The sequence below is a fragment of the Heterocephalus glaber genome, unplaced genomic scaffold (genome assembly GCF_053883595.1).
Source record: "Heterocephalus glaber isolate CG9 unplaced genomic scaffold, H.glaber_assembly_v1.0 deba00001543, whole genome shotgun sequence".
In the NCBI taxonomy this organism is placed as follows: Eukaryota; Metazoa; Chordata; class Mammalia; order Rodentia; family Bathyergidae; genus Heterocephalus; species Heterocephalus glaber.
The window spans coordinates 5,504,440-5,576,528 of NW_028258336.1; the positions used below are offsets into that span (position 1 = coordinate 5,504,440).

The 72,089-nt window shown below is 35.9% G+C and overlaps 1 protein-coding gene and 1 pseudogene across 11 annotated transcripts; one reads left to right on the top strand and one right to left on the bottom strand.

Moving 5' to 3' along the window:
- Positions 1–23,173: 23,173 nt before the first annotated feature.
- On the bottom strand, positions 23,174–28,490 carry LOC106010922 (RNA-binding protein 4 pseudogene; annotated as a pseudogene).
- A 19,886-nt stretch (positions 28,491–48,376) lies between these two features.
- Positions 48,377–52,843, top strand: Htr1a (5-hydroxytryptamine receptor 1A). Of its 11 annotated transcripts, none has more exons than XM_021242961.2 (3): positions 48,377–50,005; positions 50,400–50,442; positions 51,609–52,843. In XM_021242961.2, exon 1 carries the CDS (start codon positions 48,521–48,523, stop codon positions 49,784–49,786), a length of 1,266 nt encoding a protein of 421 aa, XP_021098620.1. In that variant the 5' UTR covers positions 48,377–48,520; the 3' UTR covers positions 49,787–50,005; positions 50,400–50,442; positions 51,609–52,843. The 11 variants fall into 11 exon arrangements, with proteins under 11 accessions (XP_021098620.1, XP_021098617.1, XP_021098623.1 ...); XM_021242958.2 differs by having other exon boundaries at positions 48,377–50,046; positions 51,609–52,842; XM_021242964.2 differs by having other exon boundaries at positions 52,077–52,842.
- Positions 52,844–72,089: the final 19,246 nt, after the last annotated feature.

Genomic DNA, 72,089 nt, shown 5'->3' on the forward strand with positions numbered 1-72,089 from the left:
AAGGTGACTTGTGGTTTAGTCAAAATCACTACATCTGAGCTGTTATGGAACTGGCTTAAGAGTTTGCAAGCATACTGTAGTTTGGTGGAATTTATTTAAACAACCCTCTCTACTTGTGCCTTCCATTTTAAGAGAGGTGACATTTTCCACTGATTGAATATAAACTTTTGAGGAGTCATAAAATTATGAAGGAATGTGCTTCTCAGAGAAAAGATTAATGATATACCTTCTGCTACATGTAAGTATGATTTTTGGTATCATCTTTCTTCAGTATTCTCACACAGAAACTATGTAATAGAGACATTTCTCTTTCTTCCACTTGTTCTCTTGCCAGGCCACAATGTTGCACAAGCCAGAGGACACTATCCTATCATGCGCATAGATGATGTCCATGCAGTTGTGCAACACACGTTCTGCTCTTAGCCTAATAAATTGTTTATCAATTTTTTCTTTTTGATCATATTTTTCCTATTAGTAGAAATGATATGACTACTTTGGAAAATAATTCTACAGTCAGGGCAGGGTTTAAATTTTATTTTAGATGGCCAGGGATTTAGCTCAGGGGTTCTGGTGCTGGCCTCCCAAGCACAAGGTCCCAAATTATATTCCCTGTGCCAAAAAAAAAATTCATTTTAGAAAATCAAGTGACCACTTTTTCTGCAACTATACTTTGTCTACATTTACCTCTTCCTTTGTAATTTTATTTATATATAACAATTTTACTATATATACTATATTAACATAGAACTTTTCATATTCTATTTTTTCTTTAATTAAAAACACAATGCAAGAGTTACTTCCCTCTTCATGAAGGAACTTCTTTCTCGTATTAAAGATTAATGCTATATCTTATGTTATGTCATATCTGTTACTCATAAATATAATTCTTGATATTATTTTTCTTTTATCATCTTACTCAGAACTCGGTTGATAGAGACACCCCTTTTTATTCTGCTTGGTCTCTGTCTATATTATAATGATAATCTGTAATACTTCCAAGTACATGCAGTTCTTAAAAACTGTGTGGTTCAAGATCAAATAGCCTTATCTTTTGTTTATCTTTTTCCTAAGTCCTTGGCAGTATTGCTCAGAAGAGGGCAAACTCTTTTATTGGAGGAGGAAAAGTTCTTAGATTTGGTTAGTTGACATAGAAAGTTTTATCAGTGAATTCAAGGCAACATATATGTATTAGTAATATGCTGCAGGAAAGCAGGTACAATTACACGGATATTGCAGTTAACATTTGGGGACTAGTGGCAAGAGTCAGTTCAGAGATTTCAAAAGATCTAATTGACTTTTATTTGTGATTCTAGTCACAAATCAGTCAACCCATCATTCTATAAGATAGAATGTTAGCCACATGTGATAAAACAGTTGTCTTTTATAAGGCAAGAGAAGGAAAATAAAACAATAGGAAAATAAAACCAGATTGGTTAATATCAGGTTACCACTGGCTACTTGTTTTGTAAGTATTAAGGCAGAAGGGACTTTCTTATATCACTCAGGTAGGCAGAGTTCTTTCTGATTGATTGTTATGAATCTCCTGTTTTCTGGAAAAACTGGTCTGTTTGGGGATCTACCTGTTCCTTTAAAGTTTTAACTTGAGTATGATGTAGCCCTTAATATGAGTGGCTGTTTTACTTTGGTCTGTTCTGCTTGGTACCTATTACAGGAGGGTGGTCCAAAACATAACCTTTTTAAATAGAGGCCATCTGTCACTCTCTTCTTCTTATTGCTATTTTGTCCTACGTGTAGTGGTACCTCAAATATATGTGAGGGCAACATCCTATCCCCCATTGAAGCTGTCAACATACTTCCACCCAAAAAGAACTAAGCAATTTCTTCAGGGATGCATATATCCATAGCATGGTCAGCCTACATATTCTGGAAATGAATTGGGGTGATTTGGCCAGGAATTCTGTTTTCCTTCATGTTACAGTTGAGTGGGAAAGTAATAGTTGATGTTCTTGTGTACCAGGAAAGAATTGCCAAGAATACTCCCAGTAGTAAGTAGTAAGCAGCTACAGTTATTGGAAATCATGGGAAAGGTGGTGACAGCAACAGGAAAGGGGGAAAAGAGATAATAACTCAGGCTTTTAGAATTTAAAGGCCAGACTCCTCTGGCTTTAGGTGTCTTGCACTGAATCTTCCTTGGTGCCAGTGCTCCACCACTAGGGGATGGCATCTCCTAGGTTTTATTTTATTTTGTACCTCTCTTAAGATAATGGAAGCAGGAATTACCATTGGGTACTGTTTAGGGTTAGATGGGGTGCAAGGAAGTAACTCACTCAGCTCTGTTGTACTACTTAGTTTCTCTAGAAAGTATCTAGAGATTCTATGCACTTCACTCCACAGACTCCTGACCTAGGGGGAAAAAATAGAGCCAGAGGAAGATTGAAATGGGAACCCTTTAAAGTATAGGGGCTTAGATGTATGGGTAATATTATTTGGCTTGCGAGATTCTAGTAACAAAAGGCTCAGGGTACAGGACTAAACCTCCATCAGTAGTACTTACACCACTTTGGTTTTTGGCTCTGAGACCAGATGTCATATGAAGCATACTAGAATAAATAAAATTACATATAAATGAGACTAGCAAGAATTAGAGGCAGAGAAATTCATGATCAACTAATGTCATTTTGGGGAATGACCCAGGAAGTAGTTTGGAAGGGTTTTGAACCGTAAATCAAGGATGACATTTTATAACATCATTCTTAAGTAAACTGAACTTGAAATCCCATATAGCATGAATTGTCAGGACAATCCACTTGGCTTTTAGCAATGACTGCTTTATATTGTTGGCTATTTTCCCTGCTCCTTCATTTTCTTTGTGGAACCAGCGCTAATTTATGCACTATGTATAAACTTAAAAACCTGGGCTGGCCAAAGTAATCTTGAGTAAAAAAGGACAATGCAGGAGGCTCCCTGACTTCAAATAAAATATATTACACAGTTGCAGTAAAAAGAACAGCCTGATACTGGAATAAAAGTAGATACATAGACCAGTGGACTAAAATAAAGGCTTAGAAATAAGCCCATGCACCTACAGATAACTTATTTTCAACAAAGCTGCTAAGAATGCACATTAGAAAATGATAATCTTCACAACAAATAGTGCAGGGAAAATTGCATATCCACATGAGGAAGAATTAAATGAGACCCCAATCTCTCATGAGTTACAAAAGGCAACTAAAAATGGATGAAAGATTTAAATGTGAGATTACTAGAAAAAAAATAAGTGAAATGCTTCAGGTGATTGGAATGGGCAAAGGTTTTTTGGTTAAGAGCCTAAAAGCACAAGAAACAAAAGCAAAAATAGATGAGATTGTGTCAAATAAACAAATGAATCTTTGAATGAGAGCGAAGTCACTTGTAACTTCCCAGGTGGTGGCTACAGAATAGATGGAATGATACTGTGAGTCAGAGGTTGAGGGAGGAGTAATTCACAGTGAGTATTTTAGAAACTATGAATACAAACAATTTTCAATTTTTATTAATAATGAACTTTATTATAGGCATATGAAAATGTCACATTTCTATAAGAAGATAGACAACTTCGTCAATACTCAAAATATCTCCTTCAGGACCAGACCTCATTCAATGGTGTTCAGAACACCAATGCACAGTGAGGAAGCACAGGAAATATAATTGCCCGCTAGATGTTCCTAAAGTGGTGTTGTAGTGGCGACGTGTGACTAGAAGCCAGAAGAGAAAAGATCAGGAAGACACATTTTTATTCTTGCCAAAGACCCCATAATGGCTTTCCTTTGTAGGGAACCCAGTCTGAAAGACTGAATATAATGTGGTCTCAGACATCGGTAAGGAGTTTAAACCAGAGACTACAGATCATTTCATGAAGGAACTTGATGTTAAATGCAAATGACAAAGTACAAAAATGCCTGAGGGACCAATCACCTTTACTGGCTAGAAGAGGACTAGGGAAATTTACATAGACATGAATGCATCATAAATAACTGCGTATCTGGAATCCAGATGAATGAATTTACACTTAATAATCTAAGAGGTGGTCAAAACTGCCTCTGGGGAAGCTGAATGTCAGTACTAAAACTTGTAGTGTGCTTTTTAACTTTGGAAAGTAGGACATCCTTGAACATGAAGATCATTGATGAAAACAGATCTGGCCACTATTTACCTCAGAGCACAAGACTGAAGTGAACTTATACTTCTTTCTGCTTATTAGCCTATAACATATATACCAGGAAAAGCCTCCAGCACCTACCCAAACTTCAACCCTCATCCCTTACATTCTTCCCTGGGAGATAATTGGAGGTGATACAGTCAGTGAGTGGCTGTCATCTCCTGCCTACATTCCTGTCTCTAACTTCTCCACTCCTTGGAGTTGAAGACTCTGATGGCTATAATTCATACTTTTGTGACCGTACTAGTTGACGAGTCAAAGCTGGCAGGAGGTTATATTTTAACTACTTGTGATATCTTTTGTATTTCTTCCTGCTAAAAATGTGTCTGGATAGAGTGAAGCTCCATCTTAGGAGTTAAAAGCAGAAAACTTAATGTTGGTGGGATAACTCAGCCAGTAGAATCAACGTAACCATACAAAAAAGTGGGGATAAGAAAAGATGTGGACTTTCAGAGCTGATATGGGAACTGTGATGGTTAAGCTTGATAGTGTCAACTGGATTCATTTTGGGATCCACCCAGGGAATTGGTGGAGCACACATCTGGGTGTGTTTGAATGCTGTTAGCAGAGATCAGTGGGTGATTCTGGTCAAGACTCAGAAGATCAGAATATTAATAGAAATGTAGACAGTAAATACCAAGCTTAGGTTTCAGATGAGAACAGGGACTGCAAGGGCAATTGGACTAGAGGCCACATACTCTGGAAAAAAAAGACTACACTTTGCTCATGTCCTGAGATTTTATGGGAGACTCAGATTAAGGGCTAAAAGCAGTAGCCTAATTAATCTGGAGGAGAAAATTCAAAGGCAGCCCAACACTCAGAGGGTAGCATGGGTATTGGTAGCTACATATATATATATATATATATATATATATATATATAATTGGTACATTTTAGGTATACAATACATTTGCATTTATCATTGGGTATTTGTACCTGAACATGATATATCTTACTTCTTATTTTTCCCCCATTATCTATGCACCCTTCACCCCCTCCACCCTTCCCTATTTATATAGACTTTGTTTCCATTCTTTTTCTCATAATTTTTCCTTTCCCTTCTTCCCTTTCCCCTTCCCCTCCCACCACCCTGAAACCCTTGGACCTTTTCTTATTTCAAATTATCAATTATTCATTTTAATCATTTTCATCCTTATTTACACTTTCAGTTTCTCACACTAGAGAAACTATTTGGTATTTACACATGTGTGTCCTATTTATTTCATGTAGAGTATGGCCTCAATATGCATCCATTTAGTAATAAAAGACTCTAGTTTCTCATTCTTTATGGCTGAATAGTACTCCATTTTATAAGAAAACCACATCTTCTTTATCCAGTTTCCAGTTGATGGGCACTTGGGCTGTTTCCAAACTTTAGCTATTACAAACTGTGCCGCTATAAACATAGTTGCACATATATCGCTGTGGTATGATTCTTTTAATTCTTTGGGGAAGATACCCAGTAGGGGAATAGCTAGGTCAAATGGGAACTGTAGTCCTAGTTATTTGAGGCATCTGCATATGGATTTCACAGTGGTTGCACCAGTCTACACTCCCACCAACATTGAAGAAGGGTTCCTTTCTCCACACATCCTTGCCAGCATTTGTTACTGGTTAATTTCTTGATAGCAGCCACTCTTTCTGGGGTGAGGTGGAATCTCAGTGTTGTTTTCATCTGAATCTCTTGAATGACCAGTGATGTTGAACATTTTTTCATATATTTATTTGCTGTTTTTACTTCTTTGTCTGAGAAATGTCTGTTCATTTTGGATGCCCATTATTGAATTGGGTCTTTGAATTTGGTGGGTCTGATTTTTTTCAATTCTTTATATATTCTTAATAGTAGACCTTTGTCTGAGGCACAGCTGCTAAAAATTTCTTCCCATATTGTAGGGTGTCTCTTAGCTCTGTTGGTAGTTTCTCTTGCAGTGCAAAAGCTTTTTAATATGATGAGATCCCAGTTGTTGATTCTTTGTGTTAGCTCCCATGCTACTGAAGATTTGTTCATAAAGTCTTTTCCTATGCCAATGTCATTGAGAGTTCTACCTAACTTATCTTCCAGCAAGTTTAATGTTTCTGTCTTAATATTTACCTCTTTAATCCACTTTGGTCTTAGTTTAGTGCATGATGATAGGTATGGGTCTAGTTTTAATCTTTGGCAGGTTGAAATCTAGTTTTTCCAACACCATTTATTGAACAGGCTATCTTTCCTCCAATGAGGATGGTTGGCTTCTTTCAATAAGATGAGGTGGCTGATTATGTCTGGAGTTGTTTCTGCATCTTCTAATCTATTCCACTGATCCTCAGGTCTGTTTCTTTGCCAGTACCATGCTGTTTTTATCACAGCAGCTTTGTAGTATAGTTTCTGGTTGGGGATTGTGATATCACCAGCCATGTCTCTGTTGCCTAGAATTGCTTTTGCTATTCTAGGTTTCTTCTGCTTCCAAATGAATTTTTGGATTGTTTTCTCTAGTTCTGTGAAGTATATTGTTGGAATTTCAATCAGTATTGCATTAAATCTATATAGTAGTTTTGGAAGTATGGCCATTTTCACTATATTGTTTCTTTCTACCAAGGAACAAGGGATATATTTTCATTTTCTTATATCCTCTTCGATCTCCTTCTTCAGAATACTGTAGTTTTCAGTGTAGGGGTCTTTTGCTTCCTTTGTTAGGTTGATTCCTAGATATTTAATGTTTTTAGATGCTATTGTAAAAGGAATTATTTCCCACATTTCTCTCTCAATGGGTCTGCTATTTGCGTATAAGAAGGCTATTGTTGAGTGTTGACCTTGTATCCAGCTACTCTACTGAATCTGTCCATTAAGTCTAGAAGACTTTTGACTGAGCTTTTGGGTCTTCTATGTAAAGTATCATATCATCTGCAAATAATGACAGTTTCACTTCTTCCTTTCCTATCTCTATTCCTTTTATTTCTTTCTCTTTTCTAATTGCTATGGCTAATGTTGCCAGAACAATATTGAACAGGAGTGGTGATAGTGGGCATCCTTGTCTTGTTCCTGATTTTAGCATGAAAGTTTTCAGTTTTTGACCACTTAGTATTATGTTGACTGTTGGTTTGTCATAGATAGCCTTAATCAGCTTGAGATAAAGACCTTCTATTCCAATTTTCTGTAGGGTTTTTATCGTGAATGGGTGCTGGATTTTGTCAAATGTCTTTTCTGCATCTATTGAGATGATCATATGGTTTTTGTCCTTGACTCTGTTAATATGGTGTATTACATTTATTGATTTATGGATGTTGAACCATCCTTGCATCCCTGGGATAAATCCAACTTGGTCAGGGTGTATGATGTTCTTGATGACACTCTGTATTCTGTTTGCCAGTATCTTGTTGAGGATTTTTGCATCTATGTTCATTAGGGAGATTGGTCTGTAGTTCTCTTTTTGGGTTGGGTCTTTCCCTGGTTTTGAAATCAAAGTAACACTTGCTTCCAGGAAAGAATTTGGAAGCCTTGCTTCCCTTTCAATTTCCTTGATGAGTTTAAAGAGTAATGGTGATAGTTCTTCTTTAAATGTCTTGTAGAATTCTGCAGTGAAGCCATTAGGACCTGGGCTTTTCTCTGTTGGTAAGTTTTTTATTATGTTTTCAAGTTCACTCTTTGTAATTGGGGTGTTTAGAATTTCTATATCTTCTTGATTTAACCTCGGCAATTTGTATGTTTCTAGGAATCTGTCCATTTCTTCTGTGTTTTCCATTTTATTAGAGTACAGGTTCTCAAAGTAGGTATTAATGATCCTCTGGATTTCTGCTGGATCTGTTGTGGTTTCAACTTTTTCATTCTTAATTGCATGGATTTGAGCCTTTTCTTTCCTTTTTTGATAAGGCTGGCTAAAGGTTTATCAATTTTATTTATTCTTTCAAAAAACCAGCTCTTTGATTCATTGATTTTTTTGTATCATTCTCTTAGTCTCCATTGCATTAATTTCTGCTTGGATCTTTATAATTTCCTTTCTTGTATGAGGTTTGTGTTTGTTATGCTCTTCTTTTTCTAGGAGCTTGAGGTTCTGCATTAGGTTATTTAACTGAGTTCTCTCTGTTGTCCTAATATGAGCATTTACTGCTATGAATTTCCCACATAGAACTGCTTTCATTGTGTCCCACAGATTCTGGTATGTTCTACTGGCATTAGCATTTACTTGTAGAAACTATCTAATTTCTTCTTTAATTTCCTCTGTGACCCATTGGTTGTTCAGGAGGGTGTTATTCGATTTCCATGTGTTTGTGTGAATTTTGCGGTTTCTTATGTTATTAATCTCCAATTTTATTGCACCACAGTCTGATAATACAAAGGGGATAACTTCAATTCTTTTACATTTACTTAGATATGCTCTATGAGCTAGCACATGATCTATTTTGGAGAATGACCTGTGTGCAGTTGACAAGAATGTGTATTCTGATTTTGTGGGGTGGAACACTCTATAAACATCTATTACATCCATTTGTTCAATAGCTTGGTTCAGTTCTAGAATTTCATTGTTAATTTGTTTTCTAGATGATCTGTCTATTTGTGATAGAGGGGTGTTGAGGTCCCCCACTACAATTATGTTATTGGTTTTTTGGTTTTTCGTGTTCATTAATATTTGTTTTGTATAGTTGAGGGCATTTGTATTTGGTGCATAAATATTTAGGATTGTCATCTCTTCCTCTAGGATTGTTCCCTTTACAAGGATGTAGTGACCATCTTCATCTCTCTTACTTAGTTTTGGTTTGAAATCTACTTTCTGCCAATAAGATTCCTTTTTTGGGGGTTCCTGTCATGTGGAGAACTATTTTCCATCATTTTACTTTCAGTCTATAGATTTCCTTTTGAGTTAGGTGTGTTTCTTGTATATAGCATATTGCTGGGTTTTGCTTCTTAATCTATTCTGTCAGTCTATTTCTTTTGATTGGAGAATTGAGGCCATTAACATTGATAGTTATAATTGAGAGATATTGACTTATCCTTGCCATGATGTTTTATTGTTGTTGGCTCTTTTATTTCTATTTTTCCTCCTTTCCCTTTAGTGTCTTACCTTTCATGGTGTCTTCTCTCTGTGACCTTCATTGTCTTTTTCTAGGATAGTGCATAAAATTGTTTGGAGTGCTGATTTGGTGTTCATGAAATTTCTCAAGTGTTCTTTTTCGTGAAAGTATCTAATTTTCCTGTCGATTTTGAAAGATAATTTTGCTGGATACAACAGTCTAGGTTGGAGGTTATTTTCTTTTAGGGCCTGAAATACTTCACTCCAGGCTCTCCTTGATTTGAGGGTTTGTGTTGAGAAATCTGCCATGATTCTGATGGGCTTTCCTTTGTAGGTGATTTCTTTCTTTTCTCTAACTTCTTGTAGAATTTTGTTCTTCTGTTGGGTTTCTGGGATCTTAACTATTATATGTCTAGGTCTAGATTTTTTTTGATAGTGGCTAGTTGGAGTTCTATATGTCTCATTTTTCTGTATGTCCAATTCTCTACCTCTGTCTGGGAAGTTTTCTACTATTACTTCTGAGAACAGTTTTTTATGTCTATTGTACTTTCTCCTGTTTTTCCATGGACTCCTATCAGTCTTATGTTATTCTTCTTTGCATCATCTAGCAGCTGTTGGATTGATTTCCCATGGTCCCTTACTATCTTTAAGAAATCTCTGTTTTCATGATCCTTAACCACAATCCTGTCTTCTCTATCTGATAGATGCTCTTAGTCTGCTCTGCATGCTTTCAATGGAGTTTTTAATCTCCTAAATATCTGTTTGAATCTGTTTCATGGTTTCCATTTCTTTCTTATGCTGGGCATTCATGGCTTCCAGCATGTATCTGATCTCATTTATTTTCTTATTTGTTTCTGCTCTAGAGCCTCTAATCATGTCTTTCACTGTACTCACCATCTCTGTATTTATCTGGGAGATTATTTCTGCTTTGAATTTTTCTAGAGATTCATGCATCTGCTTTGTTACTTCCTGTCCTATCAGTTCAGGTTGTCCAGGTGGTTGATTATCAGACTTTTCCATCTCATTTCCCCCAGAATTTCCTTTTTGTGCCATGGAAGCCTGCATTTGTGCCTTGCTTAAATGTCTTCTCATTTTTGTTTTTGGTACTGTCCTTGGTTTAATTTCTGGGTTGATATTTCAATATTGCTCAATGTAGGTATCTTTGTTGCTTATGTTTAAAACCCTTGTGGAATGATTGATTTTTCAGAGGTGTCTTCCAGATATGTCTTGTGTTTAAGTTTTGAGGCTCTAATGACTCTGAGGCTATTTTATTTTCCTTATACCAGGAAGGAAAACTGATTAGATCAATCATAACATGTTAGACCAAATGATACAATCAGCAATACCATAGCATCAAGTACAGCTTAGAAAATGACAATTTGTGGTAGTTATTAATCTATCACATTTAACTATGTGTAGTATAATCTCTTGTACCTCTCTAGTGTGGGACCAGGTAACAGAAGAGCTGGAGTCTGGGTGGGGTGGTGGTGGAACTGGGCCTTGGAGGAGCCCGTGCGACTAAGTGGAGTGCAGGATGGAGGCGGGGCTCCAAGCCGTGCCTGGGACCTCACCGTGGCATGGGCAGAAACTGAGTGGTAGCTGCTTTTTGTTAGATTTATAGTAAGAAATGGGGCCAAAAAGAAAAGCAGAAAAAATTTGAACAATATAAATTTTGGCCCAAAAGGAATCATGTGCAAATTTGGGTCCAAAGAAGTACTGAACAAATTAGGGCCATGAAAAAGAAAGCAAGTACTTTGTACAGAAACAAGAAGAAAGAGAGCTTGAGAGCAACTCGGAAATCAGCAAGACCCCACAGATGATAGATTCAAGAGTATAAAAACTGAAAATATTTCATTTGAGAAGAGCATCTCTGGGATGCCTGCTCAAGAAGGGCCTACTAGGAAATTGTTTCCTCAAGATTCATTTCACCCTGTTGAGCAATCCTGCTACTCAGAGGCTGCTGCAGCCATGGTCCATGACAGCCTCTCTGTAGTTTCTGATGACAGCAGAACTTGGTGTCATCTAAATGATGTAGTTTTATTAATGTGTGAGATGAAAGAGTTGCAGAGACAGGAAGGCTTTCACATAGATTTCACAAAGGAAGATCTGGCAGGCCAGGCAAGAAGCCCCAAAGAGGGCAATCTATAAAACTGTGGGAATGAAGTCAAAGGTGTATTCGAGACCCCGGGGAATTGGAGATGCCAGGAATGTGGAAAGTCTGCCAAGGAAAGCTGAAGCCTGAGAGTGGAGCCAGTCCATGAGAAAGGCTGTATGGACTGGAACTGGAAAGGTCATAGGGGTGTGGCTGCCTGAACCTTTAGAGCTCACATTTTACTATGGAGTGCACTGTATGCAGTATCTGGGGCTATAGGACTTAATGTTTGCCCTGTGGGTTTTGTTTTTGTTTGGCTCAATTCTTTTCTATTCCCCTATTCCTCCCTTTGGAAATGGAAATGTTTACCCTGTGCCATTGTACCTTGGAATTATGTAACTTGTTTTTGATTTTTACAGAGGTTCACAGCTGAAGAGTTTGTCTTGAGTCTCAAGACACTTTGACTTTTGAAAAATTCTGATGTTGAGACTTTGGGGAAGACTTATGTGTAGGCAAGGTGGTTGTATCATATTAGGAAGAATTACGACCTTGTGTTTATTTGGGGATTAAGTATGGTTTAAGGAGATATGTTTGAATGTCAAGTTGACATGGGATGGGATGTAATGGTAAGTTTGATAGTGTCAACTTGAATGGCTTTGAGATCTGCTTGGAAGATTGGAGGAGCATACATCCAGGTATGTCTGGGTGGGTTGTGGAGGTCCCTGAACCCTTCCTCTCTGGGGCTGTTCTTGGCTACCAGGGACTAAGCATTAGTGCTTCACCACACCTTTTAGTAGTGATGTTTCTCTCCTGGAGCCAGCTAACCATAGACAGAATCCTGTGAAACAGTAAGCCAAATTAAACCTTTTCTCCTTTAAATTATGGGTGTTGGTTATTGTGTCCCAGTGACAGGAAAGCTGTCTAATGCAGAAAGCAAGTATGTTATGTGTGCAGGAAACTTAGGAGAAAAAGATGGGTATCCAGTTGCCTAGAAGCATGTGAAGCATACATTTCTTCAGATAAGGAGCAAATGTGGTTTCTGTGTCAGTTCTGAGGTCCATCATCCCTTATCTTCTTCCCACTTCCCCTGTATGGCTTATGTTCATGACACTGGTGGAGTTATCCCTTTAACATTAACCCTAATGGATTTTCCTAGGGTTATCTACTCTTCCATCCTGACTGTTGGCTTGTGTAATGGAACTCTGCCTTGATGTGACCAGTTATCCCCTATTGATAACTAGCATTTGCTGCACAGAGACAGATTGTTAAAACTTGCCACTATCCATCTGACTCCTGCTCACAGCCACTTCCAGATTTTCTTGCTATACCTTATTTGCCCAACTGACTATGAGACAAATATTCACTTCCAAAATAAGGACTGAGTTTTCATTTTGTCTTGAGCGTTACTACCCCATCCCAGCTTCACGGTCAGTGACCAAGTGGCTTATTATACATGGAGCCCAAATTATCCAAGGTATTAAATTTAGAAAGATTTCATAATATTCTCTCAATTTTGAGGCCCTGCCTAACTTCCCATTCTGCTTCCATCTAGGCTTAAGTATGGTGACCATCCCACCTATGGACTCTGTCCTGATCTTATCATCATAATTATGTTCTCCTGAACTTGGTAGTCACTACTTTATTTTTAAGATAATTCTAACAACTAAACTTTCTGGACGATCTGTTTGTGTTATCCAGCTCTTCTGTTCTGTGTTCTATAATTGATAAATAGATTTTTTTTTTTTTTAGTGTTTTGAGGTTTCTTGAACTTCTGTCATTAGGCCTGACTCTTGTTAACCAATATTTTTTTGTCATGGCTCATGTTTCATCCTTCAAATACTAGATCCTTTACATCCATGCTGATTCCTTGAATCCCAGTCTCTGGTTCATTTCTTGTTACTAAATTTAAAACATTTATTTCCTTATAGTTACTGATCTCCTGTGACCACACATAGATTGTTGAAGCTACTTTGATTCAACCTTTACTACTCAGGCCTAGAACCATATACTAACCTTGGTACTGATGATAGGTGCTCCGCTTACCTGTGAATAAAAATTAGGGGTGGGAAGTGATAGAAAGGACAGAAGAAAATCATGAAACATCCATCTACTAAAAGTGAAGCCAAGCTCTTAAAAACAAGAAGCAGTTAGGCACCACCTCTTATTGTGGGCAATAGCTCATCATTTTTACTTCTCTCTGTGTATCTTCACCATTCTTTTCACACTAGCTTCATGTTAGTTTTGCCCCTTGTAACTTTGCTCTGCCATAGATTGGCTGATGGTTTGGCTCCCAATGGGTGAAGTGTGTACTTCTGACCCAATCAGAAATGGCCAAATAGAGGGTGCTTGTAGCAAAATATAGCCCTTTAAGCCCACTACTTCAGGAGAAGCCAGATTCCTTCCAAAGAAAATGGTAGATATTCAACTTGCCAAAGATTAGAACTAGACTTATATCTCTCACCATGAACTAAACTAAAATCAAAATGGATTAAAGATCTAAATATTAAAATAGAAACTCTGAACCAGTTGGAACAGAGGTTAGGTAGAACCCTTGAAGACATCGGTGTAGGAAAAGATTTTATGAACGAAACCTCAGTTGCCCATGAACTAGCACAAACAATCAACAAATGGGATCTCTTCTTATTAAAAGGCTTCTGCACAGCAAGAGAAACCACCAGCAGTGTGAAGGGACAACCCACAATGTGGGAAAAAATCTTCACCTGCTCTTCCTCAGACAAAGGTCTACTATCTCAAATCTATAAAGAACTTAAAAAGATCAGACCTCCCAAATTTAAAGACCCAATCTGAAAATGGGCATCTGAAATGAACAGACATTTCTCAGACAAGGAAGTAGAAATAGCAAATAAACACATGAAAAAATGTTCAACATCACTGGTCATTCAAGAGATGCAAATGAAAACAACACTGCAATTCCACCTCACTCCAGAAAGAATGGCTGCTATCAAGAAATCAACCAATAACAAATGCTGGCAGGGCTGTGGGGAAAGAGGAACACTGCTCCACTGTTGGTGGGAGTGTAGACTGGTGCAACCACTGTGGAAATCAGTATGGAGATACCTCAAAGAACTAGGACTGGAAATCCCATTTGACCCCGCTATTCCACTGCTGGGGATCTTCCCCAAAGAATTAAAAGAATCATACCACAGTGATATATGTGAGCCCATGTTCATAGCAGCACAGTTTGTAATAGCTAAAACTTGGAAACAGCCCAAATGCCCATCAACTGGAGACTGGATAAAGAAAATGTGGGTTTTAAATAAAATGGAGTACTACTCAGCCATCAAAAATGAGAAATTAGAGATATTTATAGCTAAGTGGATGCACATTGAGGCGATAGTCTTAAGTGAAATAAATAGTACACACATGTATAAATACCAAATAGTTTCTCTGGTGTGAGAAACTGAAAGTGTAAATATGGACTAAATGTATAATAGGTAATGTGAAATAGGAAGAAAAGGGGCAAAGGGGAAGTAAGTGGGAGGGCTAGGGGAAAGGATAGAAGGGAATGGGATTAATATGAGAAAATGGAAAAATAGGAACAAAATCTTTGTAAATAGGGAGGAATGGAGGGGTTGAAGGGAGGGCTGGGCAAGGGTGAAAAATAAGAACCAAGAGAGACGATGTAAAGGTGCAAATTTCCAATGATGAATGTCATTATATTGTATACCTAAAATGTACCAATGATTAGAATGAATAATCGATAATGCAACATAGGAAGAAAAGGTCCAAAGGGGTAGGGGTAGTGGGAGGGGCAGGGGAAAGGAAAGAAGGGAAAGGAAAAATGATGAGAAATGGAAAAAATGGAAATAAAGTCTTTGTAAATAGGGAAGGGTGGAGGGGGTGAAGGAAGGGCTAGGAATGGGGAAAAAATAAGAACCAAGATGCATTATGTAAAGGTACAATTCCCAATGAGAAATGTAATTGTGTTGTATACCTACAATGTACCAATAAAAGAATTTAATAAAAAAAAAAAAGAAAATGGTATATATTGAGCATGTTCCCCCAGCATGTCTAATACAATTAACTCTAAGAATCTGACCAGATATTGATCAACTTAATGGCTATGCATGGACAGGCCAATAATATTTTTAAAAAGTAAATTAAATACTGCAAAGTGACAGAGATGTTGTTGAATATTCAGAGGCAAGTGATGAAACTAATCAGGTGTGTGAAGTTGGTAGAGAAATGTGTGCTGAAGGGAGGCAAGATGTTAGTGAAATTTAAGAAAAGTGGAAAATGTGGAGATACTTGATTTGATGACTCAATTAATACTAAAATATCCTGTAGGAATATTTGAGGGCAAGTAAGGCATTTTGAGTTTATTTGTAAAAACATTTCTAACTAGTGAAAAGTACGCCCAAGGTTTTATACTGTTCTATTAAAATGTCATTAAGAAACTAATTAGAGAATTATAATTATCATTGATTAAGTCTTGTATTAAAGAGTAGAAAAGCATGTCAGATATGATTACTTGGAGAAGATTAATAGAAGCAGATGTGAGCAAGCATATCTGCAGAAGGTTAGCCTGTACTAAGGCATTGATGTTCCCAGCTGCCTGTGTTCCTCCAAGGACAAGATCTCAACTAGGTAAGGGTGAGTAAGTCCCTCATATTTTCTAAATATTTATCTCTGTGGAGCTGGGAGCTTTTCTAGAGTGCTATTAGTGATAGATTGTTGGCAGCCACTGCACAGAAAAAGTAAGGGATGCCAAGGTTTGGTGTCTGTTACCCGAAAGCCAAAGCAGCCTAGAAGGCAGGAACATAATAGAATCTAAGGATTCACACAGGAGGCAGTGAATTTAGTTGGTAAGAGCATAGACAGCAAGCTAGTATTTGAATTACAGTCCAGCATTTGCTAGGGTGGACTTAGGCACAGTGCTCCATCTCTCTACCCTTCTGTTTCTTCAGCTACAAAATATGTGATCAAGTAATTCCTATTTCATAGGATACTTTCGGGTTGATGCTAAGATATAAAAATACATAAAATGCCTATCACTGTATCTGACATGATGGCTTTACAATAAATGTTTTTACTATTATTCAATATGAATTAAAAAATAAGCAGAAGACAGGATATGGGGTGGAATATGGCACACTGGCATGCATCTGAAAGGGGACACAGTCTTCTTGGTATGTGTTGATAAATCTTGGTAGGTAAATACTGTTTTACATAAAACGAGTCAAAGAGCTACAAGTGTGTGGAGCTAGTTGATTATAACAAAAAGAGAGCTAGGTCATTTAAGGTGACTTCAAAATCTTTGCAGTTTGCAAAAATTGCTGCCCCTTTTCTTAATGTCTTCACTTCAAACTTATTTTCACAGCCATTCTCTAAAAGGTCTCTGTGACGCCTTTGAGATCTATTTTCCTTTCATTGTGAATGTGAGGATTACTTGATTTTGCCTCTTCTTTCCCTGTTTCCCGAAGTCATTTAGATTTTTCAGGATGTAAATTCAAGGGTAGATTTTAAACATCTCATAATGACGCTAATTATGACTTTCCATAAACCTCTCTTCCTCCATCTTATTTTCTCTACCATGAATTCAAAATATTAGTACAATGACTTTCCTTTTCAAATTATAATTTAAAAATTTCACTCAAATTTCTGTACTGATATTCTGTTGGTTTTGGCATAAGATTCCAATTTCTTTTAAAGTATGAAAGTGTCAAAACTTTTCAGAAATATTTCAAAAGAAATTATAAGATAATTTGCATGTAAATTGTAGATAAAATGATAGCTTAATTCCTCCTCAATAATCAACCGTATAAGAAGCGATCAAAATATGCAATGAATGTTTAAATTTTAAAAATGTATTACAGTAAATGACATGTTGCCATTAATCCTCCTAGAAATAATCCTCCTTGCTTCAAACATTTTTATCTCATTGTCCTTAACATGTTATGAAGCACTTCTGGAAGTTCTTTTCTTTGAATGTCTTTTGTCAGGTGGGACAAAAATTATGGTAAATACTGCTGCCGAGTTCCATGTAACAGAAAGACAGGCTCACAAAAAACATTACAGCATGTCTTTACCTGCCTTATCTACAAGGTCTGGCACCATTTGACTTCTGACTCTTCCCTAAAGTTAAAATAACCACAGAAAGTAAATATTTTGAGTCAATTTAGAACAATGAGGCAGCCACAACCGTTAAAACTAAGGATACTCTTGAAAGCGGACTTCCAGGACTGCTATAAGAAGTGGTAAGAAGGGTGAAATAAGTGCCTTCCAAGTGAAAAGGAGTATTTTGAGGGGGATTAATTGCACTGTTGCCTTTACTGCAATAACTTTTTAAAAAATTTAAACATTCTTCATATATTTCAATCAAACCTCATATACTACCTAAGAATGATATAATCCTATAAAAAACTAAAATACTATTTTCACACTCAAGGAATTTAACAGTAATATTTTCTAATATAATCCATATTCAAATTTTCTTAACCCTAAAACATTCTTCTTGATTTTTTTTTTCATAGTCTGAATGCAGTCAAAGCTCACTCATTGTGTTTGGTTGTCATGACACGGGTACTTTTCAAACTCCATGGAGTGATTCTTATAATCTATTCCTTGTCTTTATTACTTTCTGTTGAAAGGCCAGTGAGATAGAAGTCTACTCCTTTCACGTACATATGGCACTTTGATTTTGATTTTATAAACTCTATGCATATACATATAAGAAATATCATACACAATGTTTTTAAAAAATTAGAAGTGCTACTAGAGAAACTAGATTATTCTGGAAACTTCTAGGACCAAGATTCTTTGGGGAGATTTCCAACTTGGTAGATCCTTAAAAGGCATTTCAACTCAGCTGGATAGGAAAAGGATAAGTAGAGTTCTGAACTTAGAGGGGATCTCAAGAACTTTTATTCCCCCAGAAACCAAAATTGTTTAGGATTTAATACCTGCCCAGTTGTATACAGTTGTGAATAGACCTCTAAAATAAACTAATATTTTCAGTCATATATAATACCCTTGCTCAATGAAGAGAACTAGGATTCAGTAATATTATCAATAGTTATATTATCAATAAAGTTATTATAAAATAACTGCCAATGTATAATGTGAAAAATCATAATTAATAATTGGTTATAGTATTCCTCTATGTGTGAACATTGTAACATCTTTTTTAAACTTTCAAAGAATATTACCAGTATTTCATTACTTTTGAGTTTAATGAGAATTTTTTTTCTTTCAGCATGATTTATGGGATGGGATATGAAAGAAACTCTGGAAAGCCTCATATTGTTTTAGGGTTTAATAAATATTTAAAATCATGGCAAATGAGATCAACACTGGACAGTAGAAAAGTTACTGAAACTATTATTCAAATATTTCATCAAATAAGAATTGGTTGATTGATATATTATTTCTAAAGTGTTCCGCTTTTAAGAAGAGCTTTAGGAGCTGTCAGTTTCTTTACAGTATCCTCTGATATAAAGTGTTAAGGCTACATTAAAAGCAAGAGACTTACTATTTTTTGCTTTTCTTTTTATCTTGATATGACCTTCCCTCTAGGATGTTTTTTCTTCTTGTATTATAGGTTTTATTTCAGTTGATTTACTTCAGGATAGCCTTCCCAGAATTAAGAAAATAAGGCAAAGTTGATTGGTTTGATTTGATACCGAGAGTAAACTTTGAGGTTTTTTGATTGTTAAAGTAAGACTTTCCTGAAATTGACAGTACTGACTCTGTTCCCTTCCTTCCACCTTTGGTAAACAGAGAATATAAAAGAAACAAAGAACAGAGAATGCTCACTCCTCTGTACTTTATATTTAGGTAGTTTCAGTCGTTCTAGAGCATATCAGAAAATGATAGCAGAGGGCCCAATCTCACAAGTGAAACTGAATTTCGTCATGTGCTATTGTTCCTGTCTTCCTCTCATTTTCTACATTCTCATCCTTCCCCCTCTAATGCTGCTATAAAACTTCATGTAATTATTCTGGGCAGTACACGTGGTGGGAGGGAATGCAAAAGCCACAAGACAAGTTTTCATGGAAGTAGAAATGCTACCGGTTTTATTTGAAAATCTTGGGGGAAAAGTTAAGAAATTTAAATTAATAATATTATTTATTATGTAATATTGCAAGTAAATATATATTAACACCACAAAATTCATGTGATTTTAAAAGATAAGAACAAGTCTTCATAGAATTTTTTGCTTCAAATAGAACTGTTTTTTACTATTCAGGGGTTCTATGGTAGCAAAACCTTGTAAAACACTCATAAGAACTTTAGGTCAAAATATAGGTAAAATCCAGCTTTTAAATTGTGAAAAAAAATTTCAGATTAATATGTCTAAGTTTCATGGATTCTTGATGAGGCTACTTCTAGCTTCCCATGTCACAGTTTGGGTTGCCCAGTAGGCAGATTTTGAGATGGAGTAACTTTGACTTACCTCATCTGAGTCCCCCCAGACTTTTGCAATGATTGACTCTAGAGCCAGTGACCTGTGTGAAGCCACACAGTAAATAAAGCTGCACTTCTCCAGTCTGTGGATAACCGAGGTTCTCAGACAAAGTTACAAATGGGGAGGAAATGATTAACAATGTCAATATAGGTTGCCTTGTAAAATTAGCACAGAGTATCCTAAAGTAACTGCTTTGAAGAAGAAACCATTTATTTAAATGCCCGCATGCTTTTAAAATTTAGTTTTAGAACTTATGTTTCCTTATATCTCTCTGGAATGACAATGAAGGTGAAGTGGTACCATTTGATGAAAGCCAGAATTTATTTTCCAATTTGAACTCCCAAAGAGCTTTGAACTAGGTCAACACTGCTAAGGGCACACCTCAGTTATGTTATGATGATTTCTTTTTTAGTATATTTAGAAGGTCATATGTTATGCCTCCTTATACATTACAGGTTTTAAATGATATTTTCCATCATGACTAGCATCCAGAGAGACTCATAAGTCAACAGAAACTCTGAAGCCTGATGTTCTAGATTCCTGAATGTGATTACAGAGTAAAATGTTTCCTTCTTCTCATTATAGAACAACCAAAATGAGAAAATATAAGATGCACCCGAGTGCACAAATGAGTCATGTTTCACTTAATGTGAGCTTCTGCCTGACCTAGCCTGATCTCAGCTGCTGTGTTCCACCAGAGGTTTGGAATCAGGAGCAAGGTGCTGCTGTGTATCATACTTCTTATGCTTTAGGACTTCTTTCACAATTCTCTCTCTCGGAGCAACACTCCTGTGTCCCCTTGAATAATGCTGGTGCACAGTTCCATGTCACATAGCTGGCTGTGTTTTTCAGCTCATTATTAAACTCTCCAGCAGACTGAGACTGCTTGCCAGTTTCATTATACAATATTTTCTCTCATAGCCCAGCTACCAGGCTAGTTAGTTCCTCTTCTTACTTTCAGAAAAATTCCCTTTGAAAATCTGACCCTAAAATAATGCTCCCATGGTTCCTGTTGCCAAAGACTCCCATGACCAACTCCTTCCATTCTGGACTGCTTCATTTGATGTTCTATCTTCCTGGAGAGGAACTTGAATTACCATAATCCTTTTTTGTACATTATTCTCTATTTGTCAGCCACATTGAGATCAGTATTGTGTCTACTTCTGTTCTCTAGCCCACATATTTGTCTATCCTTCCATTTACTCCTACACTGCTAAAAGCACCAGTAATATGACATCGTATGTTTATTGTAGAAATGAACACTGTCATTAAATAAGATGTGAAGCTGTTCCTTATTGAACTCAATATAATTAAAATGCTGGGCCTCTTCTCCTTGTAATGTAAAACTACATTATGTTTCATTTTTTTAGGTCTTAGTTTACATTCAGACATTTAGGGAAAAGACCAAAATATCCTCTCACTATCCCAGATTTTACCTGCCTTGCATACTGAATCTGGCTGGGAAAATTTCTAATACAATTTTTAAAAAATTAATTCATTAATTTTTTATTAGTACATGTTTTCCAAACAATGATCACATTTATCATAGGGAATTTGTACCTGCACATAATATATTTCAATTCTTTATTTTGCCCATCCCTCTCCCCTCTCTTCTACACTTCTTTCCCTCCTTATTTACAAAATCTGTTTCCATTTTTTACTTCAATTCTCTTTTCCTAAAATTTCTTTTCCTTTCCTTCCCTTTCCCCTATCCCCCTTCCTTGTTCCCCTTCCCATTTGAACAAGTTCTTCCTATTCCCCAATATCTACCCACCATTTTGCTTCTTATTTCCACTTCGGGTTTCTGAGAAACAATGCAATGTTTAAAATTGTATTTCTGATTTATTTAACTTAAGATTATGGTCTCTAGATCCAATATGATTTTGTTAAAATCAAACTCCAGATACCCAAATTAAGTTAGCTAGGTACAGAAGCTCAAGATTTCTGTAAAAACTGGATCTTAGATATCCTTCTCTCTTCCTCTTCACTGGGGCAAAGTCAGGATTGAAAGAATAACTGAAAAATACCAGAACAGTCTTTCATTATAAAAGGTAAAATATTTATTGAAAAAAATGTCAAGGGCCAGGGATTTAGTTCAGTGGTTCTGCCACCTGCCTTGAAACCACAAGGTCCCGAGTTCGATCCTGGTACCAAAAAAAAAAAAAAAAAAAAAGAAAAAAAAGAAAAGAAAAAAGAAAAAATGGCAAAATGACATCCTTATAATAGAAATAAAAACAATTATCAATCTTAACACAGTAAAACAATTGACAAATGATATTAAGATCATTCCTACTATCTCCACTGATACTACGTAATGAATTTCTACTCTGTGGGTGCATTAAATTTATTCTCTACTTAACCTATGCAAAGAAGGATTATTGCCCTCATTTTATATAGCAAGAAAATTGAAGCTCAAAGATTAGTAATCTGTCTAAGATCAGATAGCTAAGTGCTAAAAATCGAAGCTAGATTTCTAAAAAAATTTTTGTTTGAGCCAGTATAACAGGATGACTCTCTTTAGCTACTAATTTGTTCAGAAATTGTACCTTCAGGCATTATATACAGATGTAAAAGGAAATTGAACAAATTGTCTGATAAATTGAAAAGCTGATTTCAACCTAGACCCTGATTTTCCTTATTAGTTTTATTTTTCCTTTCCAACTTGGGCGGATGTTGGCAGTGTCTTTGCGTGTGGGCAGCCCAACTGATCAGCTGATCCCTTCTGTGAACTGCACAAATGACTTAGGCCAGCATGACTGCTCCACTGGTTCTCTGTGGCCAATGTACTCTGAGGATCATGGACTGCTTTGGTGGACTAGGAGAACCATTCTAATCTGACTGAGATATGTTAAACTTTTGCTTTTGCTTTTAGAACTGCTCCTTCTATTACTGTGACTTTTTAGTGTCAAATTCTAAAGATAAAAAATTTATATTTAGTTTATACTTTTCAAATAGTAATGGCAATTGTTGACTTAAGGTATTGACTATCCTGGTCCATCCTCCTAGATGCAGCCAAGGGTGCTGAAAGCCATCGAGACAGTGGGCCTCCACTCTGAGTCTTTTCACATGGAGAATGACATTTACCTTTTCATATCCACTGTTCCTGAAATCTTGGATTTCATTTATTTCTTTTAAAAAATGAAAAACTGTTTATTTTTCCAGAAACAAAAAAGTGATCCATCTTTATAGGCCCAGATTTTTGGCCGAAGACATCTAGGATCAGTGGTATCTCACCAAGATCTTCCCCAAATGCAATAGCCCTTGGGAACAGGGAGGAGCTAGTACAGCCCACACCAAAGATCTGCAAACAGTGTGGCTGTTGGGAAAACAGAACATGAATGAGAAACTCCAGAACTATTGAAGGATGAGAAGAGGAAAATGAATAGGAGTGGGGAAGGAAAGATCTGAACTTAGCAATGTAAATTAAGTTCCAAGTTTCCTGAGAAACTCAATATATACAGCTGAGAAGATGCACATCCTAGAGATGGGGTATCACAAAAGGTGTATTCTCATGCATAATCATAGCCATAAACTTCCCCCTCATCCATCCTATCTTGAAACTCTGTGTTATCAAGGGCCATGGTCACCTGTACTACATCCTCTGCTTGCTCCTGTATACAAAGACATAATCCTTCACTATATCACATTTTATGACTGGATCATACTCTCCATTGTTGGTCAAAAGCTTCATGTTGGTGGTATGGGACTGATGTTGCCTACATCAACTTTGTCGAGGTTTTGCTCTTCCTCTTGTTGGTTTCCACATTGACATTCACCCAAAGATACTTCCAGTGGTGTAGGCTGCATTTAGTATCCTTAGCTACAGTTTTGTCTTCTGTATGCACAAAGTCATAGTTCTTAATGATGGCACATTCCAATACCTTCCTATCTGGCTCAGAGAGGTATGGATCTCCTAATCTGTGGCCTCCCTGGGCAAATTTCTAATGACAGCTTTACCATCTCAATGCAACTGCCCAGAAATCAGCAAAGGCTCTTCTTTATGGTGCACTTGCTTCTTGGGATTTTTTTGCAAGACCAAGTAAGAGAGTGTAGATGGTAAAGATGCTATTTGTTACAGAAAAATAATCATGATTAATTAGCAAAAAGTGCAATACAGTAGAAGTTCCAATCTGTCTCTTTCTGAGTATGCAGGCTCATTTATGTATGTTATATTCATACCTTTCATTGCATCTATCTTGTTCTACATTGCAAATTCCTTTCTACACTCTGGCCCAGGTCTTCCTTCAGAAGTAGCTCATTCTGACTTTCTCTTTGCTTTGTTTTCATGTAATTTTCTGGTTTTTATCTTAACATAAAGGAAAGTTTCAGTTGCTGGGCAACTGTGCATGGAATAATTTTGGTACGGTTAAATCCAAGTTCTTAACTCTATTTGATCTGATTTCCACTATGTTGTAATTAAAAAGTTACCAACCGTTCCACTGCCCAGCCTTTTTCTACTTTTGATTCCCTGCCTTTCCTCTCAAGACCTACTGTTCTTGCATTCTGCCAAATTCACAAATTTAATTCATTTTCTTTAAACTTTAATTTCTTTCTCTTCATTTTGTCAGAGTCTCCCTTGGATCAATATGTTCCACTCAAGAGAAACTGCTTTCAAAGCTTGGTTTCCCAGTTCAGACCACAAAAAATTTTAATTCTCATTGAAAAACTCTCTTATATGATACCTTTTATGTTACTGAAAAAAGATTCAGCTCATGCCTTAAGATTGTTCAAAATGCATGGACACTCTGTGTAATCTCTTCTTGTTTCCAGTAACCAAAGAATGCTAAAATGTTTCTGGGTGGCTGGATAGAAAGAATACCCAATGATTTTCCTTAATGAGGATGAAAATGAAATGCTCCCATGGAAATTGAGATGTATCTGGATGAATCAGAACTACCTTTGAATTCATAAATAAGTTTTGAGGAAGGATACTGCTGGTAAGTTAAACTTCCAAGAAAAAATTTAGGAAAAAACATGTGGGGGCCAGGGATTTAGCTCAGTGGTTCCACTGCCTGCTTTACAAGAGCAAGGTCCTGAGTTTGATCCCCAGTACCAAAACAAAAAACAAAAAACAAAAAAACGTGATACATGATGGATGTCATATACCTCTATTTAGACACATAAAATTAAGCATACTTAAAGCTGGAGAACTGCTTAGAGAACATCTATTTCAACTTCTCATTTTATTGATTAGAAAACTAAAGTAAGGAAGGTGAAATTACTTTTTCAAGGCTGCCTAACTATTTAGCATCAGAGTTCAAACTGATGTTGTCTTATAACATTCATAATTTACATAATGTACCAAAGGCTGGGTCAAACTAAAATAACAATTAAATTCCATTTTTTACATGATTATAATTAGAGTGCAATACAGGTTCAATTTCTTTTTAAATTTTTTATTAGTACACGTTTGCAGTACATGTTTACATTCCTTGTGTGCAGTTGCTTTTTGTACATAGCACATTTTAATTCCTTTTTCATCCCCTTTCCTTTCCCTTCCTCCCCATCTCTTTCTTGCTCCCCTTCCTTTTTGTGGTATGTATTTGCAGTACATAATGTTTACATTCCTCGTGTGTAGTTGGTCCATGTACAGAGCACACTTTACTTCCTTTATTCATCCTGTCCCTCCTTTCCATCCTCTCTCCCTCACAGTTCAATTTCTTATAAGTAGAAAATAAACATCAGTTTTCAATAGTACTATTTTCAACTTCCTATACTAAGATTTCCAGAGACTGAAGTGGAGAAAAATTGCAGAAAAGAAAAGCAGAATTTTATGGAAATGGGAAGACCAGAGAAAGAAGCATAGGAAATTATTTACAAACAGTGTTGTGAAAGCAAAAAGAAGCAAGAAGAGAAAGTTTTGAATATTGTAAAGTATATAAGACAGACAAAAACAAAACAAAAATAGAAAACTTCTCTCACTTGTCCCCAGAACTAAATTGCTATCCTGCTTTGATCTAGGTTGAGGGCCTTGCAAATCTCCCAAATTCTCCTTCCTGGCTACCAAATGCAGAGATACAAAGAGACTTCATTTATACTAAGAATTTGAAAGAGTAAAATTTATCAGAAAATTCACCTGATGAACATTATCTCTTAAAACCAATCACAAGCCAGAAGAACATGGTCATCGCTACAAACTAAATTGGACATGCTTAAATATACATTTGACAGTATTTTAAAAAGTGCCTTGAATAACTTTTTAAAGAACAGATATAGAAAAGGGGAAAGAAATGAACATTTGCTTGTTTCATTCAAGAGCGAAATATAAGAAAAATAAACTGTATTCTAAGTTTCTCAATGAAGAATAAATTAAATAAAAATAAGAGTCAATGAAGAACAGAAGGACAAAGAGATCTAGAGACAGAGAGAGGGGTGTGGGTGGGGATGAAGAGGGAAATAAAAAAGAATCGAGATATATTATGTGCATGTACCTACTCCCTAAAATGAATGTTACCTTCATGTATTGCAAATATGTACTAGTAAAATAAAATAAAACAGAAATGAGAAAGAGAACAATTTTAAAGATCAACATAAAATGTTTGCAATAGAAAATGTTCATATCCAATAAGACACTACTGTTGGAAATGTGTGATAATATGATGAATTCTGAGCAAATCCCGAGAAAAGACACAACAAACATTACATAGTCCTTATAACATAATGATTTGAAACCAAAAATATGAGTCATATCTACATGTGAATATGCTTAATATATTAATATGAAAGTTATTTTCAATACATATATATGTATTTGTTGTTACAGATGGCATTGTAGTAATTGGAAAAATATTAGTAACACTCATAGATTAAATAATAGCATTGTACTAATGCTAATTTCCTAATGTTGATATTATATTTGCTTGTTAGCTTTAGGCTTACATGAATTAAGTTCCTGTTGTCAGGAAATGCAGAGTTAAAAGGCATAATGTCTGCAATTTACTGCCCTGTGGCTCTGAAAATTTGTAGTTATATATCTGTGTTTCTCTGAGTGTGGGTACATGCATATGCATGTGTGTAGATGAAATGTCCAAAAGTTATTTGTATTATTCTTGTAACTTTCTATCAATTTGAAATGACTTCAAAATAACAATGTACAAAAACTACATTCAAGGGAGAAACACAGATTAATTAATTTAGGCACTTGTAGTCATTGGAAGGATTTGAGAATATTTTCTCAGGCTTTATTAGATCAAAAACTTCAGTGTTTCTGGGGGGATCTTTTTTAAGAGCTTGCTCTGGCCTGGTTATTGAGAATTAATTGGCTGAAAATGCTACTATGTTTAAAATAGTGCTATTCTTAATGAGAGAAAGTGCCTTCAAATTTCCTCAAAGCAATTTTGACTTCTTCTGGAAAAAATTTTGCAATGCAAATTAAGAAAAAAGGCTGAGAAGGCAAGGGTTTCCTTGGACATGGTTGCTTTGGTGATTTTCTAAGAAGCTGATATTATCATGCTTATATGCTAAGTACAAGGTTTAAAAATATGAGCTGTCCTGGGATTTCTAAAATTAACAAGTACATTTCTATTTTACTATAAAACTCAATCTTAATGGTAAATTAAACAAAAATAGAGCTAATAGCTCTTGGAAGCAATACTTTGCAAAACAATGGTTCTTACTCAGATTGCTCACTTGCTAGCTATCGACACTTTCTTTTTCATTGATGTTGGAAAGAATCAAATCAAGACATTATATGATGATGAAAATATGCTTATGAGCCTCCTGATCCAACATGAAATTGAGTTCAAGTTACACTAATGGCATTACTTTAGTTATTTATCTATATGGGGAAAACTGTTAAATGTGTAGACATTTTTTGGCCTTTGTCTTACTTTTCTTTAGCCTATAATTATTATATTTTCTATGTTAAGAAAAAATTAAAAATTTTCAAAAAGCTTTAAAGACACAGAAATAGCACAGAAGTTAATATAACAAATATCTATGATTCCACCACTGAAACTAATGAGTATTAACTTTTTCTTATTTTTGTTTCAGATATTTTCTTAATAAATGAAACACTATTAAAAGTTAGCTACATTTATCCACTTGCATTTATCCCATGTCCTCCTCTCCTTACCCTAATTGCTATCCTAAATTTGCTAAGTATTTTTCATGCCCATGTTTATTAGATGTATTTTATGCACAAATCATATAATATATATATATATATATATCTCCATGGGTGTATCAAAATTTATACATTGTATCATGGTAGTCAACATTTTTTCAAGTATTACTTTAAGAGCAGTTCAGTGTGATTATACTTAAATATTGTTTCATTTTCATTGCTACTTATTATTATAGTTTATAAACTACAGTTTATCATTGTGCCTATGGAGATTAATTCTTCCATTTTAATTTTTGCTATTGTAATCAAGGTAATTTGCAATTTTGTACATGCTTCTAGAACTAGATATATATTTTTTTGCAATATATACCTAAAAGTAGATTTGTCTATTAGATATTGTTTACTAGACATTGTTGCTCTTCAGAACTGTCCAAAGACATAACTGCTCTTTGTAGGGAAACAAACATACACTTACCACTTATGATTTTTGAGTCTTTGTTTTCCCAGAATTTGCAATTATCAAAGATTACATTTTCCCCAACTTGATGGCTATGATTTTGTATTTCATTACTAGTGTTACTATTATCATAATTCTCACTGTGTAGTTCACTGTGTCTCACTTTGTAGGGTCTCATTGTGTAGTTCAGGCTGATCTTGAACTTACTAGGTCGGCCAGGCTGGTATTGAACTTGCTGTGATCCTCCTGCCTCAGCCTCCTGAGAGCTAGAATTATAGAAATGAGCCACCATGCTGGGCCCCATTATTGTTTTAACTTTGCATTTCTCTGATCATTAATGGTAAACATCTTTTTGTATATTAATTAGTCGTTTAGGTTTCTTGATCTGGGCATTGCCTCCTCATAGCCTTTGTCTAGTTTGCAGGAATTAAATGTTTTTCTTTCTTCTATATACTTATAGTATTTCTTTTATGGTTCAGAGGGTATATGTTCCAAATATTTTCTCTCCATCTATGGCTTGGTTTTAATTTCTTCCATGTCGTATGCTCTACATGAATTTCAGGATTGGTTTAGTTTCTGTTTAATTAAGATTTTAAAATTGATATCACATCAAATTTATAACAACTTGGATAATACTGACACTTTCAATTTCCATCTAAAATCATGTGTATTTTTACACCTTCATTTAGATTACAATTCATGTTCTCATAAAATTTTACATATCATTTATTAAAGTTATTTCTAAGTACATTATTTATTATTGCTGTTATATTTTCCATTACATTTAAAAATTATTGCTGGTATATAGGAATGCTTTTATATTTATATAAAGGTATAAATTCATAACACTTCTGAGTTGTAGTTATAATAGCTTATAGATGTTCTTTGACTTTCTGTGTTGCTATTTTCTGCAAATATTATTACTTTTGTCTTTAAATTTTAAATTATTATGTTTCCTATTTCTTGGTCTTACAACAATGCTTAATGCCTTTGGTGTAATATTGACTTTATTAGAAATGCTACAAAGTTTCACCAATAGGAATGGTCAATGTTTACTGTTATTTTGGGCACAGTAATTTTATTAACCGAAGGACACATTTTCTATAACTATAGTTTGAATTTTTTTTAATCACAAAAAGTGTTGAATTTTACCATGTGCTTGTTTGAATGGATTTAGTAAAGAGATCCTACAGTTTTTCCTCCCATATGAATGGAAGGAAAGGCTAGCCTCCTAGACCAAAGGAATCACGTTTAGCCCATACTTGATGAAGTGTTTTATTTTACTTCTTGTTTTGGTTTTTATTTATTTGCTGCTGGATATGAAAAAAGTATTTCCTCAGTTTCTACAAGAAGCAGTTATGAGGAATAAGATACTACAAAGAGACTCCGAAAGCAAAGCAGAAGTACAAACATGGTTCCTAGTCCTTAAACTCCTGTGTCTAGAAGCCATCTAGGTATATATGTTTTGTTAAGAGAATTAAGTAGTAATCTTAACATTTAGTCTAATTTAGTTTTGATTTTTCTGTCCAAAGCTAAAAGAAGGGTAGGTGATAGATCTTAATACCACTGCCAGTAACATTCAGAAAACAGATATGGCCAAGTTTGACAGTTGACAAGAAACAAGAATATCTATGAAATACAAGGATGAAATTCCACAGAGATAAGATTACATTTTAATAATTCTATAAAACAGTTGTCTTCTCCATTTTGAAAAAGAGATGATGATCTTTTCTTCACGTTGTATCTAATACATATTGAAGTAGATTAGTAGGCCAGGAGGAAGTAGATTTGCATATCAGCCTAACCCTGGGGAAGGCATAGACTCTGGAACTCCTACTTTCTGTGATGTGAAACAAGGTACTTGACTTCTATAAGCCTGAGTTTTCTCATCTCCATAATAAAATAATGCATTAAAAACACTTAGCAATATCTGACCTGTAGTAAGTATTCAATAAATGGTAGCAATTGTTATTAAGAGGGAAAAATCTGTTTTTGTTAGCTCTTCAGACAGAGGTTAAAATATACTTTGTTGTAACTATTGAATGATTTTCCTTTAAAAAGAGTTAGATTCCAGTTAGTACTGAAACTTTTCTAAATGTTGGAAAATCCGTAATAACTCTATGAAATGAAAATGTCAGATTGAGGCAAAGGAATCAAGGAGGTAGAGTAGTTATCTTTCAAAGTAAAGCAATAAATTTGAGAACAATTTGACAGTGTCCCTAGCTGTCACAAGGTAGCACTAACAATCAAATGGAGGTGGAAAAGAAAGGAAATGATGCCTGACCACTTCAGGTCAGTTAAAGTCCATGACTCAGTGATTATGCTGGGTTCAAAATTCCGGTGAAATCTGGAAGGTTACTGCCTCAGAAGAAAAGCACTGGCAGAGGTTTGTAAAGTAACAGAGCATAACTGAAAATAGTGAAGTTGCTTAGACCAAGGGATATTGAGCAGGTGACTAGATGCAGGGGATTGATTCACAGATTGCTAAAACTCTAGTTGTGATTTGGTTCTTGAAAACAATCAGTACAACTTCCAGATGGATGGAATTTCTTCCTGTGATACAGGGAGCATTGACACAGTGATTAAGATTGCAGACACTGAAGCCAGACTTCTTAGGTCTTAAATTCTTGATCTACAATCTGTTAGGTGTGTGGCTTTGGCAAGTTACTTAACTTAGTGTCTCAATTTGCTGCTATTTAAAATATAAATGAAAATATTCTCTAGCTCATAACATTGAAAGTAGAATTTATATATGTAAAACACTTAGAAGAACATTTAGTGCTTGGGGTTTACTATATGTTAGCTATTGTTATCACTATTAGAAACAAACAGGACTATAGTTTCTGAAGGCTTGGGATGTTTATCTGTGGAGGTAGGGATAGATAATATGTTTCAAATCATGTGGAGTCTGACCTCTGGGAGGCCAGATTCTCTGGGAACAGAGCATAGTAGGAGAGGCTCATGGGGACAGTGGTTGTGGGAGTGGTTGTGCTGTGTGTGAATCTAGACTCTTATTCCAGATGAGATTGAATATATCTAGTCGTATTTGGACACCAACCCCCTAACAAGAAGTTTGGGCTGGGGAATAGATATTTGGACAATTATAATCATGTTCTTGACTTAAAGACTATTTTTGAATTCTGACAGAATAAAAAGGGAAGGAGGAAGGGAAAAAGGGAGGAAAGGAAGGAGGTAGAAGAATGAGAAGGGAGAGATTTTGTGACTATCAGGTAGGCAAGTAGATAATTATATTATTTACATTTCCTCCCTCTTTTAGCAGCTGATTAATCGTGGCAAGACCGGAATATTGTCCGCCAGGTACAAGAAAGCCATATTTCTGTCCGTACCACAAATAGAAGAAAGTTGGAAGTGTTTTATTTCCTTATATATATTTTATCTTTAGACAACTAAAGAAAAGATTAATTTCTGAAGGCATTTGGACCTGTGGTTTGTACCTCTCAGCTTTGATAGGTCAAGGGAAGTTTCCAGAAGATAGAAACAAACAAATGGAAAGCTGAAGTTTGAGTAGATGGCTGGGGAGGCAATGAGGCAGAACATGTTCAGCGGGCAGAAGCAGAAAGCATTCTGGACCACAAACCCCTGCCTAACCCACCTCCCAGCACCAGTTTCACCATTACTTATTTCATGTTAATTTTTTTTCCAGACTTTGCTGGCTTAGGCAGCCTCCCTCGGAGTGTTTCAGGTGGGCACTCCAGCCCTCTGACTTTTAAAATATGAACACTGTCAATCATGCAGGCATTCTTCAGGGACTGCAAAAGGCTAGATGTGGGGCCTTTCCATGTGACCCCTGCAGGGAGGTATTGAGTATCCTCCACTTCATTGTATCACAGAGTTTCTCTCCTACCACTAGACACTGAGCTACTGAGTGACAAGAACACATCTCTGTCTAGTGTGCTCAGCATCTGGAATAGTTCCTGATATGTAACTTATTCTTTGTGAATATTTGTTGAATGAACAAATATCTTGCAGTTACAGTTCTGTGATCTTTTTCTGAAAGCTTTCCAAGAATGAAAATAACTCCCTTGAGTTAATCTCGTGATTGAACTTACGTGTCTTTCCCACTGCCTCTATGAGGAAAGATGTCTAACTTCATTTCCTCTACTTCTTTCACCTAAATGACATGTTCTTCAACTTTATTCAGTTTTACCTCCAGAATGTGTCTTGTTCTTTCCAATGGACACACATTTCTATTATTTTTCTTTTGCTCACATGTAAGGTTCATCACTAAAGGGTCAGCTTCCATTTGAGTGAAGCTCTCTTGACTCTCTCTCTTTCTCCATTGCTGCTTTCCTTTCTCTAAGTTGAACGTCCCACTCACAGTTCCCCCTCCTTTTTCTAATAAAATGGCTCAGACATGGTTCCTATGGATATTACCTTTTCTTATATTTCTCTTTCTTACAATTCCAAGAACTCTTAGAAGGCTCTAAGAGAGCATGATTTATTCATCTTTGTAGCTTATCAGGAACTGAACATATTTAAGTGGCGCAAGGTTCCAATTAACATTCTCTCAGGCTCTTCTCTGAGGTTAGCTTTAGTAGAGTGCAGAAGTCTATGGAGTTTCCACTCACTTCAGTTGACATTTTCACACCTCTCTTTCCCCCCTGGATTCCTCTGATAACACACTGCAAAGGGAATTTGATCGAGGAAAAGGAGTGAATGTGGGAGTGTGGAACTCAAAAGAGTGGAAGAAGTTAATAACCATAAGTTATCTCTACTAATGGTGAACTGGAAGTCTCAGATAAATGCTCTTCCTCCTGTACTTGAGGGGACAATCCCAGGGAGAAGGCTGATGCCTCTCTAATAGTCCCAGCAGGATTGAGTCCATGTGTCCACAGTTATGTCCTTAACAAGGTTATCTTATATTCATTGGGTTTCTTTCTTTCCTTTCCCTCTCTCCATGGCCTCAATTCTGCTTCTTAGGATCACATTGCAAAGACATTACTTGTACTCAATTCTTTGCCTTAGATTCTGCTTTTGAGGAACAAAGCTACATGAGCATATAAAAATATTTTTTTGAATGGAAGAATAAATGGGGAATAAACAAATGAAGGAATGGATTAAAACATGGCTATTTTGTGTCTTTAGCACTCCTATGACTCATGGTACTTTGAATTTTCTTTCTTTTTGTAGGCTGTAATGAAGAGAATGGGTGCTGGAAGTCCAAAATCTATTTTATGGCTTTAGTAAAGAAACCAGGCTGCTAGCTTCTCTCTTTTTCTCTCAGCCTCACAGAGAGGCCAGTGTGTGTTTCTAAGTGAATTTGCTGTAGCTCACATTTCCTAATCTGGGAGTAGTGGATTTCAAGAGAATTGAATTTCCAGATTGTGACAAAATTAGCTTTCAGTCAATAATAGCAGACCAAAGTTAGTATATTTTTTCTCAGTGTGATTAGAAGAGCTTGCATCTAAGAAGGAGAGGATTATTACATTTGACTTCCAGGAGTGCAGCTGAGGCTTTATTCTCCAGTGTGTTAAAAGCAGAGAATCTGCTCTGATTGGCAGCACATTTCTTTACTCTTGTCCAGATTTGGCTTGCCTGCCTGAGTACCTTGCTAATGTCAGATCCCTCAGTTCCCCAGCTGTCTCTGGTTTCTGCCTGAACTGCTTCTCCTACCAACCTTTTCCTTTACCTGGCATGACTTTTCTATGATCTTTGAAATTTGCCTCCAAACTTAGATTTTCATAATTTTATTTCCTTTCAAAAGTGATCAAAATTCCCCTGAGTTTATGTGAGAATCAAGAGGGTACATTTATACATTACTGAAAAGGGGTGCTGTTCACTAACTCCTCCTTCCACTGGCTGGTGCAATACTGATATTGGAATTATGTAGGGGGTTTCTTAAATATACAGATTCCTAGGACCCACACAAGAACTCGTCAGTCATAATCACTAGCAATTGTGGCTTGAAAAGTGCATTTGAAACAATCTCTTTAAGGGGTTTTCATGCACAATCTTAATTGAAAGCCACTTTAATTTGTTCCCTTCTATAATATTTTTTCCTCTTTTCTCAATGAGAAGGTAAAAAAGAGTTACTGTAATGTCTGTTTCTGTACAGCTTTTGAGTGGAGCCAGAACCAAAGCAGATTTGCTATGCAATTTTTCTCATTAAATACAAGGTCAAGGAAGTAATTATTCATTTGCTTACCACGGTAGGTGACTACAATGACATTCTCACTCATAGACTATTCTGTTTAGTTGTTTGTTTATTTTTCTCCTAGGAGGCAAAGGTGAATTTCTGCATTCTATTTGGAGCCCATTGTAAGGAGTCAGATATCACCTAGCTCAGCTATTCTTAACCTTCTTTACTCATTAAAATCACCTGAAAAGCTTTTATAAAAAGCAAAATTCTTTAGAAATTCTGATTCAATTGGTATGGGCTAGTATCTGTCTATGTAGAAAGCTCCTTTAGTGAGCTTCTAATAAGAGAACCACCATGTAGCACCCAGGGCTTGGATTTAGACATAGCTTTCAGGTAGGCTTTGCTTTGGTGGAAAAAATAGGGGGATGGATATGGCAAATTAAGGAAACTGTAAATTGTAATCTTGAGGCATGAATATGTGGTAGAATCTAGAAGACAAATACATTCAAATTTGATCAGATTGTATCACCTGCAATTCAGACATATGTACCAGATATGTAGTTTCTGATGAAAATCATTTATTAAGATATAACTTCAACATTTATGAAATGACATTTGAACAATATTTTTAAACCTTAGCAAACTGACAGGGAATATATGATTTACTAAATTATTTGGTAATGAACCTTGCAAAAATTTTGTTCTATTTTTGGTATCACAAAAAAGTTTGTATCACCTGCTGTAATATCATGTTTTCTTGTTTTTTATTTTTTTTTGGTACCGGGAATCGAACTTGGGACCTTGTGCTTGCGAGGCAGGTGCCAGAACCACTGAGCTAAATCCCCGGCCCAATATCATGTTTTCTTTAGACAAAGACAATTTTATTTTAGACTGGCCATGCTCAGTTAATTTTTTGTGTTTGATTATAGAAACTCTATTCTCCAGGTAAAATTATTTCTATATTTTTCATATTACTTTCAATTTTTTTTTCCTTTTTTTTGTTGAGATAAAGTCTCATCTTGCTGAGGTTGGCCTCTAACTCCTAGGCTCAAACAGCCCTCTTACCTCTGCCTCCTGAGTTACTAGAACCACAGGCACATGACACTGTACCTGACTCATTATTCCTTTTCAATTTGTACATGGATTAATTTGTTTAATATGTGTCTTAGAACAATACTGTATCTAATTCCTATTTAGAAATAGACAAATAGAACTCTAATGTGTCTGTCCACATTTCACTCATGCATATATCCAACTATACCTCATCTTTGAGAGTTTGAATGCCACTTTCCCTGCTGTGCACTATACTCTTTCTGTTACCCAGAACACCAGGATTGATCTGATTTGCTTTCCTTCTGTTTGGATTTCCTCTTTAACCAGAACAGTGTTTTGCAATGCTTTCCTATGATACAGCACACAAAACATGGTAATGTTTTTGGAACATACCAAAATGAAGACAGGAAGCTAGTGGCCACTAGAGGGCACTCATTAGGGGCTTTGGCTGCTCCATCTCTGTCCTGCTAGCCCAAGGGCTGAAATGCCCCAATATATAACTGTTGCACACCACCAGGGAGATCCGTGAATGGCCATCTCCTTTACATCAGTCGGGTCTCAAATGGTACCTCCTTTCAGCAGCCTCTTGTCACTACTCCCACGAAAGTAGACCCTTCAACCTTCCACCACACTTCTCAATTTTAGTTTTTTTATAGCATTATCTGCACCTCAACTTATGTCGTTATGTCAACTTATGCCTTTATTAATTTCAGTATAAGTTCCTTGACTGCAAGAGTACTTGTATGTCCTGTTCATCAGCAAGTATCAAAAGTTGGAACTCAATACACATAGCAGATTGATGGAAAAACTGAGTTGACTGGGCCAGGTTATTCCCAACCCTCAGTGAAGTTCCCTGGACTGGCTGGGAAACATGTTAAGGCAGGGACCCTGATTTTGCATCTTTATAGTTCTAGTGGATGGTTTATTGAGTGACCACAGTAGATGTAGAATAAGTGCTTGTTGAGTAAATGAATAAAAGAAAAGAGGAAGGAAGGAATAGGTGATTAGATGCAAACTGCACCTTCTTTGATCTGTTTGGATTCCTTTGGATATTTTGCACTAGAACTGTCAGCTTTGTTTGAAATGTGGGTAATATCGTCAGGTTTTTCTCGATTCATTAGAGTAACGTACCATCAGGCTAACATGAAATGCTCATTTTCTGCAAATTGGATAAATTTAGATTAAAAAGACTCGGCAGTCTCTTACAGTTTTGAAATATCTCTTCTAAGAATAGACAGAAAGTCAGAAAAGAGATGTTGAGGGAGTTGTCAAGCAGACAGTCCAGGAACTATGCAGGATCTTCTTATGAGGTGAGTGGTTACTTTTTCAAATCATGATGACTAAGAGTGATCTTGGTGCATGTTTTCAGGAGTGTCTGCTTTGGTACAGTGGGCATCTCTATTTTCCTACCTTTCCTTACCTTAGCCTATGACTGAGTGGCATCTGTGCATTAGCAGGTGATCTTGAATAAATCAGCAACAGCAGCTGTTAAAGTCAGGCAGCTACATGTAGTAAGTTGTTTTCTAGGGCTGAGAACTCTACTTTCCTAATGTAAGCAAGAATTAAGAAAGAAATAAGAGGGCCAGGGATTTATCTCAGTGGCACAACACCTACCTGGCAGGTGCGAGGTCCTGAGTTTGATCCCCAGTACCAAAAAAAAAAAAAAAAGAGAGAGAATAGAAAAAAGAAACAAATAGGCAATAAGTTGTTTATTTATTAATTTGAATAGGTCTAGACTGTTGTGAAGATTAAATATTATGGTGCATAGAAAGGCCTAGCATAAGGCCAGGGATATAGGATAAACTCAGACATGTTGTCTTTCACTGTTATCACTTTATATAAGTCATGCACCAGAAACCAAAATATTTGATCCCAAATACTGACAGTTGATATCATTTCTTTCCTCTGAGGATGAAGTAGTTGGCTATGAAGTTCAAAGAGTGAGATCCAGACTGCACACAATGACAGCCATCTTCAATTAGAATGCCTCAGAATATTAATAAGCCCAGCTGTGTTTCTCAAACAATTAGAAAATACCGCAAAATCCCAAAATAAACTAAAACAAAGATATACTCAGTCAGTCTGGAGGCAAATTTTTATTTTTAGAATTCTTATAAAAATGGTTAGTATCATTGTATTTGACATTAAAATAATACCAACACTGCATTTAGTGATAATTAGGCACTCTGATACACTCATCTCTCTTTCTCTGTGACAGGATGAACATTTATACCTTGAGAAATCACTATTTTATTTGTTTCCCATTAAGTCGTGAGGCCAGAATCAAAGACTTCTCATTGACAATAAAAATATTGAAAGGTATGGCTCATTAAAGATGCTATTTATTTATTTTTAGATTTCAAGGTAGTATTGGAAATCAATAATAAAATAATTTTGGAAAAAATATATCATTCACCTTAAAAATGGATATCAGTTGCTAATTTCAAGCTCCAAACTACTTTTTAAAATGTTAGCTCTTAGATGATTTCAAATAAAAAAACTGTCTTTGGTTTACATAGCAGTAATCTAGACTATTTTTTTAAAAAAATCATTTTCTGTAGCATTTTTAAGTCATTGATTATAAACCTAAACAATGAGATTTATTATAATTTCTCTATATTTATCTTACATTAAAATTTATGTATAACTTTTGTAAAATGTAAAACATAATACTAATTGCTATTTATGTAGATAAATGGACACATTTTCGTTTTTGAAGAACAAATATTTCACATGAATGAAAAAATGAACAATGTCCAATATAGAAAGAAATTTTGCCAAACGAAGATTTTTATTTTATAACATTTGTTGAACACATGATATAAGAAAAACCCTGCTGAGTTTTCTAGCTGCGTTTTCTTATTTTGTGTTGCTGCAAACTACTAAGGTAGAACTTTCTATTTAATATTCTCCTTCTGGTAAATATTGCATACTCTGGGCTCTTAATCTGTTCCACCACAAAATACTAAGGAATGAAGGATATATATATATATATATATATATATATATATATATAATAGCTAACCAGGTAGCCAAACTCTTTAGAAATTAAAGAAAATCTTCATTCCCTTCAAAACAATGGGAATCAAAACTAGTGAAATAAGCCACCTAATAGTTGTCCCATGGAACATGCTGATTGAAAGTGTGTAAATCCTGAAATTTTAATACCTTTTTATTATCGAGAAAAAAATTCTTCATTATATGAAAGATGAAGTTGAAGTGAATAAAAGTACATAAAAAATTAGAAATCTTAAAAGCTTCTGGAAAAGAGTAGACCATACAAACAATGTATCTGCCTGGCTTGAATTCTCCACAGGGATAAAGACTGCTCTCATAATGCCTACTGCTAGAAGATGCCCTTACACAGGTTAGTAGCACTGTTATTTGTAATGCAAAGAAATAGAAATATTCCAGGAGAAATTTTCATTATAGAAGGATTTTCAGGCTTGCCATAAATGGAGATTGGCTAAATATAAGCTCAGATATAAAGTCACTGAACAATAGAAACCAAACAACTGTGAGTGAGACTCAGAAGAAACAATCACTAGAGAATGAGATAGCCAGAAAGCAAATATTGGAATAATTAGAAACAGAATATGAAATGATTATGCTTAAAGTATTAATAACAATAATAGAACCATAAACTTGGGCAAGAAATAAATGGTTACTATAATAATGAGACACATTTGAAAAATAAAACGGATTTCTAAAAATAAAATACATAGTTGAGTTAAAAGCTATAGGATTAGTTAAATGACAGATCAAAGAGAATTAATAGATTTGAAGGTAGATATGAAGAAATTAACCATAACTCAACATAAAAAGAGACACAGAAAATATGACGGATATTAAGAGACATGGAGGAAAGGAAAAATTCTCTTCTTAGAATATTTAGAGTTTCAGAAAAAGAGAATGGAATGAGTGTGCAGAAAGTAGTGTCTGCTGAATGAGTGGTAAATGAATCATGATTTTCTACAATCAATAAAAGTTATGAATCCTAGGTTTCAGGAAGTGAAATAAATCTCAGAAAAACTAAAACTAAGACAAATAACTCCCCCTCTAGACATATTGAAGTTAGACTCCGGATCTAACAAAACAAAACAAAACAAAACAAAAATCAACAACAGCAACAACAACAACAACAACAAAGAAGGTCTTAAATGAAGCCAGAAGTAAAGGAAAATTATTTATACATGAAAGACAAACTGACAGTTGATTTTTCGTCAGCAGCAACAATTTAAGGTGGAGAATATTCAAATACTGTTTTCTAGTTCTTAGACAGAGCTGTCAACTAGAATTGTGTGCTTAGTTAACTAAAGGTGAAATTAAATTATTTCAATAGTAAATAATAAAATGAGGAGTTACTCTCTCAAAAAAATTTTTCAGATGATATTTTGTAAGCTAGAAGGAAAATAACCCCAGAAGACATACAAGAAACGATAATGATCAAATGAGTCAGCAAACATATGGGCAAATATAAACAAATATTGAGTGTATAGCAAAATAATCTTGCCTAATTAAGGGAGTAAAAGTCAAAATGAAGATAAAACCAATTATTTCATGACAATATCTTGGAAGATGAGGATGAGTTGAGGTAAAGTATTGTACTTAAAGGTGTGTGTGTGTGTCATGTGTAAAGCAGTGAAAAGCATGAATGATTTTTATATTTTATGTTGTTTATGAAGATTAAAATTTTAAGGGGATAATGAATGGAGTGTAGAACTTCTAGTACTGTGGAGGAAGAAAATTAATTTTGAAAATCAATTGGTGGGCTTCACAAATAATATTAAAGATTAAAACAAGAGACTCACTATGGACGAAGGGAAGATCACTAATTAAATAATCTATTAAAATAAATGATTTTAAAAGAAAATATAACTTAGAATTCTTTCTAGAAGAATTTGAAAGGCCCAGTTTTCCTATAATGATTAAAATAATTAAATCAGATATACTTAATCATCAAAAAACACAAGCACCAAAACTAAAACTACCAACAACCACAAATTCAGGCCTAAATATCTTAAAAAACAAGTTTTATCAAATATTATTGCCTTATAAATTTTTTTCCATGGAATAATAAAATGAAGAAATGTTCCATTGTTCATCCTTATGATGTTGACTTTTGATACTGGTATGAGAGTAGGACAAAACCAGAAAGGAAATTTATGGACAAATGTCATGCATAAAATTAGATTAAAAACCTAAAACAAAATATTAGTAACTTAAAAGTAAGAATAGAACCTGGAATAGGGCTTCTTTGAACTAATTAAGCATATTTCTTTAAAATATTATATGTGGTATAGCATTAGAAATACTCTTTCTAATATCATAAATAAAACTAGTATACTGCATTTCTGAAATATTTAACAGAATTTATAGCTAGTTTATTAAGAATAAAAAAATAACTGCAAAAGTGTTAGAAATAAATAATAGCATAGTATTTGTAGATGATTTGCAATAGAAAATAATAAAATTATGAACAATTCATTAAAATTAAGTGCAACAAAGTACTTAAAATATTTAAAATTTAATAATAAAATAATTCAAAATTTAAAAATATTTTATATACCTGCAACAATTGAAAATACAACTTTAAAAATACATCATTTACCCAGATGAGGTCAATGGTGACTTCTCCTTTTACTTCTAGGTAAAAGTTGTACCAATTAATCTACAATCTGTTTCAGGCAATAGATTTAGAGGAAATACTTCCTTACTCATTGTATGTAGTGAGCATTATTCTAATTCCATGAAAGGAATCAAAAATTGAAAGGGGGGGGAGAGGATATAGGGAGACTCAATGTTGTTAAGATACCAGTCCAGTCCCAGGACCAGGGGTTTAGCTCAGTGGTTCTGCCTCCTGCCTTGAAAGCGCAAGGTCCTGATCCCTGGTACAAAAAAAAAAAAAAAAAAAGATATCAGTTCTTCTTAATATGATATTTCCAATGTAATTCCAATGAAAATCCCAGAACAGTATTTTGTGAATATTGATGACTGATCTAATAGAGTTTATATGGAGAGACAAAAGTTCCAGAATATCAACACCATACTGAATGAGAACAATTGGAATGTTATATCATGTTAACAGATGATGGAATGTTATATCATGTTAACAGATGAGAAGATTCAATATCATAAGGATGTCTGTGCTTCCCAAGTGATCACATAAAATAAATACAATTCCAATAATCTTCCTTTTCTTTTCTTTTCTTTTTTTGTTTTTTGGTACCCGGGATCGAATTCGGGTCTTTGCGCTTGCGCAGCAGGAGGCAAAACCACTGAGCTAAATCCCCAGCCCAATTCCAATAACCTTTTACAACAGTTTTGGTTATAAATGTTGGGCTGGAATGGAAAAGAGAATGTGTCAAGGAAAGGGCCAAACATAACTAAGAAGGTTTTAAGCGAGATTAATGTGAGAAACTTGAGTTATTAGATGTCAAATTTATAGTAAAAATTAATTCACTGTATTTTTAGGATGGAGATAGACAGATGGACCAGTGGAAGAGAACAGAGAAATCAAAAAGTTTACATACATGTAAAGTATGATATATGAGAGAAGAGAACCTTCCAAACAAAGGATTGAGAAAGGTTCAGTATTGGGTAAACATTTCATTCTCACAGTAAAAATTAAACTGGGTTCCTACTTCATACAGTGTACTTTTTTTTTTGGTACCAGGAATTGAACTTGGGTCCTTGCACTTGTGAGACAGGTGGCATAACCATGGAGCTAAATCCCCGGTCCCATATGGCATATGTTAAAGGCAAATTTAGATGAACTGATGAATTAAATATGAAAGTAGAAAAAATGTTACTGCTATCTTTATGACCTCAAGATAGAAAAATATTTTTCTTAAACAAGATATCACTTGCACAACCCAAAGAGAGAAATATTCAATTTCAGTGAATTGAAAAATATAAATTCATCAAAAGATACTTTAATAAAGTGAAAAATTGAGACAAAGATTAGGACTATTTCCAGTGATACAAATAGCAAAAGATTAATATAGACTTCTAAAATTAATAAGTTAAAAAACAAGAATCAAAAAACAAGAGTCATATTTTAAATATAAGCGAAAGATAATTTCAGCTAATTGACAGTGAAAAAGCATTAAAAATGCACAATCTCAATGAAGTAATGGGGCATACACATTTTTTAGTAGTTGCATGAGTTTGTAAGGCTGCTGTAACAAAGTACCACACACTGGCTTTAATCCACAGAGATACATTGTCTCATTGTTCTGGAAACTGTAAGTCTGAAATGAAATTATTGGAATAGTGCAATTGCTGATGGCTCTAGGAGAGAACCCCTGCAATGAGGCTTTCCTAGATTCTGTAGTTGGTATTCCTTGGTCTCTGGTCTCAACTCCAGTCTCTGCCTCTGTCTTCACATAGCATTCTTCTCAGTGTGTTTGTGTATTCCTGTGTCTCCACAAGGTCTTTCCTTTCTCCATGTGTGTCCAAAATTCTCCCATTTTACAAGGATACCAGTTATTGAGTTTGAACTCATGCTAATTGGAAATGATTTCATTTTAACTTGATCACGTCTGCAAAGGTTGTATTTCCAAAGGTCACATTCACAGGCTTTGTGAGTTCTTTATCCTTTGGTGAGGGAGGGCACAATTTAACCCACAGCAGTAGTTATGAAATTTTGTATATCCAGTTTGGAAAATAATTTAGAGTACATCTAGCAAAGTTGAATGGGCATATTCTTTAGGACACAATGGTCCACTTCTGGGTGCTTATCTCCTTTTTACGGATAATCTGTGAATCAGCGATCTTAGCACCATCTGGAAGCTGAGTAGAAATCCAGAGTTTTGAGCCTTGATCTAAATCCACTTTATAAAAATTCACACTTCAAATGAGATTCTCATGTAATTTGTTTGAGAAGCACTGAAGTAGTCTACTCTAAATTATATGTCTAAAAAAAGATAGACATAAAAATGCCCATCAAAGAATTGTTTATAGTAGGAAAAAATTCTACAATGATTTAAATGTCTATTAATCAGAGAATGGATAAATAAATTGTGGCTTTATCCACACAATTTAAATTTACACAACAGTGCAAATAAATGAACTAGAAGTACTTGTATCAGCACAGATGAATGTCACAGGGATAATGCTGAGCAAAAAAGAAGTTTCAGAAAAATGCAAATTGAATACCATTTTTATGTTGCTTAGTGATATACATATGATTTAAAAGTTTAAAATCATTCATAGGAATGATAAACACTAAATTCAAGAGTAAGTAGAATTTCACTGGAATAAATGCTACTCTTTTTATGATTGTTTATTTTTTAAATTTTATTTTAATTTATTAGTATATGTGTGTGGTACATAATGTTTTTATTCCTTATGGGAAGTTATTATTCTTTATTTTAAGCTTTTCTTAAACTCATGGATATTTGTTATATTATTCTTTATATTTTAGTAAATCCTATAATATGCATAATAAAATGGAAAAAAGTAAGAAAAACTTTCAAGGATAGAATAATTATTTGAATCCAGAATTATGGCCACTATTCCTAGTCAAGACACTATTGCTTCGGCAGACCAAATGGCACAGTTTTAGAGTGGTATTTTATAATCACCATTGTTTTGTTTAAATACCATATTCTGAAAAAAAGATTAAAATAGTGCATCTAGAATGTTTTTCATTTTATAATAAAATGATACTTGCTAAAACAAATAAAAATGTGAGCATTTTCCCCTACCCAATGTTAGATTAATTAGTAACAGACTTTGTTGTAAGTAATTATTTGACTGAACTAAATTTCAAATTCTCCTTAGATTAATAGGAATAGTAAGCTACCATTTCAAACATCTGTCTCATCTCAACTATCATCTTTCTCTTTCAAAAGTGAACTCTGAAAACATTTACAGAAAGATAGAATTTCTGTAGGGGTACTGAACCTAAAAAGTACATTTGTTACATGTATTATTTTAAGTCTGTTAATTTCCCACAATGAAAGTACTAGTTTTAGGTTTTTACTGTACCCTTAAACATCTTATTGGGACCTATAGTTTCAATTATTTATTTCATGTTTTTGAGCAAATAGTTGAGCTCCCAAGGAAAGGGCAGACTCCTATTCTACAACCAGTTATTGAACTTTTGTTGTCATATTCTTTTTTTTTATAAATTTTTCTCCTCAATAACTTCTGATTTAGGTCAAGAAGTTCTAGAATGAAGAAATTCTATCTTTTTTTTTTTTCTATTTGTCTTTCACCCAGAATTTCCTAGAGAATTGGAAGCTCAATAATACTTCAAAGAGTGTAGAGAATGTAATATCCACAATTTTTGAAAAAACTATAATTGTCCTACTACTTTAGTATTTGATGATTGGGGAGAAATACAATTTAGAATAGTATTTTTAGTTTAAAATAGTCTATCCTAGTTCTAATTGCTTGAGAAAAAGTAAGCCTTTATTTTACTTGGAACTTTTACAGATCACTTTTAAAATCACCTAAGTAAATTTTCTATTTACCTCATAAGTTCTTTCCTCCTTAAAAATAAAGCCATGTTTTGAAGATGATAGCTAAACATATCACTGCAAAGCTCCAAATATTACTGGTATGAAGCTCAAGGTTCACAGAAAAATTTCAACTTAATATCTTTTTATCCTATATTTTTGGTCAAAGAACTATATGGAAACACTGGGCTTGTTTCAAATCTCCTGTGAAATGTTAAAAGTATTTATCTGTTATAAAATATTTTGGAAAAATTTCATATGATGGATGATATATTATGCCCCAAATCCATAATCTGATAAGCTTATGCTTATATCTATCAAATTCAAATAAGAAATAATAGCTGAATGACTGGAATTTTTATTCCAAATTGTGTCATCAAACATGTTCACTATAAAGCTAGCTTTTCTTCAGGTCAGCTACAGAAGCCTTGAAGAATATAAGCTTAAATCTTTAACTAGAAATTTTAGTATGCACTATTGTTTCAGTACTACCTGGGATATTTTATTTTTAAAAGCTAAACATAGAGAAATTGGCAAATTATGAACACAAGGAAATGCAACATCATTCTATTTTTTAATTATATCCCAAGATTATTAGTTCAAGGAAGAATCATACATAATTATCTATTGCAAGTTATAGAACTCAAAGTGCTGCATATCCTTTGATACTTTTCTTCCTAGTTTTCTTCAGAGTGCCTAATAACTTGTTTTAAATGTTAAGAAATGAAATATTTGATAAATCATGTACATTATTTCTGAATATGAACAACTTAGAAATATTTATTTATTTATTTATTTATTTATTTTGGTATGAGGGATCAAACTTGGGTCCTTGTGCTTGCACAGCAGGTGGTGAAACCACTGAGCTAAACCCCTAGCCCAAGAAATTTTTAAAACTTTGACAAAAATGTTGCAATGTAACATACTAAAGAAGAATAGCTAATTCTGGAGCTCATGAATATGAACTCCAAATTTAAAATGTTTTCAGCTTTTTTGAAATGTAAAAATAAATTTCTCAGTTATTAAACTATTTTGGATCCAATAGATAAAAATAAAATTGCTCCAGAAATATTTACAGACTTATTTTTTATTTACATATTTACATGTGGCATCTAACCCAATTCTTATTCTGGATTCTTGACATGTATATTTTTGCTTTTTAAAACACAAATTTCTTTTACTCTCTTTGTAGCATTATTGACTATATTTTCAAAGTTTTATGTCTGGAGAATTCAGGTTTTAAATAATTTCCCATCACAGTTTTTGAACATGCAACTGCATTTTAATAAACTATTTAGTTCCATATTTGTGAAGAGAGTTTTATAGAGAAATCAGTACCTTTACAATTCTTAAAAGAATCCTTCTTTAGTGTCTGTAGTCAGTACTATCATGTGTACTTGTCTCTTTCTTTTCAATGCGGTGAATCTTCCTAAATGGCAGCTTCATTACTATAGTGAGCGGAAATGATCAAGTGGGAACTGGGCCTAACTCAATCAACCTTCAGACACACTGCCCTGTACTGTACATACTGACTCAACTGGATTTCCTTTGATGCTTTGGCAATTGCTCTTTTGTTTGGTCTTGAAAAACTCAAAACTATGAAATTTAAAGTTCAAATCTGAATGCTATGTTGAGTCTACTGTAAGCTGTAGTGAATCTGCACGTTATCCAGAGTCAACTGCTTTAGCAGTGCATTCTGCAGTTTCCCTCACTTCAAGCATATAATCAGAATCCATAAATGAAGGTTGTTGTGTTAATATGCTCATCCTAGCTGATTAGGAAGCCCATTCTTTATCTCTGTTCAAATGGGATTTAATTTGGTTTTCCTGGTGAAAAGAAAAACGGATGAGAACAAACCTATGGAAGTCTCTTTATCTTCAATGTTAAATGATATCGTTTGAAAGGTGAAATACTCTTCCCAATAAGAAGTAAATGTGTGCAAATGTGTGAATTTTAAAGTGCAGGCTATGGCAGCAGAAAAGTAATATGGGTAAAAGCGTTGCTTAGGATTATTTCCAGATCTTGTGAAGCATAGGCTGTAGGTCTTTGAAAGAAAGTAGACCATGTAACCTTGATATACAAGGCTAAAAGCAGAAGAGGACACTGAAAGAAACTGTTAAAGAAAAAATTTAAAACAGTGCCCCCCCCCATATTCCTCTTTTTTTCTTAATGTTATGGATTCCCTCAATATGTGCTTAATTTCTGCAAGACGGATTCTAGATGGCGCTCTAAAGCGTTTGCCAGAAGGTGGCGGCATAGGCCCTCATTGCTTAGAGCTGTCCTCGTTGCTGAACTCAATTTTGGAGATTGAGAGAAACTCAGCGGCTAGCGAGGGATTCCACCAAGTTCTCCCTAAAGGTGTTCAGGCTCTGGTAAGAAACATAAAGGTTCGTATAAAAATGCAACGTATAGGCTAGATATTTTCTTCCTTGAATTTACTCTCCATAAAGCTATGGCAGGTGGCAGTGTTTACTGAAATTAAGAGTAGTGGAGACTGAAAAGTGTGTGTGTGTGTATGTGTGTGTGTGTGTGTGTGTGTATGCCGAATATATATTAAATTTGCTTCACTCTAACATTCAGCTGTTTACCCATCTTTGTCCTTTAACATATCCTTTAAACCCCACACCAATTGCCAAGTTTCTTTTTTTAAAAATTTTAAGTCATAGGCAACATCTTCCCTAAGGGAGTCAGACTGGTGTGTTAGATGAGGAATGGGAGTGATTTAAAAAGCTAGGAGACCCTTCATTTTCTTTCCATCAATTAACAATAATTAACCCAAAGTGGTCCACCTTTTCGTTCAGACTCCTTGTGTATCCTTTTCTCCTTTGGTATTGCCACTCTGGGATGCTGACTCTAAGAATTTGACGGAAATTCAAGGCAATGAGTAATTAGGAATGCTGTATATTCTTCCTCCTTCGAGTTTGGCTGGGTGGGAGGCGGAGTTTATTTGTTACAACGTCGGTCTCACCAGCGGATCGGGTGTGTGTAAGAGAATCCTGAGTCTCTGTCCACAAAAAGGGACTTGAATGTAAAGACGCCGAACTGGAAGGAGAAGAGGGCGGGGACCCAGAGGAAAGCTACACTCAGGGTTGGGGAAGTGTTAGGAGGGGAGGGTTAGCGTGGGAGGGAGGGAGTCTGTTGGAGCGACACACGGAGGGATAAAGATAAAGAGGTGAGAAGGAAGGAGACAGAAAAGGAAGGCTAGTGGGACCAAGCAGAGAGAGGAGGCAGAAGAGAGACAGTGGGAGAGAGGGAAGAAAGGAAGGAACAGGGAGAAAAAGGTCACAGAGTGACCCTGAGGATGGGATTTCTCTATTCCAGGTAATTCTGGAATTGGAGACAGCTAGTGAGGAGACTCCTGCTTCAGCAGCCAGTAGGGCCCGAGCAAAGTACAATGGACAGTAGGAGACAGATATTCCAGCTACCTCTCCGCCACCCAGAGATCCGGGAAGCTGCTCTCTCAGGTCAACTCTAGTTTTCCAGCTGGAGTCTCTGAGCACCCCGGACCGCGGGAGCTACGAGAGCGCCTAGAAGCTCCTCCTCCGAGATGCACACACCACAGCAGTAAGAACTTCCCGCCTGAGTTCCCCTACCCCCTTCCTCCGAAATTCCCGGGAGAAGGGGTGGAAGACCCCAGGGGGAGGGGGAGGGAGATTCTCCGGCAGCGCTTTCCCCTTCCTCCTCCGCCCCACCCCTCCGGGCGCGCAGGAAGGCATGGATGTGCTCAGCCCTGGCGGGGGCAATAATACTACGTCTCAAGGACCCTTTGGAACAAAAGCCAACGTTACTAGAATTTCTGACGTGACCTTCAGCTACCAAGTGATCACCTCTCTGCTGCTGGGCATGCTCATTTTCTGCGCAGTGCTGGGCAATGCGTGCGTGGTAGCTGCCATCGCCCTGGAGCGCTCCCTCCAGAATGTGGCCAACTATCTCATCGGTTCGCTGGCGGTCACTGACCTCATGGTGTCAGTGCTGGTGCTGCCCATGGCTGCGCTGTACCAGGTGCTCAACAAGTGGACTCTGGGCCAGGTCACCTGCGACCTGTTTATCGCTTTGGACGTGCTGTGCTGCACCTCATCCATCCTGCACTTGTGCGCCATCGCTCTGGACAGGTACTGGGCCATCACGGACCCCATCGACTACGTGAACAAGAGGACGCCCCGGCGCGCCGCTGTGCTCATCTCGCTCACTTGGCTCATTGGCTTCCTCATCTCCATCCCTCCCATGCTGGGCTGGCGCACCCCGGAAGACCGCTCGGACGCCGACGCGTGCACCATCAGCAAGGACCATGGCTACACTATCTACTCCACTTTCGGCGCTTTCTATATCCCTCTGCTGCTCATGCTGGTTCTCTACGGGCGCATTTTTCGAGCCGCGCGCTTCCGCATTCGCAAGACGGTCAAGAAGGTGGAGAAGAAGGGAGTTGACACCCGTCTCGGAACTTCGCTGGTCCCGCCCTCCAAGAGGAGGGTGAACGGGCAGCCAGGTGACAGAGACTGGAGGCGGGGTGTGGAAAACAAGGCCACGGGGGCTCCGTGCGCCAACGGCGCCTTGAGGCAGGGCGACGAAGGCGCCACCCTGGAGGTGATCGAGGTGCACCGCGTGGGCAACTCCAAAGAGCACCTGCCTTTACCGAGGGAGCCCAGTGCTGATCCCGGCGTCCCCACCTCCTTTGAGAGGAAAAATGAGCGAAACGCCGAGGCGAAGCGCAAGATGGCTCTGGCCCGTGAGAGGAAGACAGTGAAGACGCTGGGCATAATCATGGGCACCTTCATCCTCTGCTGGCTTCCCTTTTTCATCGTGGCCCTGGTCCTGCCCTTCTGCGAGAGCAGCTGCCACATGCCCACACTGTTGGGCGCCATAATCAACTGGCTGGGCTACTCCAACTCTCTGCTAAACCCGGTCATTTATGCCTACTTCAACAAGGACTTTCAAAACGCGTTTAAGAAGATCATCAAGTGCAAGTTCTGCCGCCCATGATGATGAAAAGCCCGAGAATAAGGCTAAGGGACCAGGCTCATTCACTCTGCCTCTCTCAGCACCCTGGAATCAACACCTGAAATAACTTACACTACATTTCCTCTGACATTTTTTTCTGCTTTTGCGCCCTGGGTTTCCGACCTCGCCTCCTCCTGCTCTCCATGAGAAGGGGCTCCAGGTGTGGTACTCAAGCGTCCGCCCCGGAAATTCCCGGGCTCGGTGAGAAGCGACAAGGTCTCAGATTTCTGTCTAAGCATCAGGTTTGGTCTCATTATTCACCTCCTCCGTCAGCCATTCAAGGAAGAAAACCCACGCAGAAAAATAAACTGCACACAGTCGCTGCGCCCCCTAAGGGCTTCCACCTGCCTGCCCCACTTCTAAAACTTGGACTTTGACGTTTAGGACGTAATTTCGTCTCCTTTGCCCTGTTACCACTCCTCTGGTTTCATTGCTTCTTTGCTTTCCCTGCTTGGCTCTCTGCCTTCCCCCCCGTCCGTAAGCACTCACTGCAGATCTGGGAGGGCGGTAGGGTCTGCTTTTCGCCAGGCGGGTGGCTGCTCCTTGGGTAGACTCGCAGAATAACCTGTGCAGTCCCACTTGCTGTGTTTTCTAGGACTCAGAACAAGCGGCTGGAAGGTGCCTCTTAGAGTGGACTTGTAAGTACAAAGCTGGGCCAGTGGGGCAGAGCCAGGAGAGTGCGGTCCTTTTTGTCCGTGCTTGCCTTGGTGTCAGCACTCACCAAAGAAACTGACAATCAGGGGAAAAGTGGACTTTTGTTCTTATAAGTGGCCGGCCAGTCTTCACTTCCTGGCATTGCCACTTATCTACTGCGGGAGGCGCCCGCCGGCCGCGTAGTGGGCGCCGGGGACGCGAGAGGCCTGCGCTCTGCAGCCGGGTAGCACGTTCTGCCAGCCGGCCTGAGTTCCAGGGGCCAGGGTGCTCTGCGTAGCTCCTGGACGCGGTGAAGCGCGGGTGGGTCAAATTGGGGTTTCTTAAAGCAGGGGACACCTGGTCCTGCGGGAGCTCTTGTTAACCCAGGAGACCCAGAAACACTGAAAGCGGGGGCACGGCACGGGGAAGGGAGGCGAAGAGGAAAGCTTCCAGCAGCTCTCCTCCTGGAACCTGAAAGGGCAGTTTATGGATGGGATGCAGACTTTTCACTCGCCTGTTTGTCGCTTCTCTATGGGAGAGTAGCTCTGTTTAGTGTTGTCTCCGCAGTGCACTGGATTTGTTCTACAGGACGTCCAGAACACAAAGTTAGCAGAATGTTTGTTTTCATGTGAGAATTCTGACTTTTCAATGGAATGGCTCTCACACAGCTGGCACTATCTGTGATCTCAGAGGCTGAGACCTTAAATAGCGGGCCTCAGAGGGCTAGTTAGGTGCAGCCCTCTCTGAAGAGTCTCTGAGCATCTTGTAGGGGATTATATTTGCTCCCTGACCCAGAGGTTCAATATCCCGAGTCTCCTCCAGGAGCCTAAGGGAAACCAGCTTTGTGTCCTTTGAATTTATGGAACATTCCAAGCTTTCCCTCACTCACCACTTACTCTTCCAGAGTTTTCATTCCTGCCGAGTTAATAGAATCTTTGCTGTGCCCAGAAAGGGAAGTTATTTCGGTGCTCCGTTTGAAAGTAAATCCCAATCACATGAAAGGAGATCAAGCAGTTTGTCATAGTTAGATCTTATCCTTTAATTTTCCTAATGAGCAATGGTTTTATTCTCCAGTAATTACACAGTTATTGAATCTTACTCCCCTCTCCCTTCAATATACCTTTTAAATGTTTGCATCTGCTGTTTTGAAAACCGTGTTGCATTTTTACAGGTTGCAAAATTGCCAATGAAATATTCACTTGTGTTTATAAATAAGAAGGTGAAAGGACAGCTCTATCACTTGAAGCCATTGTATTGCTTTTCAAACTTAACAAAGCCTACATTTTGTTGTCTTTTTCTCTAAACTGCCAGTAGGTATCAAATCTCATTTAAATAAAGTTTGCAAATATTTGGGATGGTTTGACTATGCATATATAATGTTGGTGGGGGCTCTGGTAGAGGAGGTAAACTTCTGTGCAACAATTATTTGTTGAATAACTCAATTTCCTTTTTTTCTCGAAATAATCTAAAGCAGAGGTACAGGAGAAAATGAACTTTTCTGTATGTTTTCCTGAATTTTTAGAACAAAGTCTATATTTAAATTAATTCAAATCCAGAGTTTGGTCCTCCAAAATATGCTTTGGCCAGCAAATATTACATTTGAAATTTTGAGACTTCTATTTGTTTGTGTCTTTTACAGGATTGTATGGCCATAATTTTGGAGCATTTGTTCCTGCTTTGGAGGCTTTACACAAGAATGGAGAAGGAAAATCTAATTGGATTGTAATTGCCAAGTAATAGAGAAATTAGAGAAATAAGTGCAAAAGGACTGCATAGCTCTAAAAAGCATTTGATGCTTTTTTTTTCTTTTAAAATACTTGTATTAAGGTTAAGTATTTATGCATCAAAATTGACCTTCACTTCTCCTTGTAACAATAAAGAACTTTACTAATGGCAATGCTACAATAAACTGATAACAGTAACATATGCATCTTTGTTTAATCAGAAAGTGTGTACTTGTATTTATTCATAAAACTTTAAAATTAAATATAAAAGTGCAATTATTAGGAGAAGATCTTGCTGTATGGGTAGAGGATCTGACACTTAAAGAAATATTTAGTTTACAACACCAAAATTTATTCTAGATAAGTGATTATTTTAAAAATTCTGTTTCTGGAAAGAGGATATCACATCTCCTGGGTTAGGCACAAAACGTCATTTTCTCTGGCTCATACCTTTAGATATTTATCTAATTCATATGGACTGGGTAGGGAACACATAGAGCAGAAATGCAGCCTCTAGTAGAAGCAAAAGGGGCCCATCTTGCATTTTTAAAGCAGCAAGGCAATGCTGAGACCCTCCTCTGTCTTCCCTATAATGCACAACTAGAAGAAAATTACCTCCTTTTGTTTCAAAAGAAGTAGCTCATTGTTTAGGGAGTTGTCACCTCAAATAAAAGTGGAAGTGCATTTTCTTTTCTGGTTATGTCTCATTTGATAGTGAGATTATGCATAAAAGACTTACTACTATGTTAAAGGTAATTCTGCTTTTTTTTTTTTCTTCTCCCTACTGGGACCATCAGTAACATCTCTTGTTTCTCTGGTTATATTTGTTTATCTTACTGCTTTCTGGTGTCAGGGTGATTTCTGCACCGCAAGAAAGCTCTATTAAATTTCAAGGGTAAACAAAGGCTATCATGAACACAGCAAAGGGGGCTCAAAAGCTGCATGAAGCCTGATTTAGGTAATGTGTATATATACACATGTTATCCCATTAATGTTCAGAAAAATCAAAGGAATTTAGAGAATGAGAACTATCTGGATTTCTCATTTGAAAAATGTTACATAAATTCATTTCTGACTCGAAGTAAAATGTTGAAGGTAGCACATTTTTGTTTGGGATTGTAAATATTCCCTTCTTAGCCCTTGTTCTCTCATCTGGTCTCTTCCGCCATGGAAACAATGGCTTTCTGCTTTCTATCAGCCTTCATGAGGCTTCTATTAAGACCACAACTAAAAGAAGGACTTGTTACAATCACTTCAAGTGTGACTAACAAGTCCACTAATCTATTACCATTGATCAGATGGCAACTGCTGTTATAGGAAATAATACCAATGAAATATTGTATCTCCCAACCTGTATGATACTGTATGATACTGTATGATATGCTGAGTTCTTGTTCTCTAAAAATCAAAGAATGAATTCTAGGAACAAAGGAGATTAAGACATATTTATTGATAGGAAGATATTTATAGAGAGGAAAGCTCCTGAGGGGCAGAAGGGGGATCTGAGTGGGTAGCCTGGGGACCCCAGTTTAAAGAGGAGTTTTATAGTTTGATACCCACATGGGTACAACACGGGCCACAGCCACGATCACTCAGTAATGTTACAAGTATAGTCACTTAAGTAATGGTGGGCCAGTTGGGAAAGAAGTCATGTAACAAGTGTGGATTGAAAAAACAAAGATTCTCCTAGGAAGAGGTGGGTCCAGAGGTCTCTGGTCACCCACCCTGGTGGTTGATGTCTATCTAGACTTCATTAGGCCCAGTGTTTGTTCTTAGAAGTATGTAGATCTGGTCAGCTTGTCTTTATTTTGAAGCCTGGTTTTCAGCCAATGTGTCTGGTTGTCCCTGCGGTGTGTTCCACCTTTGTCCTGACCCTCTCAAGGACCTAGCTCTATCTGAATGCCTATAATATTTCTACCTAGCTCATCTATCTATAATACTACTACTTGATTATGTTGAAATATGGGACTGCACATAAGCTACTCTTAACATGAAGGAGTTTTCAATATATTTGTGTCTGTAGAAATAAACTGTTAAGGCTCAGAGTAAGTAACTATTCATGGTATCATAAAAGTGCCATAAACAAGATGAATCATAGAAGTTTGGTCCATAATCATTCAGAGAATAAAGATCACTGTGAATGGGTGAAGAGTGTAAAGAAGGCAGAGAAGGCTATATGAAAGATCCAGGATTAAGTTCTGGGCAGATAGGGATTGTATGGATAGGTAGGTATTTTTAAGAGGTGACAGAAGATCTTCCTGGTAAATGGGGGCTTGGGATTTAATTTTTGTCTGGATTGATAGATATTGAGGAGCAGTCAGAGTAGCTTATGAGATGATGATAAGGGAGAAAGATGCAGGTTCAAAACCTCCCATGTATTGGGTCCAGGTGCAGGATCTAGAAGGATGGGAGAGACAGAAAAGTAGAGAGAAGCGGGGGGGATGGATTGGGGAAACTAGACAAGGGGAAGAACGTTCTAACATAGAGCAGAAAAAGTGACAACAGGATCACAAGAGGTAGTTACAAGACAAAATAATTCACCCTTATGTAATGCTTGAGATTTTTCTTACACATTGTTTGCAAAACAAATGCCACTATGATTTTCTTCTATGTGTCTACCTCTTTTGCAGTGTGATTTTCAGCTTCTTCTCTTAAGACTTACAGGGTGTTTTTTTATATCCGAGCCTGAAGTGATCTTGTGACTTGCTTTGGGGAAGCACTGATGTGATACCACTTCTGATCATGGAACTCAAGAGGCTTACACTCTTGTACTTTACCCTTTAGAACCGTGAACAAGATAGTGCTCACTTTCTGAAGGCTGAGAGATTAGACAGAAAAAGGAGCATCCTATTTGAGATCATCTTGGACCAGTTATATTCCACTTGTCTGAGCAGCTAATGGCAGTCACAAATGGGAGCATAGCCAAGATTAGAAGAATCTCTCAGATTCATTCAATCCAAATTGAAAACTAAATAAATAGTTGTTATTATAAAGCACTAAACTTTGGGATAAGTTATAATTCTGAAAAAAGCTAATGAATACAGTCTCATATCTTAAGGAGTTTACACTCAAGAGAAGAGAGATAAAACAAACATCAAAACAAACTAGATAGACAGATAATAGATGGGAATCTGGTAAAGAATTTAACTGGAGTGAAATACATAGGAGTGGTGAGATGGAGAGAACGTAGATTGCTATATTTTGTAGATATTCAGGGAACAACTTGAAAAAGTACCAGAGGTATGAGTTTGAGGCTTGGTGAAAATGAACACTTCAATAAATAAATCCTATGAAATCTTATGCAAAAACTACGAAGGGTTTATTTCAAATAGGAAAAGCCAAAAAATTGCAGAGTTGGTCATTTGCATACTCAAATTCTAGGTTTTCCTATTTCCCAATAGAAGGCTTATTTCTATTGAAAATCTAAGCACTCAGACCATTCAAAATAATGCTCAGTGAGGTCATGGGAAATCCTGAGTGAGATCTTACCCAATTGCAACTGAATCTCTGACATATATCCATGAAAATATGGCACATATATTCTATATAGGAGAAAAAAGTGCCTAGACAAATCAGGTGGCCTGAATTTAAATTTGTACTATAAAAAAGGAGGTGTGCAATCTTAGAAAGGGGGTGCCCAATCTTAGACTTGAACTTCCAGAACTAAGATCCAAAATAAATCTCTACTTACTTCCTAAGTAGCTTGTGCCTGGAATTTTGTTATAGTGATAAAAACCTGACAATTTGATGAAAAACTCTTCTTTCCTCATTGAAATTTGTAGCACTCTTGATGAAGAGCATTTGAGCATATATGTGTGAGATTATTTCTGGACTCTCATTTCTATTCCACTGGACCATATAGCTATCCTTATGGTAGTACCACATGATTTTATTAATGTGGCCTTTTAAAAAGTTTTGAAATTGGGAAACGTGAATCCCAAAATATTGTTCTTTTTCATCCAAGATCATCTGAGATATTCTGGGTCCACTGTATTTCCATATGAGTTTTAGAGATCAACTCTAAATTTCAGGAAAAAAAATTCAGCTAGGATTTTAATAGGGATTGTGTTGAATCTGTAGATCAATATGTGAAGCATTAAAACATTAACATTATTAAATCTTCTTATCTGTGGACATGGGACGACTTGCCTCTTTCTTTTGGTGTGTTTTAATTTATTCTAATAATGTTTTATTGCTTTGAGGAATGTGTGTTTTGCATTTATTTTGCTAAATTTATTCCTAGCCATTTTCTTCTTTTTGCTTTTATTATAAATTAAATTGCTCTCTTAATTGTATTTGCAAGTTGTTTATTGTTAGTACATAGAGATAAAGTTAATTTTGGATGTTGATCTTATATTTGAAGTCTTATAAATTGTTTATTTTAGTATATTTTAGTGAATTCTTTAGGAATTTTTATATTCATAATCAATGGTATCTGCAAGTCGGTATATTTGTGCTGTTTAAAAATCTCTGGGTAGTTTATTTTCTTTAATTGCCCAATTCCCTTGCTAGAACCCCTAACACAAAGTTGAATGCCAAGAGTGGACATCCTGTCTTGTTCAGATCTTATGGAGAGAGCATCGGTTTGTTTTTTTTTAACCTTTTTTGACATTAAATATGAGTTTTTCATAAGTACTTTTTATTGGGTTGAGAAAGTTTCTTATTTTCCTGGTTGGTTGAGAGTTTTCTCTCTTTTTAAAAAATTTCACAAGCATTGACTTATTTTATTTCTTTTATCTGTTTAACTTTGCAAGTACAAAGAAGTTGGATCAAGTATACTTTTTGGCATTTAAACTTTTCTATTTATTTTTATTAGTATATGTTTTTAGTACATAATAATTACATTTATTGTGGGCAGTTTGAGCATTACATAACACATCTTATTTTTATTCCCTTTTCATCATAAAAAGAGTTTGGATATACTAATTTTTTTCTATGTACATTGTGCTTATTGTATACCTTTTATGCTTTGTAGTATTGACTATGGTAAATAATACAGATTTTTAAAAAATACACAAAACCAAATATGCAGCCTTGGGATAAACCTCACTTGATCATTCTTTATTATTCTGTTCATATACTGTTTTGGATTTGATTTTCTAGTTTTTTTTTTTTTTGAGGAATTTTCAATCCATATTCATAAGTGGTATTGATGTGTTATTTTTTCTACTTTTAATTGTATTAGTAAATATTTGCTGTACATAATGTTTACATTCCTTGTTTGAAGTTGGTACATGTGCATAACACACCTTAATTCCTTTTTTCATACCCTTTCTCCTTCCTCCATCTTTTGATCCTCTTCCCATTTGAGAAAAATCTCCTGATTTCCTATTATCTTTTATTTTTCTCTTACTTTAAAATTTAGGTTTCTCATAGAAGAGAAATCATGCAACATTTAAGCTTGTCTGTGATTTGTTTTATTTAACATTGTGATCCTATGGTGCATCCTTTTTCCTACAAATAACTCAAGTTTGTCCTTGTTTATGTCACAATAGTGTGCCATTGTATGTAATTGCCACATTTTCTTTACCCATTTATCTACTGATGGACATATAGTCTGCTTGTAAGATTTACCTATTATTATAAATTTTGCTGCTATAAACATGAGTGTGCACATGTCACTGTAATATACTGTCTTTAACTCTTCCAGAAAGAAATCTAAAAGGGGAATATCTGGGTGAAATGGAATTTCTAGTTTTAGATTTTTGAGTGATTTCTATCCTGATTTCCACAGTAGTTGTACTACTTTACATTCCCATAAACAGTGTAGAAGGGTTCCTACTCCCTCTCCCCAACAGCCTCACCAGGGTTTGTTACTATTTGATTTTCTGATGCTGGCCATTCTTTCTGGGATAAGATATTATCTAACTGTAGTTTCAATTTGCAATTCTCTAATGGCCAGCAATGTGGAGCGTTTCTTCATGTATTTATTGGCCATTTATACTTCTTCTGAGAAGTGTTTATTCATTTCTGTTGCCCACTTTTTGATTGGGTCGAATTTCTTTTTTTAATTCTTATATATTCTTGATAGTAGTCCTGTGAGAAATAGCTGGGAATTTTTTTCCTCACTTTGTAGGGTTTTTTTTGTTGTTGTTCCATTCTGTCAAGTATTTCTTCTACTGTGCCAAAGCTTTTTTAATTTGACATGATCCCGTTTGTTGATTCTCGGTACTATTTCCTCCTCAACTGGAGGTCTGTTCAGAAGTCCTTGACTTTGCCTGTGACTTTAAGAGTTTTACCTGTTTCGTCTTCCATCAGATTGTTTGTTTTAATATTTAGCTCTGTTACCTATTTTGATTTTAATTTAGTATATGGTGAAAGATAAGGCTCTAAATTCAATTGTCTGCATGTGGGTAGCCAGTTTTCCTAACAACATTTATTAAAAAGACCATCTTTTCTCCACTGTATATTTTTGTCACCTTTGTCAACGATCAAATAGTTGAATGATTTGGGTTGTTCTGCATTCTCTGTTCTGTTCCATTGATCCTCACTTCTGTTTTTGTGCAAGTATCATCCTGTTTTTCATCACTATAGCTTTGTGATATAACTTCAAGTCCAGGATTGTGATAGTTCCTGAATTGCTCTTTTTACCCATAATTGCTCTTGCTATTCTAAGTCTCTTCTAGTTCTATATGAACATTAGGATGGATTTTCCTGGGCATTTCCTGTTGAAAAATGCTGTTGGTATTTTGATTGAGATTGTGTTAAATTTGTAAATCAGTGTTGGAACAATGACCATTTTGATTACATTGATTGTACTTACATAGGAACGGGATATCTTTCCATTTCCTGATGTCCTTTTTTACTTTCTTTTTTGGAATACTGTAGGTTTGTTGTAGAAGTCTTTCACTTTCTTAGGTTAATTTCTATGTATTTATTTTTTGTTGATGTTATTTAAAATGGTATTTTTTTCCCTAATTTTTTCTCAGTGGGTTCATTATCAGAGTAAAGAAGCACTATTGATTTTTGTGTGTTGATTTTGTGTTCTGCTACATTATTGAATTTGGATAATAATTCTAAGAGCCTTTTGGTGGATTTTTTCAGTCTTCCATGTAGATGATATTTCATCTTCAAATAATGATAATTTCATTTCTTTTCCCTCGTGTTTCTTTTTCTTGCCTAATTTCTTTGTCAATGTTTTGAGTACTATGTTGAACAGGAGTGGTGACAGTGGATATCTTTGTCTTGTTCCTGCTTTTAGAGAGAAAGCTTTCTGTTATTCCCTCTTCATTGTGATGTTAGCCGCTGGTTTGTTATAAATGGCTTTTATGAGATTTAGAAAAGGTCCTTCTATACCTATTTTTCTCAGTGTTTTAATCATGAAAGTATGCTGAATTTTGTTAAAGGCTTTTTCTGTGTCTGTAGAGATGAACATGAGATTTTTGTCCTTGCTTCTGTTTATGTGATGAATTTCATTTACTGATTTGCATATATTGAACCATCCTTACATCCCTGGGATGAAGTCCACTTGGTCATGATGTATGATCTTTTTGATGATTCACTGTGTTCTCTATGCCAGCACCTTGTTGAGGATTTTTGCAGGGATACCACAGAAGAGATTGGTCTGTAGTTCTCGTTTTTGGTTGGATCCTTGTCTGCTTTTAGAATCAGGGTAATAGGGCAAGGGATTTAGCTCAGTGGCACCTCACCTGCCTCACAAGCACAAGGTCCTGAGTTCAATCCCTGGTACTTGGGGAAGAATAAAATTAAAATCAGGGTAATTCTAGCTTCCAGGAATGACATTGGGAATACTCTTTCCTTTTCAATTTAATTGAAGAGCTCATGCTGGGTTATGTTAGATCTTTTCTGATGCTTTTGTGGAGTTCAGTACTAAACCATTGGGATCTAGGCTTTTCTCAGTTGGTAGATTTTTTTTTTATTATTGCTTCAATTTAAATGCCTGTTATCAGGTTACTCAAGGATTTTAAATCTTTTTGTTTCAGTTTTGATAATTAAAATGTATCTGGGAATATTCATTTCTTCTGAATTCTCCAATTTATTGGTGTACAGATTTGGGAATTTGTTGCTAATAATCTTTTTGATTTCACCACTATCCATCATGATTTCACCTTTTTTCATTTCTAATCATACCTTTGTGTTTTGGTTACTTGGTGAAGGGTTTACCTATTTTGTTTATTCTTTCAAATAACCAACTTTTAAATTTTTTCTTTTTTTGGTACTGGGGATCAAACCTCCGGGCCTTGCACATGCGAGGCAGGAGCGGTGCCACTGAGCTAAATTCTCAGCCCTTTTGTATTATTTTTTAAATCTCAATTTATAGATTTCTATTCTGATCTTTATAATTTTCCTTCTAATTTCCTTATGCTGTTCTAGCATTAAATCTACATTGTTCTTGTTTACTAGAAACTTGAGGTACACTGTTAAGGTTATTTATTTGGGTTTGCTCCTTTTGTGATGTGGGCATTCACAAGTCTAAACTTCTCTCTTAGGACTGCTTTCATTGTATCCCATACATTTTAGTATGTTGTATTGGCATTATCATTTAGTTCTTGAAATTATCTTATTTCTTCCTTGATTTCCTCTTCTTTTTTAACTCCACCCCTCCCCTGTTGATTTCTTCTGTAATCTATTGTTTATTTAATAGTGTATTGTTTACTTTCCATGTATTTGCAGAAATTCTGTGTTTTCCTTTGTCATTGATTTCTAGTTTCATTGCTGTATGGTCTAATAATATGCCTGGTATAATTTTGATTCTTTTACATTTACTTAAACTTGTTTATTGGTAACATATAGTCTCTTTTGTAGGAATTTCCATGTGTTGCTGAGAAAAATGTATTTTGATATTGTTGGGTAGAAGACTGTAGTTATCTATTAAGTCCATTGTTTGAAAATTTCATTTAACTCTGGCATTTCTTTGTTGATTTTCTGTCTTGATGATCTGTTTATTTGTGAATGAAGTATTGAAGTTCCCCACTATAATTGTATTTACATGTAGCACATCCTTAATGTCCACTATTACTTTTTATTTTAAGCTGGGTATGTCATTGGTTAGTACATATATGTTAATAATTGCCATCTCTTCCTGTTGAATTGCTGCCTTAACCAACATACCATGACTTTCTTTGCTGCTTTTGCGTAGTTTTGCCTTTCAGTACACTTTGCCTAAATATAGCATAGCTACTCCTGCTTTTTTGTGAGATCGTGTTACATGGAATATTGTTTTTTATCATTTCATTTTTAGTCCATGAATTTTATTTTGGGATAAATGTGTTTCTTTTATATAGCATACCACTGGATTTTCTTGATCCATTCTTCCAGTATGTGTCTTTTGATTGGAGAATTGAGACCATTCACATTGAGACTTATTACTGATAGTTATTGACTTATTACTGTCATTACCTTATATTCCTGCTGCTGATTCCCTATCAGATTTCTCTCCTACTTAACCACTCACTTTACCTGGTGTATTCATTCTATTAGACCTTTTGGTATTGTTAGCTTTATCATCTATTTCTAGGATATCCTTTAGAAGTTTTTGGAGTTTTTTGGTGGTCATAATTTGTTTATTACTCTTTATCATGAATATATCTTATTTCTTCATCAATTTTGAAAAAGAGTTTTGCATGGTATATCGGCCTGGGTTGGAAATAGTTTTCTTTTAGTGCTTGAAATACTTCACTCCGAACTCTTCTGGGCATTAAGATTTCTATTGAGAAGTCTGCTGTAGTTCTAATGGGTTTTCTTTGTGATTCTTGCTTTTTAAAAAAACTTCTTTAAAAAATTTGTTCTAGTGTTGGACATCTAGAAGTTTGACTGTAATGTGTCATGGAGAAGTTCTTTTCTGATCATAACCATTTGGGATTCAATGTACCTCACTTATCTGTATATTAAATTATTTTCTCTTTGGAAAATTTTCTCCTATTATTTCAGTAAATGAGCTTTTTACACCATTTGTCCTGTCTTCTGATTTTTCACTCATTCCAGTTATTGTTATATTAGTCTTCTTTGTGTGATCTAGTAATAATTGGGTCAATTTTTATATTTGCTTATTGTTTTTAAGGTAACTCTTATTAGTTGGTCACCAAAAACAGTGCTGTCTTCTAGTTCTGATGCTCTGTCCCCAGTTAGTTCACATATACTCCCCATACTTTTGATAGAATTTTTAATCTTCTGAATTTCTTTGGTGACTTTTTATAGATTCTAGTTTGTCTTTTTTCTATGCTGGTCATTCATGTTTTGAATAATTTTGTTTAGTCTGATAACATTTTATTAGTGTCTCTGTAGACTGATTTATTTGGTGTAATATCTGTTTACTTATATCTAATAATAATGCATTATTGATGTTCTGTTATCTTCCATGATATCATTTAAAATAATTCAGATATGCGGCTTTTGGTTTATTTTCCTTTAATGCTAAATGGATAAGCTTTGGGGAAGTTGGGAGTTTTTGAAGCTGCTTTGTTGTCTTGCCTTCTCATGTCCTAATTCTTGTTTGTTTATTTGCCTTTGTGTTGAGGCTCATAGGTTGATTGCAGTGGAAAGCTTTGTTTCTAATATGGAGAGCTCTTTTGTTAACATCTCCTTTTCTGTGATGTTGTCTGGGTGTGCCTCTTCCCAGGATCCAACCACCTCTGTTTACTTGGGATGGGAGGTCACAGTGTATTTGACCCAGTACCTAGTTCTCCACTAATGGGCTAAAGAATTGTTATTGATCCCAAGGAAATTGGTATCCTAAGAAATGTGATTTAAAGCAACAACTATGTCACCTTGGCTATGGTAATAAAGTCAACATCAACTATAGTCTCAAATACAAACTGATTATTGACAAATCCTAAGGACCTATGATGTGCCACTGTCAATCATAAAAATATCTATAATTATAGTATCAACATTAGTGTTGTTGACAAACCAAATATTGACTTACTATTGACCTATAGTAAATATTAAATAGGATAACTTAACCTCTACTAGCATATGAACAGTATTCAATATCAATAGCATAAAGTTAGCTAGATATCTAGAAATTCATAAAGCTTAGTAGTTTTACTAGAGAAGGTAGAGGGGGTAGGGAGACTGACAATGAAAAAAGAAAAATTTGAGAAATTAATCAAGAGGATATAAAAAGGAGGAGAGAAAAGTGAGATGGGGGTCCTATTGAAGAATAAAAAGAAATTAATAGTGTTAGAGAACAGTCATGGGAAAGAACAAATAAAGAAGAGAAAAGATAAACGGAGTGCAAAATATAGAAAATAAATCAAAGGTAAGAAGGGAGGGGAAAAAGTTTAAAGGGAAAAAGAAAGAAAGGAGAGAAAAGAAACTAAAAGAGAAAAAAGGGGAGAAAACCCTAAATCCCCCAAAAACTCAATGAAAGGAAAACAAAAATAATAAAAAATAGGTCAAAAAAAGATTGAGTTAAAGAAAAAATTCCTATGTTTTTGAATGAGTGGTTTCTTTCCAAGGTCTGCAGTCTTATGACCCAACCATTCTGATCCAGCCACACATAAGATTTAGGGCTTATGTGTTTTGGAGGTACCTTCATTGCACTAGAGGACCCTCTATTTACTCCAGACTGTAGTTACAATTTAAGTCCAGGCAAGTCCTTGCTTCAATTGGTAGATGGGAATCTTGATCAGTCCTGTGTTCTCTGCTGAATGTAGGCTATGAGCAGGGATTCAAGAAGACTCAGTGGGGGTGAACTGTTAAAATGTTGACAGTCACTGGATCTGGTTGTTCCCTTCTCGCCTCAACCATTGTCCTGGTTCGGGATCAGGTTTGTTGGTTAGTCCTCACCTTTGTTGGCCCCTAAAAAGGTTAGGTAAAATGTGAAGCTGGCTTGGAGTTGGCAGATGGTCTCACCCTTGAGTCAGAGTAGGGGATACCATGCATCTAGCTTGGGGCTGCTTGCCTGCATAGGATAAGGGTTACCACATGGCTGGTACAGCTCTGCTTGCTCATGCTGGGTGAGGGGTGCCACTTTTCTATCCTTGTTATATCTTTGTTTGATTTTTATATCAGGTTAGTAGTAGTTCTTCTATACTTTGAGATAATGAAGAGGCATAATATGTTAATATTGCTACTGTGTAATGATGACCTGAATATGGGCATGCACATTCAGTTAGATGGGTTTTAATGCATTGCATCCTAGTAATGGATTTTGGTTGAATACATAATCCTAAAGACAACCTGTCTTTAGTTACTTTTCTCATTGCTGAGACAAAATACCCAACACTCAAAATTAAAGGTGAAAGGTTTATTTTGGCTCATGGTTTGTAGAGGTTTCAATCCATAGTCAGCTAGCTCAAGGCAAGGTGGCACAGCAGAGGGACATCTCAGAGAAGAGAGTCCATGGCATGACAGGGAAGAGGGGAGCAAAGCAGCAAAGTAAGAAAGCCACTTCTTTCTGACCCTTTATATTCTATCCAGGCTACTCACCTTTTGGGTTGTGCCACCCACACCTAGGGTGGGGCACCCTTAATCACAGTATCACACACCCTAATCCAACGACATTTGAAACTCCCCACCTATGATCACATGAGGCTTGGGGTGACATCTAGATTCAAGATATAACACAACCTTAGTAATTATAAATTACATTGATGTTAGTGTTCATAGTTTCTATCTGATTTAAACATCTTACTATGGCTTAATGATGTATCAGAAGGCATTTGTGCTTATCAATATCAAAGATCTTTTTTTCATGGCTGCAAAGCTAGATTATTTTTCCAACTTCCTTTCTTTTAGGTATATCTTTGAGTCAGGTTTTGTATCAAAATAATATGTGCAAAATAATATGTCACCATTTTGAGTGTTAGAATGTAAAACCTCCAGAGTGATCCTTTTTCTGTTTGGTACCTGAATGAATAGGACTCCCTGGAACTGGAGAAGATGAAACCAAGGATCTGCATCTCTTCCACACCAGCCATGGTTATACTGTGGTATGAACAGAAATGAGTTTAATTTAATTAAAGGGAGATTTTGGGGTTGTTTATGCATCAGTCATTCCACCCTAATCAATGCATAATATATGGAGACAATATTTTGAGTAAATATTTTGCGGTGTCCTGTCAGTGATTGAACTAGATAGCCAAGGTGACTGCCAACTGCTTTCCATTTTGGCCAGGGTCACAAACCAACTGGGACTCAATGAACCTAGGTCAAGATGACATATCTTCAGTGTATGTCTGAACTATACTGCATAGCCAAGGGGAAGTCTTGTGAGCCTCAATTTTTCCTTAATTCTGAAACTTAAGTTTGGTCTGGCTTAGTTTTATGCAGTGCCCTTACTATTGTGAGTCTGGGTCACATCTTTGGCTGTTCTTTGGGTTTTGAGAAAATGATAAACTAGGCACAATTAACTTTGAAGCACTTTCCTTTCTTCATGACTTCTCTTTTGTTGTGGTTTATATCTAGATATTCCCCAAAGCCTGATGAGTTCTTAGATGGGAATTTTGGAAGGTGACTGGATCATGGGTGTGCAATACTGGATTAGTCCACTGATGGGTTTAGAGCTGGGTGTGATGTTGGAAGGTGAAGCCTGGTGGGAAGAGGTGGGGCACTGCCTTGATGGCTCACTGCTTCCCCTTGTCATGCTATGAACAAAGGCTCCTCTGCCACGTCCCTCTTGCCAAGCCACCCTGTCTTGGAGTCAGCTGATGGTGGACTGAAACCTCTACAAACTGTGAGACAAAAAAAACCATTTCTTCCTTTAAATTGTGGGTGTCAAGATTTTGACCTAGCAATGAGCAAACACCTAAGACATCTTTCTTCCATCATGCTTTACCCGTTTCTCAAAATGTATACTGTATATCTCCTTTTTCACATCTCCTATCTGCCTTTTAAAAAACATTTCTAAGCAGACTAACAATGAAGACAAATAATAGCAATTTCTCTCTTATCATTAGAAGCACTGAGAGTGGGGCTTTTTAAAAATTCTCTTATAGCGATATTAATTGGTATGACACAGTGCAATAGAAATCTCATGTTTTAGTTTATTCCCATATTTATAATATATAATTTATTTCAAAGGAATGAAGTGACCTAATTCTAGCTCTACCATGATTTTCTAGTCATATTTTCCTAAGTCTACAAGCATTTATACATGTAGGTAGATGATAATAAGATCACAAGTGTCCGAAAAGCCTTCTTAGATTTCTATAGGAGAAAAGCAGACCTCCTTAGCATACTTAGGTTGATATTGCAGTTAGGGTATATTAGACTGGAATGAAGAAGGAAGGACTAAAAAGGAAGTGATTAATAATAGAGTGTTGCAAAGGAAGACTTGCAAGGACTTGGAGACTGGTTGGATGTGAGATGGTCTGTTAAAAATCATCAAGAATTCAAATAATAGCAAATTCTGGAGAGGTTGTAGGGAAGAAACATTTCTACATGGTTGGTAGGAATATAGACTAGTAAAACCATTTTGGAAATCAGTGTGGAGATTCCTCAGAAAACTAAAAATAGAAATTCCATTTGACCTAGCCATTCTTTTTCTAGGTAGCTTTCTGAAAGAGTTAAAGACATCACATTTCAGGGACACATGTGTACTCATGTTTAAAGCAGCGCAATTCACAATAACAGATAAATCTTGCAAGCAGCCTACATGTCCATCAATAGATGAATGGATAAAGAAAATTGGTATTTATGCATAATGAAGTACTATTCTGCCATAAAGAAGTATAAATTTCAGTTGTTTGTAGGAAAATGGGTGCACCTTGAGATCATAATGTTAAGAAAAATAAATGAGACACAGAAACTGAAATATTGCATAGCTCTTTTATTTGAGAAATCTAAATATAAATAAAAAGGAAAATAAAAGATAGATAATAGGAAATAGATCTTTTGGAAATGAAAAGAGGATCAAGAGATGGAGAGAGAGGGTAAGTAGGGGAGGGAAGGGGGATGAAAAAAGAACTAAGATATGCTATGTACATATGTCAAATTCCCATCAAGCATGTAATCATTATGTACTTCAAACATTTACTAATGAATAGTTAAAATAATTCTACATTTGAATATTGGAGGAAATTGGAATAGAATAAAAATAGGGAAATTAAGAAGAGAGGTATTAGGTAGAAGGAATAGAAAGACCTTGATACACTTCCAGGATTCAATTTCAGGGGTAAAAAAGAGGAAGAAACAAATTGCACTGCTGAGAGAAGAGGGGCGAGATAGCCATGCTGTCAGCACCTATGGAACAGTAGCATATGAGGACATGTTGTTAGAGGAACTAAAAGGGAAGTGTTGGATGAAATAAATATTCATTCATTCATTCATTCATTCTTCACCACCTTCCTCAGATAAAAGGAGGTCGGTGTATGTCTGAGAGATTGGGGAAATAGACACAGCAAGAATAAAAATGGAAGGTTAGGAGGACTGAAATTCTGGTGAACCAGGAGGTAATTGAAGGAGCAAAGTGTTGAAGGAATCAAGAGGTTGAAGGATTAAGCTCTGAGGTCGGAACATCTGTGAGATAGATAAGGGAGAATGTGGGAAGGGGCAGAGATATAATCCAGTTTTGAGGAGGATGGGAGATATTCAACAAGAATCATAATGTTGGTGGTTTCAGTGGAGATTTACACACGTAGGTGGATGCCCCAGACAATGAATCAAGGTGAAATCATATCTGGGTTAGAAAAGTTGTGACATAGAGCCAGATAGAAAGGTGGAATTGAAGGCTTTTGCAGTATTTGTTGAAAGTTGCTTCAGAGTTTGAGCTGACATTTAAGCTGGAGGACATGTGAGCTCTTTTTCTGGGCCTCATGATACTCTCCTCCACCACCTTTGGCATGATTTAAAATTAAGGGAACAGGAACCAGAGTATATGGGTACATTCTGGGCCTAGCAGTTTCATTAATTTTTTATACTGCACCATTGTTTCTCTAAAGTTCTGTAGGAGCCTTCATTGTTGAAACTTTGATGAAGAGGAATAAATTTGTACCTGATAGTCTTTATAGCAATAAGTAAGCCAACAAGTAATAGAAGTGTGAACAATGGCTTCTAAGGGTAAATTAGATCTAGAATTGTTAATATGGCTAAAATTGCACTGGTGGCTTTATAACAGATTCTTGATCTATCAGACTACTGTGATTTATTAGGTGATATTAGATAGTCTGGCTCTGTAGCGAATTCAACCCATAGGAAAGCTGTCTCTTGACTTATTTCACTATTAATTCCCAACTTTTCCACTTACCAAGTTTTATGTCTTTTATATATGCCCTTCCATTTAAATAAATTCACACATGCACATGCTAGGTTTTGATTTGTGCCTTCATGATGACATAACCTTTCAAATTTCCTAAACTGTCTTCTATTCCCTTCTCTTCTTTATCCATTAATTTTTGTCTTAAGCACCACTGTCAAATAAATATTTTCTTTAAAATATTCCTTATATTCAAGTTTACTACTAAATATATCCAATTCTTCCTAATTTGGTACTGAGATTAATTGAGATAATTTATTGAGATACTAAGATGTATACTAGTATTTGTTATTGAAAAAATATTATTTAATCTTTACTCAAGGGAGTATCTTGATTGGGATATTCATTGGTTTTGTAGTTGTAGAGCAGGGGCAAAACTACATCTTGTGTTGCAGGTAACCTGCTTTTTTAATCACATGAAACATGAGATAGAGATAAGTAGATGTCAGACTTTCCCATTTTAATTACTTTTTCTAAAACCCCTAAAAGAGAAATAAGAGAATATTTACTAATTACCACTGCTATTCTAAAGAAATAAGACAACATGTAAGAATGAGGTATGAGCTCGGTGACTTGTAAAATACAAGAAAATATGCCATCCCTAAACCTTCTTTCTTCCTTCCCTTTACTTTATTTCTGTCTGACATTGATGAGTAGTTCACCACCCTCTGACTCCACATAGAGTTCAGAAACACACTTGCTAATATTTCCTTCTAGTTGGGGGGACTTACTGCTTTCAATTCTTAACATTTTGCACAGTAACCACCTTGTTACCCATTCCTTAGCCTCTCCAGAGGAATCAGATAGCTGGTATACTTGAGCTGCCAACATAGTAGCAGTAAAGCCTATAAAATGTTGAGAAGTGATATTTTCTTTATTTTTATGTCAGTTCTGACAGAGTATCTTTCAGTAATGCAGACTTCAAAGCTGACTGTGAAATTCACAAATTATTGGTAGTCTGGCATTATTCCCATTCTTTATTTGTGAATAATTGTTGGTCATCTCAAACAGACATACTGGATTGCTGTCTTGTGATGACATTATAGTTTCACTTGGGAGCTAGATCCTTCTCAGAGAGGAAGAGGGCCAAGAAATGGAGGGAGTAGAGAGGGAGAGAAGGGAAAATGGATGAAAAAAGGAAATGACATGTGCTATATACGTGTATCAACTCCACACACGGAATGTAAACATTATGTACTACAAACATGTATGAAAAAAGAGGAGGGCATGAAGAGATGGGTGGAAAGGGGAGGGAGGGAAAGGAAAGAAGATTAAAACTGTAATGAAGATGTGCTATGTGTACGTACCAACTTCTCACAAGAAATATAAACATTATGTACTACACACATATACTAATAAAATAAATTAAAAATAAACTTAGAAAACTAGTAATCTTAAATTTATTTAATTACATTTTTATTTTGTACTTACCTTTTAATGATAAGTATCTGACTGTATTTGAATATTCAACTGGTGTGAGTCTCTCATATTGTCTTCTTACCTTGATGTTTTTTTTCTTTCTTTTTCCCTCATTAAGTTTATTGGTACATTTTCGGCATACAATACAGTTATATTCACCATTGGGATCTTGTACCATTACATGAGTCTCTTGGTTCTTATTTATTTTCCCCTTCCCTTGCCCTCCCTTCACCCCTCCACCCTTCCCTATTTGCAAAGACCTTGTTTCCATTTTTTTTTCTCTTCTCTTATTTTTTCCTTTCTCTTTTTTCCCTTCCCCTACCCCTCCCAATTCCCCTGCTCTTTTAGACCTTTACTTCCTGTTACACAATATCAATTATACATTTTTTTAAATTACAATATCAAGATCTAGGAGACATTACCACAGATTTTACAGAATTTAAAAGGATATAGAAAGCATATTACAAAAATCTTTCTTGAAATAAATTTGACAACTTCTAAAAAGTACCTTGGAAGACAAATTAATGAAACTAACTCTGGAGGAAATATAACATTTGAATAGCACCTATTAAAGAAAATATATTCCTAGCTTGCAAACCTACCTATATGACAACAGCAGGCTCATAAACATTTTAACTGATAAATTATATCAAACAATTGAAGCAGAAAAAAGAAGGAACACTCCTCCCCTCATTTTAGAAACTCAACATTGTGCTAATCTTAAAACTGGATAAAGATAATAGAAGAAAAAAGTATGAACATAGATGTAAATTTGTTTAACAAAACAAACTAATGGAAGTCAGATCTGGCAGGATGCAGAAAGTGGTTTTGTTATAGGTATGGCAGTGTTGGTTCAGCATTGGAAGATCCACCCCCAAAAGTCATCATTTTAACAGAGGAAAGGAAAAAGCCATATGATCCTGTCACTAGTTGGAGAAAAAGTATTGGACTAAATTCTACAGCTATTCATGGTAAAAGCTATCAGGAGACTAAAAATAGAACAGAAACTTCTCAACAGATTAAAGACATGTACTCCATACTTCCAGTGAGAATGCCTTATATAAATGGAGAAGATACAATGCTTTCTCCCTAAGGTGGGGAACAAGGGCAGATATGCTTACTCTTCATCTGTCCATTAAACTTAGAAACCTAGGCCCCACCAAAATAGTCTGGCAATAAAATGACACAACTAAGATAGGATTGCCACAGCAGAAGCAAAATCTTTATATGTAGATGAAATGATCATCTACAGAGAAAATACTAAGAAATTTCTAGGAGCCCCTAGAACTTGTATTTGAATTTAGCAGGATTAGAAAACACAAGGTAAATATAAAAATTCAGGTCTGTGTATACTTGCTATAAATGAAGGCCTGGATATTGAAATTTAAAAGTTATGTAGGAGTACAAAGGACCTAGAAAAGTTAAAAAAACAAACAAACAGTGTTGGAAGACGTTTAGTACCTAATTTTAAGACGTCTTCTAAAGCTACAGTAATCAAGGCAGTGTTGGTGTAAGGAAAGACATATAGATCATTGGAATAAAACAGAGAATCTAGAAATAGAACCACACATATATGGTCCAGTGAGTTTTGAAAGATTACTTAACATTAGGATTTTATAGAATATGAACTCAATTCAAGAGCCGAGGAAGAGAAAGTGTTTTCAGCAAACAGCACTAGAACACCTGGTATCCATACATAAAAAATTAACCTCAACCCTTTTTTTCCATACATGAAAATAACTTGAAGGGATCTATGAAGCTAAATAAGAAAGCCTAAAAGTATAAAACTTTAAGAAGAAATTATAAGGGAAAATATTTATGAATTCAGGGTAGGCAAGAACTACCTAGGATACAAAAAACATGATGTATAAAAGAAAAAATTGATAAATGAGATTCCATCAAAATTTAGAACTTTAAATGACATTATTAAAATGAAAAGTTGTCCTTAAACAAACCATATTTACAATGCATATAACCTATGAGCAGAATATGTAAAGAATTCCTAGAGCTCATTAATAGACAACCCAATTAAAATGACATAAGAAGTTGATAAATAGCCAGTATAGCACAAGGAAAGGTGTGCAACTCTAGAATCAGAAAAATACTAACCAGTACAATAATAAGATTGAATTATACACTCATTAGGGAGATGAAGTTAAAAGTTTTAAAAGCCTTGTCATGACTTTTTCTTTTTGTTGGATTCTTCCCCTTTGCGTTTAATTTGTCACACCCAATGGATTCATTCTGCTGGGTTTCCTGGGGTTATGATCCTCATTGTCTTTTCCTAGGGTATTGTGTAAAAATTTTTGGAGTGCTGGTTTGGTATTCATGAAGCTCCTGAGGTACTCTT

What these genes read in the sequence shown, in the direction of transcription:
- Htr1a (XM_021242961.2), top strand. Translation starts at nt 48,521, where the DNA reads ATGGATGTGCTCAGCCCTGGCGGGGGCAATAATACTACGTCTCAAGGA.